A 68,011-nucleotide genomic window follows, 5' to 3' on the forward strand; every position below is an offset into this window, starting at 1 on the left:
GACAAGCCTAGAGCCCCAGGGCAGCCTGCTGGGACCCAGGGTGAGGCGGCCTGTTGGGGGACTACTGGGGATTGGGGCAATTGAAGTTCTGCCTCAGACAATGAGGCTCTGGGTAAGTCCCTCTCCTCTGGATCTCACTTCCTCCATCCTGGCAAATGTGCAGGTGGGTCCCGTGGCCTGATTCTCCAACTTAAATGGCTCCAGTACTCCTGAAGCCAGAGGGGGCCTTGCAAGGTTGATCTGCATCCTAACGATCTCCCCAGGTGACCCAGATGGCTCAATGACCACTTTGAGAAACCCTAGAGGATTTACCTTATGACAATAGGGAACAGGAGAATGGCCAGGGATGAAGGAAAGAATACTTTAAAGACACCGGAAACACTCAGTTCAGGTCGGTGAAAGTGACAGTCCAGATGTGGCCTTCCAGCCCCCCACCTCCCAGCACTAGTGCAAAGAAAAGGGCCAGGGGGCCACCCCCCCAACCCAGGCCCCTCCCGTCCTTCCAAGAACACTGCAACTCTACCACCATCTAAAGTATTTGTTTAATAACAACAACAGAAAAAAAACAAACAACCCACAGAACTATTGTAAAACAATATTCTCAGTCGGTGATCATTGTAATATACAATACAAAGCAATTAATTTCCTCAGAAATCTGAGAAGCACCAAACGTGACCATTTTTTAAAATGTCTGCTTTTCAAAAAATAGAAACACACGGGGGGGGGACTCCCCCAAGTCTCTGGTGGCAGATAGGTGTGGAGGGAAGGTCGGCCTGTCCTGTCAGTCCCCCAGCCCTGGGCTGGATCCAGCGCGAGCCCAGAGGCCGCTGCCTCAGTGTGGCCCCTGCCCAGCGGCGGCAAGGCGCTCGGAGGCCCGGCGAGCACGGTCCTCGCGCGCCCTGGAGCTCGGCGCTTCAGCGACACAAGATGCGGTCGTCCGCGGGAACACACGCCGCCTGCGAAACCAAGAGAGGAGAGGTGAGACGGCGGGCTGGAGGGGGCACGGCTGCGGGACGCCCCCGCCCCAGGAGACGCGAGGCAGGAGCGCTTCTTCCGATGTCCTTGGGAACCCTCACACAGCCAGGGGCCGAAAGGGTGGGGCAGACGTAAGGCAAGTCCCCCCTCCCTCTCCGGGACTCAGTTTCCCCATCTGAAGAAAGAAGGAAAAATGATCTCGTGCTCCAGCTGGGACCTCACCTCGGCCGCCAGGGCGCTGATCTCGCCGTTGAGGGTGCTGAGCGGAGCGCGAGCGGGGAGCCCCCGGCCCCCGGGGGTCCCGACTTGAGATTCCGAGTTCAGTTCTAACTCCAGGTCCCAGATGTAGTCGATGACGTGCTGGAGGATCTCCACCCTGCTCACCTTGCGGTTCTGGGGCAGGGTGGGCACCAGCTCCTTGAGGCGCGAGTAGCAGCCGTTCATGTCGTAGAGCAGCACGTTGACCTGCGGCTCGTCCAGCAGCGCGGGCAGGCGCGCCCCGGGGCCGCCGGCGCAGCGCGAGATGGCCACGCTCTGCTCCGACAGGCAGCGCACCACCTCGCCCGCGCCGCCCGCCGTCCTGCCGGCCTTGAGCGCGCAGCTGGGGCCCGCGGCGGCCGCGGCGCTGCCACTGGCGACCTTCATGCTTCTGGCGTCGGGGTAGCGAGAGGCGGGAGCCGCGTGCGGGAGGAGGCCCGAGCGCTGCAGGGACGGTTGTAGAAAGCGCGACCCGGGCCCACCGCGCGGTCATTATAAAGACGTCGGGCCCCCGCCCCGAGGGGCGGGCTCAGGCGTTTAAAAGCAGCCAATGGGCGCCCTGGGGGCGTGGCCCCGAGAGCCTCTGGGCCCCGCCTCCTGCTCGACTAGTGCACCCTGGAGGGTGCGGAAAGGGACCCCGAGCCTCGGGGACCCAGGGAGTGGGAAGGCGCGGGACCGGGTGGCCGGTGGAGGCGAGGGCGCCTCGGGCAGGAGGCGAGCAGGCTAAGTCGACGCTGCCGACGACAGAAAGACTTCAAGGACCAGCTTTCCCGGGTTCATTCTCTCACCTCTCCAGCTCCATTTTACAGCTGAGAGAGACTGAGGCCCGGCGGAAGGAGCGGCTGGCTCTGGGTTGCCCAGAGAGCCCGGGCTTTTGGCTCCTGCTGGAAGATGACCTCTGGGACCCTGATCTTCCGAATATTTGGGCGGAAGTTTAAAGCGGGCCCTCGGTTAACACTGCGCTGGGACTGGCCTCTCCCAATCCCCAGAGTGTTGTTACGGTTCCTGGGAGGCCCCCCCCCAGGCCCCTCGGGACGGGAACGGTTAATTTGGGAAAGCCTCCCTCTGGGACTGGGGCTGGGCCTCTGGGACCTGAACCAGACGGAAGGCTCCCAGAGTGGGGCTGCGTCTCCTGATTCTGCCCTGAACTTGCAGCCCCCTGAAAAGTTTCCCCAAATCTACATCAACTAGTGATTTAAAATTTTTTCTCCCTTTTTGGGGGGTCCCCCCCCAAAGACTTCGGATCGGGGTCTCCCACGGCGCGGCAGCTGCGGAGCTCGGCCCCCGCGCCCCGCCCCTCCCCCCGCCGGGCTCCGGGCTGGTCTGTGTCAGCGTCTGAACAAGAGGCTCAGACCGTTAGACGCCAGGCCCGTGACGTCACCCATTCATAAAACCTGGACGGGCTGTCAGGCTGGCGCCGCGCGGGCGGTCGCCATGGAGACGGCAAACCCGGCTCCGCGCGCTCCCCGGGCCCGCCAGTCACCTGCGGACCTCCGGCGGGAGGCCTGGGAACGCGCGGCTCGGGCGCGGGCGCCGGCGAGGGTCACCTTCCCGCCCCGCCCCGCACCTGGAGTCCCCGCGCCGGCCACCGCTCGGGCGCCCGGGAGGCGCTCGCACCGCCGCCTCGCACCTCCAGCCCCCCCTTACTGCCCGGGGAGAGGGGCCCCAGCTCCGATTCCAGCTCTGCTGCTGGGTGAACTTAGTCTCGGGCCCGCTGAGCCATACTCTCTGCCTGGCACTTTGATGATAATCACACATTTAGTGCGTCCTCACTTCGTGCCAGGCAGGCATCGCTGGAGGGCGTGCCTTCCTCGTCTTCGGCAGCCCCTGACGCCGCGCTGAAAAGAGGAGCTGCCTGGTTTCTTCATACACAGGAGGAAACTGAGGGCCAGAGGCCTCCAGGAGCCACAACTGTGGTAATGGCTGCGGTGCCAGTAACAAGGGCCCTTCCCGCCAGGGCAGGCAGGCTGCCTCCAGAGCCCTAGATAGACCAGGGCGGGGAAACTGAGGCTGAGAACAGTTACCCAGGGCCACACCGCCTTAGCAGGGCTAAAATTCTGGAGAGGGTGATATTATGTCCCCTCCCCCCAGCAATTAATTCACTGGGTGTCAGCAAGTTTCCTCTTTCTGCAGAAGTTTGGAGAAGGGGGTCAGTAAGCCAGCCCACTGCCTCCACATTTGGAAACCAGGAAAACTGATCAGGGAGACCAGCTTCAAAGGAGAGAGACATCATCAATTAATTAGCTGGACTCCCTCCTCTTATGACACCCTGCAAGCTCTCCAAACTCCGGAGGCTGGTTTTGCAATCCTCTAGTGATTGGAGAGAACGTTATGCTGAGCAGAAGAATTGCCAAAGATTTGAAATGACAATGACCAAACAGAGGAAATTGAAATATTAATTTACTATTGAGTGTTTATTAATTGACCTAGCAATTCTTGCTGGTATCAATTCCAGAGACACCTACACACAGGAGCACAAAGATGCCTGCCCAACCCTGGCTGGTGTGGCTCAGTTGGCTGGGAATCATCCCAGGCACCAGGAGGTTGCCGGTTCAGTTCTGCTCAAGGGCACATGGCTGGGCGGTGGGCTCAATCCCCGCCCGATAGGGGGCATGCAGGAGGCAGCAGATCCATGTTGCTCTCTCACATCCATGTTTCTCTCTCTCTCCCTCTCTCTCTCTCAAAATCAATAAACTATTAAAAAAGAGAGAAACAGAATGAGACAATTCTTAAAAATAAAAATAAAAAGATGTTTGCTCAGGAATGTTCACTGAGGTGCTATTTACAAGAGGGGAAGCTGAAATAACCCACATGTCCTTCAACAGTGGCACTGTATAAAGGATGAAGGAACACCAGTGCTGCGGACTGGCCGCGCAGCAGGGGAAGGCTGGCTCTGAGAGATGTCTAGGTCCTGCTGTTGGAGAAAGCAAGTGCTAGACTGGGGGGTAAGGTAGGACCTCTTGTAAAGAAGCAAACATACTGCCCTAAGTGCATGCGTATCTGGAAATGAATTTAAAACAAGAGGAAACTGTACTGTGGAAAATTTTCAAACAAAATAGTGTGTGACTTCTCTCAGATGAAGTTCTAAAACTCACAGCTAGTGTACAATAAAAGAAATCAGAATGGTGGTCGCCTCTGGGAGTGGAGGGTGGGAGCTGCCGGGGACGGGGTGTGAGAGGACTTTCTGGAGTGATGGAAATGTTCCATGTCATAACGAGGTGTGGATTACACAGTGTAAGAATTAGTCAAAACACATTGAGTTATATAGTTTTGTGCATTTCACTGTATTTAAATTGCACCTCAATAAAAATATTAGAAAGAAGAAAGAAAAGATAAACACCAAATTACTAATGTTACCACTGTGAAGAGGAGAGGGGAAGGAGAACACTGTGAAATTAGAATTTCACTTTTATCTTCATATAGGTATCGGATTTTTGTTTTTTTTTAAGCAGTGTTATTGAAGTATAATTGACAAACACAAACTGTATATATTTAAGGTATACAACTCCAGAAATACACATATCCATGAACCATTGCCACAATCAAGAAAATTAACATATAGTCATCAACCCTAGAAGTTTTCTTCTGCCCTTTGTAATTCCTCCCTGCTCTTCTACCCAGAGCCCAAGTGACCTTTTATCTGTTTTTTTCTATAGTTTGCATGTTCTAGAATTTTATATAAATGAAGTGCAGTATATACACACAGTATATACATATATAATGTATATACAGCACATGCTATTTTTTTTTAATCCTTACCTGAGGATATTTTTTCCATTGCTTTTCAGGGACAGTGGAAGGAAGGGAGAGAGCGAGAGAGAGAAACACTGATGTGAGAGAGACACACTGATTGGTTGCCCGCCTCTGGATCAGGGCTGCCAGGGATCGAGCCTGCAACCGAGGTACATGCCCTTGGCCAGAATCCAACCCGGGGCCCTTCAGTCTTCGGGCCGAGGCTCTCGCAAACCGGCTAGGGCAGTACATACTCTTTATTGAAGTTTTTTCAGCCTAGTTTCTTTAACTCAGCACAATTATTTTGAGATTCACCCATGTTCATTCCTTTTTATTGCTTAGTAGTAGTATATGGATACACAATTTGTTTAGTCTTTACCTTGAGAGACATCTGGGTTATTTATAGTTTTTCGTTAGTACAAATAAAGCTGCTTTGAACACTTGTGTACAAGTGTTTATATGAATCTATGCTTTCATTTCTCTTAGACAAACAGAAGTGAAATGATTGGGTCACATAGTAGGTATTTATTTAATTTAGTAAGAAACTGCTCAACTGTTTTCCCCAGTGGGTGTGCCATTTCACATTCCTATCAGCAGCGTGGAGAGTCCAGGTCCTTCACGTCCTAAGGGTTGATGTGGTCAGTCTTTTTCAGCCATTCTAATAGATGTGTGTGGTATCTCGCTGTGGTTTTAATTTATATTTTATTTTAAAAAATTTTTTATTTTTATTGATTTTTAGAGAGAGAGGAAGGGAGAGGGAGACAGAGCGAAACATCGATTGGCTGCCTCCTGCATGCCCCCTACCAGGGGATTGAGCCTGCAACCTGGGCATGTGCCCTGACCAGGAATTGAACTGGCAACCTTTTGGTGCCCAAGATGATGCCCAACCAACTGAGCCACACCAGCCAGGGCTTTCATTTGTATTTTCTGAATGACTAAAAATGTTGATCAGCTTTTTATGTGCTTATGTGCCATCCATATATCTTCTTTGGTAAAGGGTAATTCACTTCTTTTGCTCATTAAAAAATTAATTTTAGATAATTGTAGGTTCACATGCAGTCATTAGAAATAATAGAGAGAAGTCCCTTACATCCGTTACCCAGTTTCCCTAATGGAAGCATTTTGCATAAGTATAATACAATATTACAAGAAGATTTCACATGACATTCCCATTTCACCTGATTGACATGCACCCATTTGCATGTGTATTTAGTTCTACGCAATTTTATCACATGTAGATTCCTGCGAGCTCCGCCCCAGTGAAGACACAGAGCAGCTCCGTCACAAGGGTCCCTCGTGCTACCCTTTAATCTTTTGTCCATTTCTTTTCATTTGGTCGCTTGTTTTCTTATTATTGAGTTTTGAGATTCCTTTATATGTTTTGAATACAAATCCTTTATCAGATATATGATTTACAAATATTTTCTCCAGTGTGTCTCATCTTTTTATCTTCTTACTGGCATCTTTTGAAGACAGAAGTTTTAAATTTTGATGAAGTCCGAGTTATCAATTTTTAATTTTATGAATCTTGCTTTTCTTGCCATATTTTAGAAATCTCTGCCTAATTCAAGATCACAAAGATTTTCTCCTATATTTTCCAGAAGCTTTATAGCTTTGGGTTTTTAGAGTTTTAGATCTTTGATCCATTACGCATAGGTATTTCTTGAGTTCATTTCTTAAACAGAAGTGTATTCATGTACTACTTTGTGTCATAAAAAGCCAACTTTAAATGTTTAGTATACCTCACTCTGGCCTGACTTCGTTTGAGATGAGGTGGAATGTCAGAGACACTCTGCAGACAAATAGGAGAGAAAGCCAAGGGACAATTAGGACCCCCAATTAGCATCCTGTGCACCCACCTCCTGCCAGGTCCTGTGCTAGCTACATCAAGACTATACTATGAAAATTTCCTGCTAGGTGCCTTAGCGGCACAAAGAAAGGATGAGTTTTACCTTGGAAGAAATCAGGGAGGCTTCCTAGAAGAGGCAACTTCTCTCCTGGGCATTCTATGTGGGCAAGGCAGAAGGGGAAATAACCTGAATGAAGATGGGGAGGGGGTATATATCTAAACAAACATAACGTTTTGACACTTTCAGGAGAAATAGTTGAAAGAGCTGTGGCTTGGGGCCCAACAGCTCAGATTCAAAGTTTGTTGTACTGTGTGACCTGGAACAAGACGGGTCACCTCTCTGAGTCTCCTCTTCCTCATTGGCAAAATGATAGAAGTTCAATTTCAGGCCAGGCCCCCGTTTGGTTTCAGTTTTACTTCTGGGGGTTTTTAAAGAGCCATGTGAGATGAGCTTTCAAAACTCACGAAATGTTCCCTTCACTGTGCTCCCCCCAAACTTCCCAAGTGAAACAACACCCACTATATACATACCGATCCTGGGTCTGTAGGAAAAAATTGGCTTAATTTCATTCCAGAAAATGTTCAGTACTCCCAGACATGGTTTTTATCTCTTACATTTTTAAGGCCTGACAAGGAATTTAAATAAAGACTGTCTGTTTATCTTGTTGCCAAATGGGCATGGGCATTTTTCTGGCCCTCTCTTAGGTAGTGTAAATTGAGTGAGCATTTGCCTCCCGGTCCTACCTACCAGGTGAGCGCAGGGAAGCAGATCACTCTTTTGGTGGCCAGGAAGTTTGGAGGACTCCTTCAATGAGCCCGCCCAGGCCCAAACCAGGGTTCACGCTAGTCGTCTCTTGGGAGGCCCTTTACACACACCTGGCGCCATCTGATTTTCACAGCTGCTCCTGGCACTGGTAACAGCTGTATTATTATAATGTACCATTTCACAGATGAGAATACTGCGGCCCAGAGGGAAAAAAGGACCAGCCCTCGACAGCTTCAGATCCTGGCTCTACCATAGACAAGTTGTGCCTCAGTTTCCTCATCTGTAAACTGGAATATGCCCATTGCTCTTTGTAGAAAGGTTGTGAGAGTAAAATAAGCTATGCCAAGAGGTAAGTGCAGCACCTTTCGCTATTTCTCTGTCACCACATCACCCTTCATGCCTTGATCTCTCCTCTGGCCTCCGGGGCTCGGGGCAAAGGCTCCCATTTTCTAAGTGCTCATTCTGCATCAGGCAGAGTTCCAAGTATTAACCTAAGGCAGGGAGTAATATTTATGTTCCCTTTACAGTTGAGGCTACTGAGGCCCAGAGAAGTTGAGTGACTTGTTTCAGATCACACAGCTGGGAGTGGCGTTGAACTTGGGCGCCCGGCTCCTGAGGAAGGGGCTGCCCGGGGCTGCAGGGCTGGTGTGCAGGCGCGTGGACACGCGGAGTGGATGAGTGTTCATGTCCAGCGTGCTCCCCACCGCCCCTCCCGGCAGTCTTGGCCTTGAGGCTCCAGAGCGGGCCTGCCCTGTGCCACGTGACCCGCTCTGGCTGCTCCGGCCCTGGCCCGGCAGCTGCTCCCCAGATGTGCCCACAGCGCGGTCTTCCAGCCGCCAGGCCGGCGCCTCTGGGCTGGGACTGCCGGAGCTGCGGGGGAGAGACCTTTGGCTCGGGCTGTTCCCGGCGCCCCCACCCCCTGCTCCTTGTAACAGGAGACCGCAAGCGCCCCCCCACACTCTGCCCCAGAACTCCGCGCTCCGCCAACAGCGCCTCTCTGCCCCTCGCCGGACAAAACCCAAACCCCTCCCCAGCCGGCGGCTTCCATCCACCACCGCCAACCACCTCCTGCCCCGGCCTTTCTCTCACCGGCCACGTGGTCTCTTTTCCTAAACTAGCCTGATCCTACCTCAGGGCCTTTGCTTTTGCTGTTCCCTCTGCCCCGAACACTCATCCAGATCTTTACAAGGCTTCTCATTGTTCGAGTCTCCGGTCAAATGCCACCTCCTCAGAGGTCTTCTTAGAACCTCCCTTGGCTATTCACTCTGTTTCGAGCTGCCCTAGTGTTAATTATTTAGAGTTTGCTACCATCTGAAACGATCTTTGTTTTCTTTGGGAACTGTCCATCCTCTGGCCCCATGCCCTGCCCCGGCTGTCAGCTCTAGGAGGGCAGGAACCCTGGCTCCTTTGGCCACTGCTGTGTCCCTAGAGTTGAGCACAGGACCTGGCCCAGAGAGGGTAAAGGACTGCTAAAGGTCACAGGGCATAGTACTTAAATGGAATAGTATGTAGGGTGATATCTGTTGAATTAATGGATTGTTACCTTATGGTCCTCGGTTTCCTCATGTGCAAAATGGGGACAAAATTTGACCTTAACCCACAAAGTTATGACATTTCAGTACTTAGCATGCGGTAAGCACTCAAAGAACAGAATAGACTGTTTTGTGTCCTTCCAGGGGTCTCATTTTCCATCCCCCATACCGAGCAGAAGGCTGTATGTAGGCACATGACAGGTGTGGAGACTTCAAGCTCTCTGTCCCTAACAAGCTGTGAAATCTCTGCCAAGTCCCTTATCCATTCTGGACCTCAGTTTCCCCATATGGAAAATGGGGACAGTCACTGGCTCTCCATCTTAAGGGTTTTCTGATGGGCTCTTGGGTCATTTCAGGGAGTGTAGGGGGGTCCAGGCTTGGTTCCATCTTCTGCTTCCCACCCTGTTTTCCAAAGAAGCCCCAGAACAATGGACAGGGAGGCCGGAGCCCATCGGTCTGGGCCTCTCCCTGGGTTCCCCGCAGAGAGAGGGTTTGGGGCCTTCCTCTGGCCTCTGGTCTCAGGGGCCAAAGGGAAGGGTAGAGTAGGGGCCCAGGGGACTTCCTTCTTAGGTCACTCAGCACAGGCCAATCTTTCAAGTACTACACACACGCACAGAGTGACACAAATGTACATACCTACACAACCAACACAGCACATATATGAAAACTAACAACTGACGCATCTGACGGCAACACCTCAATACACACAACCCAGCAGAGCAGCCTGTCCAAATGCACAGCGCAGGATACGCCATTACACACAATCGACACACTGATATCAAGGCACACAACCCAAACCCAAATCTGCACAACCAACACACCAACAAAAATAGAGACCAAGGAGGCAACATATCAAAACACCTAATTGTCTCTACTAGCAGGACCACACTAAAGCTACGCCCCACAACAGCAAACACAACACACAGATACACACACCCCACAGCGTGTGCAACACACATTTACCAAACATAACACACACTTACACCCATGTCAGTGCTGCTCACACCAAGATGCGGACACACATGCCCACATCCTTAGCGGAAACAACCAAACACAAACCAGCTTCCCCTATGCAACCAGCAACAGCCTTCACCGGCTCTAAGCCTCCATGCTGCCTGCTACCACCTCTCAAAGTCTTTTTATATAGAGAGACCACTCTACAACACACACAGAACTCAGAATCCTGTATAAGCTCCAAGGACCCACAACTACCCAACCACACCCATCCAGACCCCAGGAACTCATGCCCAGAAGTGCCGGCCTGAGCCCTGCCCAGGGCAGAGCTGGTCTGGCTCTGGCAGCCCCAGAGGCTGATGCCACCAGCCAGGAGTAATACAAATCAGGGCCCTCTTCAGGGCCCAACAGAGACCACCCCCATGCTGCAAGGTCCATGACATGGAACGAGGGAGACTGGGCAAGAGGCCTCCTGAGGGGGCTTCCATGGTTTCCCCATATGCCCACTGGGGGATGGGCAGGAGGGCCCTGAAGGCCCCCTCCCCTGCCTCCTGCCTGGTGCCCAGCCCAGCTCTTCCTTGACTCACCTGCCTCCCTTGCACCTGGCTCCCCCTTCTGCCCTGGGGCCCGGAAAGGGGAACCAGCTGAGGGTGCGTCTCTCAGGGCCTGCCCAGCTCCCTGCCCAGCAGCAGGAAGCAGTCCCCACCCTCTCTGCTCACCCCAACCCTGAGTACTCCGTCACCAGGGGGTGGCACCTCTAGCTGCACCTTTGCCTCAGGTCACAGGTGTGGCTGCACTCTTCAAATGCTATGACTCATGACAATCTCTTAAGTCTTTTAAAAAGTCCTATTATTTTTTGCTGATGCAAAAGCAGAGCTGATCTGGTTAAAGGAAGTTGGCAACTCAGAAACACTCAATGAAGAAAGGGACCTCTTTCCTAAAAGACAAGAGAATGAGGTCTTTCAGAGAGCCAAAGAGCCCGGGGTTCTCATGCAGCCCACTGCTTATGAGCTGGGTGGGTGTAAGTCACTTCATTTCCTCCTGTCTCAGTTTCCCAATCTGTGAAAGTGGGGAATGGTACAAGTTCCCACCTCTATGAGGATTAAAAGAGTTAAGTCACATAAAAGAGTGTAGAACAGTGCCCAGCCAAGTCAGTATTCAGTAGACACTAATTATTACTATGCCACCCCTCCTAGAGGTAACTCCTGTTAAGTAATCAGATACATGCTCCACCACCGAATTACAGAAATTTAGAATCATTAAATGCCAACCATTCATTCCATAAACAATTAGCACACTCTCACTTTGTGCTAGGATCAGCAGTGGCAGAACAAGAGGCGGGTTTGTGCATCCAAGCAGCCATTATCAGTTGGACATAACCAAATGGAAATAAATGCCACCGGCCAGGTGGTTAGTCCCTGGGGACTAACCTGCTATATGTGGGCTGCTGTCATCACAGGAAGCACTTTCTAGGAACTAGAGAGAGAAGCCCCTTACTTTGAGCAGATGCAATGTGCCTTATGGAGCATGCTCTGCAGCACCTCCCGTTCCCCACAGCACGCTCCACGGCCCTGCAAACAACGTCTCTGCCCCGGGAGTTCACAGGCTGATGGGGAAGACAGTCACTTCCCCAGCTCCCAGCGCTGTGGTGAAGCACAGGGGACTGTGAGAGGGGTCAGCTAAGGGAGGCTGGGGAGGCCTTCCTGGAGGAGGAGGCACTTTCCCAGATGAGATGAAAAAACAGTGAGGAAGGGTGAGGCAGATGCTCCTGAGGCCCAGCCTTGCACATCTGGCACGTAGGAAGGACAGAGTTAGCACATGAAACGGAAAACACTTCCGAGTCTGAAACTATAAAACACAGTGGGGCTGTGGGAAAACAACCCTCGTCCGCTGCTGGTGGCTGCGCAGACTGGGATATCACTTGGGAGCTCAGTGTGGCGATACTGAGTAAAAGTGGACGCGGGACACCCTGGGACCCAGCGGTCCCCTCCCACGGATACTCCCCGAAAGTCCTGCGCACGAGGCGCCAGGACAAGGGCAGGGACGCCCGGCCGTGCCTCCAGCGGGACACACTGAAAACCACCCGCTTGTCCAACCGCGGCGCGGGGCGCGAGAGGACGGGGCAGCGCCAGCAGCTGTCCGCAACGAGCGCGACCTGGACACGTGCAAAAACACGGAAAACACGGAATCCTTTCTTTCAAGTGTAAATGTGAAAACACACAAACGATGCTAATACATTTACGCGTCGTAAACGTGTGAAAAAAGCACGGGCTGGAAGGAAACACGCCCCCGTCGCACGCGGGCCGCGCGGTGCGCAGGCGGCAGGTGGTCTCGGGGCGCAGCGCGGGGGCGCGGAGACCAGGGGCCCGCGCACCCGGAGTTTAACTCTTCAGAGAAGGGGGGGCGCAAGCGCGGGTGTGGGCCCTGGGTGCGGGGATAGGGTATTAGGAACACAAGACACTGTGTTTTTTGATAATGTTTACATGTCACAAAATAAAAAATTAGGTCAGCAACGAGAAAGGGGTGTTCCCGGCGGAAGGGCGAGCGAGGTCAAGGTCTGCGGGCGGGGCTCAGGGGCGCGGGGGAGGCCGAGGTGGGGCTGGGCCGCCCGGGGGTCCTGGCACGGGCGGGGGGCGCCGGGGCTTCGGGCGCAGCGGGTGGGGAGAGGGCCCGCGCCCCCGCTTTGCTCCCGCGCCCGCCCGTCCGAAGGACACTCCCGGGCACGGGGCCCCGCCCCGGGGACGCGCGGCGGCCCGACCCGCTGCGCCGGACGGATGGGCCGCCCGGGTTCCGCGCTCGCCCCGGCCCGTGGGAACCGGCCCGGCGGGCGGGGGCGGGGGCGCCGGGAGCCGCCCGGGGAGCGGCGCGCGGATGGGGCGGAGGCCGCGGGCGGCAGCTGGGTGCGGGGCCGGCCTGGGGCCAGGACGGAGGCTGCGGGCAGATGTTCGCGGCCAGATGTTCGCTGGGTCGGGGGGGCCTGGGAAAACTCGTCCGGCTCTCCCGGCGGCTGCTGGGGGCGGGCCGCGAGCGAGGTGCGGCCGGAGTGGCCGCCGGGGGCTGGGGGGAGCGGGGCGCGGGCAGGGCCTCGGGGCGCCTCCGGGGAAGCGCTGCGCCTCCTGCGGGTCCGCCACCCGCATCCCGGCCGTCCCCCCATTGTCGCGGCCCGAGAGCCCGCCCCGCGAGCACCGCGCACCCCGGGTCGGGCCGCGTCCCGCAGGCGGAGGCGTCCGCGCGCCCGGCCGACCGCCACCGGCTCCACCACCGCTCCGCCCGTCGGGCACCCGGGGCGTCCCCTCGCTCCCGCTCCTCTCCCGCGGCCCCGAGAAGGCAGGAGGCGCTCTCCCGTCACCTCCGAGGGGCGCCCTGCGCGCGGGGCCCGATGACGGCGCAGCAGGTGCGGGGCGCAGCTGGGCCTGAGCCGGACCCCCAGGGCCGCGGGTTCCCACCGCGCGTCCCCAGGCCCCGCGTGCTCAGGGCCTGCACGCGCCCCCCGCGCAGTCGAGCGTCACCTCACCTGGTGATAAACGTCTCGGACGGAACCGGTCGGGAGGAGGGGGAGGGAGGGCAGCGCGGGGCCCGCAACCCCAAACGGGGGCGAGGGCAGGTGGGCGAGGCCTCCCCGAGGCGGTGGCTCCGGGAAGCACCTGCGCGCGCCCTCCAGCGGCGGGGGAAAGGCCCGGGGAGAGCGTGTGCGGGGCGCGCCCGCAGCTCGGCGCGCGGGGAGCGGGGCGGAGGCCGGGCCGGAGGCGCGAGGGGGGGCGGCGCTGGGTCCCCGAGGCCGCGGCGGGCACGTGGGCTCTGCTCTGGGCGCGACAAGAACCACGCGGGGCTGGGAGCAGAGCAGACTCGGGGCGCCGAACCCCAAGGCCCTGGGCGCCGCCGTAGGGGAGACGGGGCCCTGCCGCCTCGGGCCTTGGGCCTCCCGTTGTAGAACGACAGTAGCTCGCTCAGATCCGTTTCTTAACCCGGAGGCACCTGGGTGGGTTTCAGAGCTGGGTGAATTTGGTGCACTTCTGGGGGCATCGGAAGGCCCAGCAGCTCTCGCATTGCCCAGGGCTCTGGGAGGAGCACGGCGCGCTCAGGGCGCCCGGCGCCTTGGAGGCCCCTCTTAGGGACAACCCGCTGTTCACCCAAAGGAGACCGGCCCTGGGAAATCCTGAGGTGGCCCGTTCAGGAGCTTATGCTCAAGACACACTCGGATGTGTCTGTCCGGGAAGTGACGTCTGTCCAGGAAGGCCAGCCAGCTGGGGAAAGCCCGCACGCCCACCCCGGGGCGGCTGGCTGAGGCTGTTTCCTCCACGTACCCGGAGGCAGGCCCTGCCGTCCTGACCTGCTCAGGTGGGAAAAGCAAAGCAAATAAGTGCCAGGGCGGTGCACACAGGCGGCCGTGGCTGGTGCTCACAACAGAAGGCGGAAAGAACATCAAATGCACGTTTGCTTGTCTCTAAATAGAACACTGATGGCCGTCGCTGCCTCCCAGGGGGGAAGGGAAATGTTTGTACATTTTAAACTTTGTTCCATGAGCATGCTTTACCTGTTCGGAAATGAAGTTAAACTGAAATGGAGAGGGGAGAGGTCTGGACCTATAAAAGTTTAAGGGAGAGAGCTGTGTCCCTGGGGTCCCCCCCCCCAGACCATGTGATCTAAGGAGTGGGAGAAACTCACCTGAACCTATGATTGATCCCAAGAATTGCTCACAGTCGCAGCCACCTGCAGGTGGGACGGGCTTGGAGGTAGTGAGCACCTTGTCACCAGGCTGGGAGCTCAGAGACAAGAGCATTTCTGGAATTTACTTTTTTTTTTTTTTTAAACAGCTTTGAGGTTATTATTATATTGAGATATATACTTATTATATTGAGATATAATTCATATATCATACAACCCACCCATTTAAATATCATACCACCCACACAATGAGTTGTGCAATTATCACCACAATTAATTTTAGAATATTTTCATCACCCAAAAAAGAAATCCCAAACCTGTTAGTAGTTATGTCCCATTTTCCCCTAACTCTCAGCCCCTGGCAGCCACTAATCAAATCTATCAACTTTCTGTCTCTATAGATTTCCTTATTCTGGACATTTCATATAAATGGAATCATACAAAATATTGTCCTTTGTGACTGGCTTCTTTCACGTAGCATACTGTTTTCGAGGTGTCACTAAAACATACTTGTTAATGCCCGGAGACCCCAGCAAGCTGTAGTAGAGGTTACCTCTGGGCTTAGGGTGTGGGATCAGGTGGGGATTCAATTCAGACTGAAGGCGGACCCTCCCCTTTTTGTCCTATGTACCCGTGGGATTTGCTTTCCCATAAAAACGCATTCCTTATATTCAAGCTGTGTAAAGTGACAACACATATTCATCACAGAGCATTTGGACATATAGATAAACTCTAAACAAAATTTAAATATTCCTTAATTTTATCCCTACACCTGTAAATGCATAGAGAAAACCTCCGTTTGAATATTTAAGGCGAGGGCTGGATTTGAACAAGGTGCAGGAGAGGAAACCTAGGCACTGGGGAGCAGCAGTGGCGGGATGGGGGACCTTGTGATTTCCACTGTTCCATTTAAAGCAAAGAGCTGATTTTCTGTTACTTGCTGTAATTGGTAAATATCCCTCCTCCCAGACGCCTGCTGTGAATGCCTCCCTCTGCCTCTTCCCCAGTCTCTTGTGACTTATCACAGGTTGAATTCTGTCTTATTAGGGGAGTCAGGAGGGTATAAACCAATAGGAAAAACAATTTCATCATCACTCAGAGTCAGCATGCGGGAAAAGTTTGAAATCAGCTAGGGCACAAGGCCTGGCATACAGTAGGTGCTTTGGGCCTCAGTGTCTCCTTCTGCAAATGGGATCCTAGCAGTGCCACCCACAGGGTGTTGTGGGGACACACTGTGACAGTGGTGCAAGGCACTGCACCCTATCTGGTCCAGCATGAAACAGTGGTGATTACTGACCGTTTATCATTGATCTCACTCTCCAGGTGTCTGCAGTCTGAAGTTCCTTTCGCCTGTCACTTACCACCATTCCCTTTGGAATTCTCCCGGCCACACTGTGACTCAGGGACCATCACCTCCATTTTGCAGATGAGGAAACTGAGGGTGCAGGCTGCTGAGGATGGCCAGAGAGTCTAGGACAAGGGATCTCTGTCTGACTCCTAGGACCAGGGTGCACGTGGGGGTGGGGGCTGGGAGGAAGAGGCTCTTCTCCTCCACCCTCCCTCCCTTCCCTGGGAAAATCCAACAGGTGGTGGGGCCAAGGCTCTGGGGGCCATTGTGCGCTGGCCTGGGAGGGTCGGAGGGCCCAGTGTGTGTCTGGGAGAAGATGGATGCCTTCATTACCATGTGAATCCTGGGAAACTGCCGCCGGGGCTGGGTGGTGGGTGGGCGTGGGCTGCAGAGGAGGGGGGCTCGGCGTTCTCAGGCCTGGACCACACAGCGGCTGGGATGGGGGTCCCCGTGGAATCCTGAGAGACCCATTAAAAAAAACAGATAATGGGATTTTCCCTCTTGTTTAATTTCTTATTTTAGTCCATCTCCATCCTGTGGGGCTCAAAAGAGACACAGATTGAAAACAAAAAGAGTTTTTTTAAAGGAAGAAAAACCTTTTTTTCCCCTCTCAGTTGCAACTTTCCCACCGATTGCTCTGAACATTTGGGCCTGAACAGTTGAAGTCCCAGCTTTTCCCAGCCTGAGCACAATCAGCACTTCCAAGGAGGCATTTCCCAGCGCTATTTACTGAATGGCTTTTTCACTCATGTAAAATATGTCCCAGGTAAATCCAGGGTGATTAGCACATAGTTGCTGAAGTTACTGAGCAAGGTGGGAAAAACAGGTTTTAGACTTAAAACACACAGGTGTCATCAATTTGGCTGGAGGAGAAAGAACTGCCCAGCGTTTACAAAGGAGGCAGGTGGTAGGGAAGGAAGAGTAACCCCAGTAACAACAATAACCTGTCACCAGGTACCCCCATTTCACAGATGAGAAGACTGAAGCTCCACGTTAATTGGCCAAGGCCACACAACGAGAGAATGGCAGAGTCATAGCTTCAAACCCTGTTTCTCTAGCTTTGGAGTCTGTGCTCTATCTGGAGTTTCCCCATGAAGCCAGAGTGCAGAAGACACAGGGAGACCCATGGAGACACTGAGACTGAGGAGCGACCCTGGCAGAGGGGAGCATGGACCACAGAACGAGGCCTGAGACACACAGACACACGCACGTGGGCAGAAAGAAAGTTGAAGAGCACACATTCACCGGCTTGTGGAAGCAAAGCCTTTCCAAAAACCCTTTACAAACACTCCCACAGTAACACCAGATCTCTTTCTGACAAACACACCAATGCAGGCACTGGCTCACAAATGTTCTCACAAACACACACTCTTAACATGCCAAGATAGATCCAGACACGTGAGCACAGGTTCACAAACACAACCAGGGAGAACATCCCACGTAACACTCCCACATAATATTTCAATACCCTCACACCCACACATTTGTACAAACCTAACACTTTGACATTCTCACAAGAACAAACACTCTCTCACACACAAATCCTCATAACTGCACAGAGAGCCTCTCAAGCAGAAAGGACCCAGGTCAAGCAGAAAGGGGCTGGGACCCTCCCAACAATTCCACACCTTGGCAGCTGGCTTTCCAACCTAGGCCCACTGGCTTTTCTCTACCCCCCCCCACCATCTGTGACACGGGTGTCCTTGTGCCTTCAGCTCCCCTCCCCTACTTCAGGGCCCCAGAAGGACCCCAGAGTGGCCTGAGAGCAGGTGGGCAGCCAGCTCTCAGCAGCAAAGTGTGTGTGTGGGGGTCCCTGCCGGGGACAGGCACTTGGAGGCCTTGAATGCAGCATCAATGGCCTCAGCCTTCTCTGGGTCTTCTCCCCTCTGCCCCCAGGGCTGGCACCGGGCAGGCACAAGGTTCAGCCATTCACAGCTTTGAGGAGGGCAGGGCAGGGCAGGGCAAAGAGGGGAGGAAGGAAAGGCCCATCACAGACCCGGGGGCCTCACCCGCCACCATGCAGAGGTCTGCCTTCGCATGTGGATTGCCTGTTGCCTCGTCTGGTGTAGCTTAAAATGACCAAGAGGTCTGGGTATTACAGGAGGTGACAGCTGACAAAAATGGGAAGCGGAAGGTTGTTGACTGTGAAAGCAAAATTGATATCAAAATAATATGCACTGTAGAGATGTAATCTGCATTAAAAAATACATGATAGGCGTAGAAAAAAATATGAAATCTATGTAAATTGTTAACAGCAGTGATCTCTGGGTGGCAGGACTATGCTGTTTTATTCCCCCACCCCTTTTTTTACACATATTCTAATTTTCTACAAGGCACAGATGTAGTTTCTGGATAATAAAAAGTTTTTTGTTTTTTGTTAATGCTCACCGAGGATATTTTTTCCATTGCTTTTTAGAGAGAGTGGATGGGAGGGAGGGAGGGGGCAGAGAGGAACATCGATGTGAGCGATACATCGATTGGTTGCCTCCGGCAGGCTACCCAACCAGGGCTGGGAATGGAGCCTGCAACCCAGGTGTGTGCCCTTGACCGGGAATTGAACCCTCAACCCTCAGTGTGCTGGCCAACGCTCTAACCACTGAGCAACAGTCCAGCATCCTGGCTTTGTTGGTTGGAGCATCGTCCCATGCACCACAAGGTTGAGGGTTCAATTCCCAGTCAGGGCGAATACCTAGGTTGTGGGTTTGATTCATCAGGGTGCATACAGGAGGCAACGGGTCAGTGTTTCTCTCTCACATTGATGTTTCTCTCTCTAAAATCAATAAAAACATCCTCACGTGAGGATTAAAAAAAAGTTTTTATAAATTAGTATTTAATGACATGAAAAATGACAAGGGGGTGGTGGCCTCATGTGAGCCCAGAGCTTGGGAAGGCTCCTGATTGCTGTGTGGAGAGGTCCCTTCTCTGTCGTAATTCCTTCGTCTGATAATGGAGACTCACGGGGGGTGATGTGAGTGTTAGGGATATAATGCATGTAAACACTTGAACTGATGCTTGGCACATAGTAAATGCTCAATAATGGTGGCTGCTGTTAGTAGCTGTACAGATTGGACACCTCCAGTGTACCTGCAGGGATGGGTGTGCGTGCGTCTCCTAGGCTGGCACGTGTGCTGGTTCACTCATACAGGTCTGTGAGTGCGTGTGTGCCTCGTGCACACTGAAGTGTATGTTGCATGAGGCAGACTGTACTTGCGTGGGGGCATCAGGCACAGTGTGTGCAAACAGGATCACGGGCACTTGGCTCTTGAGAACATCCTGGGTGAGGGAAATGAAGTTGTTTTCTATCCCAGCACGCTCATCTCCCTGGTTCCCTTCAGCTCAGAGCTGCTGGGGATTTAGGCTTCTTCCTGGCGCCTGACCACACCCAGGGACCTTGAGGGGTCATAGGACGTTTTTAAGGCTGTCAGTGGTACGGGTTAAACACCCTCCAAAGAAGAGAAAATTGGTAAGCAGAGTTGGGGCACCTGGGTTTGTGGCCCTGCCATGCTGCTGAGGGACATCTGGGCCCACCCTCTGGTCAGCTTTGAGTTCTCAGCCTCTCTTGTCCATCCACCCCCATGGCCCTTGCCCTTTTATCACTCAGAGCATCACCACAGTGGCCTGGAGCCCCATCCCTGGCTTCCTGGTCCTCTCTACTTCTTTCTTTTTGGAAACGTTTTATTGATTTTAGAGGGAGAGGGAGAGGGAGAGAAACATCAATGTGAAAGAGAAACATCCATCGGTTGCCTTCCGTCCCTCAAACCTGCAACCTGGGCATGTGCCCGGCCTGGGAACTGAGCTGGCGACCCTTCGTGCACAAGACAGCGCTCAGCCAACAGCCACACCCGCCAGGGTGGGCTGGATTCATTTTTATTTTCAACTGTATTTTAAAAAATATGTTCACCTGGCTCAAAATTTTAATGATATAAAATATACGAAAGATTACATATACAGTAAAAATTCCCTCCCAAGACGCCCAGGTCCTTTGTATCTCCCGTGGCCTCAAAGTTGCTCTTTACGCATCTCGCGGGCTCCCGCCAACGGCGCCCCCCGAGGGCTGCGCGGCCCCTCGCTCGGCCCGCGGCCCCTCCGGCAGGGAGGGCAGAGCTCAGGGACAGGCGCGCCCGCCCCCCGTCGCACATTCGTAAGCAGCAGGCCCAGGAGAATGCGAACGTGCCCACTCATGAAGGGGCTCCTGCGGCCGGGTCCCCAGGGCTGTCCCTGACCCGGGACGTCCAACCGACACCGCGCCCTCGTCCGCGGGGCCCTCGGCCCGGTGCTGGAGGCCGCTCGTCGCCGGAGCCACTTTCCGGGGACGAACAAGCGCCCGAAGGGGAAGGGCCGCTCTGACGTCACCGTGAAAGGCAGCCCCGCTTTAGGGGTGCGAGCGACCCAGGGCCCCCGGGGGCCCTCCCCCGAGGGCGCGCCCCGCCCGGCCCCGCCCAGGCCGGCCGCGCTCCAGGCCGCGGCCCGGGGCTTCCTGCCCGCAGCGCTGGGCGGGCGGCCGGCCCATCTGGCGGCCCCACGGGGCGGCGCCGGGAGGCGGCCCAGACTCGCCGGAGCCGGGCGCGGGCCGGGCCCCCCGCGCCTGCAGAGCCCAGGTGCGGCCGCGGCGGGAGGGGCGCGCCTTCCCGCCCGCCCGGCCCCTCCTCGGCCTCCGCCTCCCGCGGCCCCGCCCGCCCTGGTCCCTGCTCCCAGGGGGACCCCGTCACGTCTTGCCCTTTTGGGGGATCCGTTTTCTCGCCCCTGGCGCCCCAGACAGGATTGCGGGCGCCGGGGGCAGCTTTTCTGCCCAGGGTCCTGACGTTACCCATCTGTGCACCCATTTCAAGTCTGTCTCCCCACCGCCAGCTCCGGCGCTGGAGCTTGACCTGCGTTCCCTGCTGTGCCCAGTGGCTTGCCTGGTGCCCAGCTCACACCTGGTGCTGAGGCCTGAAAGGACATTTCAAGGCTTCACCCCCCAAAACCGGAGCCTTGCCTGGGACGTTCTTGCCATTTCACAGCTGAGGGCAGGACAGTGAGCAGGGCCGTTCCAGTCTCACCGCGGCAGCCAGCCCTGCTCAGTCAGACTCTGACTTTCTTCTCCAGCGTGCCCCCCAAGCAATGGAACCCGGAATCCAGTATCCTGACATGTCAAAGAGCATCTCTGGTGAACACCATGGTCTTGGAAGCCAGGCGCCCTGGGCTGAAATCCTCTCTGGGAACTGAATGTCTCTGCTTGTTTCCTTTATCTGTAAAAATGATACCTACCTCACAGGGTTGCTTTAAATATTTCTGGAACACATAGCATAATGCTAGACACGTGGTAAATACAAATGAAACAGCGTGTGCACTGGGGGCTCTCAGCAGGGATGGTCTTCCCCCCTTGCAGTCCTCTCCCACCCACTGTAGTTAAGGGAGACTGAGGCCACAGAGAGGGACACCTAACAATCTAGGGGCAGAACTTGGGGGTTTGGGAGCAATTTCCCAAGAATCCACCCCCACCCTAGGGTGAGGCTGGAACCAGGTCCACCCAAAGCCCCGCCCAGCCACCCACCCCTGCCTCTCGGGCTCACAGGCCCAATCCGTGCCCGGCCTGGTGCCATTTTTCCATGGGACTCTGGCGGTGGCAGTTCACATCTGGAGTCTAGACTCAGAGGCTCTGCGGGCCGGGCCTACCGCCCGGGCTAGGCCACCGCTGCCCGCTGTTTGCTCAGCTGAAGCTGGTTAATTGGAATTAGAGTGGCCTCTGCGGTGCCGGCTGGCCGGGCGGGCCCTGGATGGCCGCTGCCGAGGTCTGTGGAACATCTGGCCCAGCCAGGATGGTCATTAGGTGGCGGGCGCCCGGCGCCACTGCCACCTCAGCCTCCGCCGGGGGCCGGTGGTGACTCAATGAGGCCTTTGTGGGCCCTGGGCCGCAGAGCCAACCGCACTGTGTGCCTGGGCTGCCTGCCCCATCTGCCGCCCTCAGAGGGGCCTTGTTCCAGGACCACACGGCCTTCCCTCTGGAGGAGGCTGGAGGCCGAAGACAAGCCCCTGAAAGGGACTCTACTGGCCAGGAGAAGCCTTTGAGATGTCCTACCCTTGCTTTCCTCTCCAAAGAATCCTAGGCCCAGAGAAGTTGGATGGATGGCTCAAAGGTGCCCAGGAGGTGGAGTTGCAGACTCCTTAGGAACTTTGGAAGTTGGATTACTTGAGGTCAAGTCCATGTCTATGGGCAAGCTGCCTCAATTCTCTCATTTGCATGATGGGGCTCATGTCCTGTCACTTGAGCCTACGCCTGTGAGAATTAAGTGAAACCCTGTACTGAGGTGCTAGGTACAGTAAGAGCGCCACATCTAGTGGGGTTATTACAACACTTTGGATTCTCTGCTCATCACGTCCTTTGGGCACCTCCAAACTGCCTGGAAGGCACTGTTATTTTCAGCCTTTGAACCTGAAGGTTGGTCAAGAGAGTGTTCTAGGCTGGGAATTGGAGGGCTGAGTCTCAGGCCCGTCCCCCTTCCCCCCTAATGTTTCTGCATCCAGTGACTCCACATAGGCAGGTGGATGAGGGCTGTGCCCACTCCTGGCCTGGTCCACTGGGGGTTCTCCTGCAGGCCAGGGCTGCTGTCTTCTGCAAACCTTGAAGAAAACCTGGCCCTGGGAGCTCCAGCTCGAGCCCAGATGGCCTCTCAAGCACTGGGCCCAATCCTTCCCCATCTCAGTTTCTCCAATGGCTCTGGCCCTAGTGCTGTGACCAGCATTGCTGTGGGAGAGGTGGCTCCTAGATTCAGGGTACTTCTGGCCTTGCAGTAGTCACTTTGGCAAGAACCCCAGGAATGACAATGATGGGGCCTTGATCTCCAGGGTGACACAGAGTCCAGGTGCTCTCCAGCTGAAGCCATGTTGACAGTGGGAAAAACTGGTTTCTGCCAGCCTGGAAATAAAATCTAAACTCTTCCCTGGGAACCACGAGGCCCTGCCCATTTCTCTGGCTTTATAGATACTGGTCCCTTTGCTGAGTGAAATCAGCCTTTTGGTACCAATCCCTCCATCTCCCTTGATGGGGTGGGTGGATAGGTGACACACCCAGCACCTGTCCAACATGCTTGCTGCCCCCTAGTGTTGTAAGAACAGTGGTGAGGAAAATTGGATGGCTAGTGGGAGAGGAGCGCTCGTGGGCCCCCTCTGCTGGCCAGAGGGCATCCTTGGGGTGCTGAGCTGGCCAGGCACTGGATGGGCATCCCAGAGGTCAGGGCCTCCTCCGAGGCTGCAACAGTCCATCCCCAAGAAGGGGCTTCCAGGAAAGTTTCTGGGTGGGAGGGTGAGACCTAGTAGACCTAATGTAAGATGCTGGGTGCAGAGAACCCCTCTAGGAGTGCAGCAGTTTGCCTGGGCAAGGGGATGAATTTTTAATGTGAGGCAGTCAGTCCACAATACAAAAATCTAAAAACCAGACCCATTTTTCCCACCTGGCACTTGGGGCAGTGGGGGAAGTTGGGGGCTTCCTTTGCCTGCAGGTGATGGGGAGGGGCAGAGGAAGGCCAGGGAAGGGGGAGAGGGAACCAGGCCCAGAGGCATCACTGCAGGTTCCTGCTGCCCCCGCCCCTCCCTGGAGTTGCCAGGTCTCTGGCACCCTCTGCCTGTGCAAGCCTGTGCTGGTCCATCCCCGCCTGCCTGGTCCAGCCCTCGGAGGGTCAGGCACCAGCCACATCATTTCTCCTTCTTCTCCAGGCCCTCTGATGCTGAGGCCTCTGTTCCCTCTTTGGATTCTGTCACGGCTGCTGGATCCTTAGGATCTGACTCCTCGTAACTGACAAAAAACCAAAACAATGAAAAGAACACATTTAGAGGAGGAGGAGAGAAGAATCCTTGTGCTCTGCCATCCCACCATCCCACCATCCCACCATCCCAGGAAAACCCCTGGGCTCACGAGGAACATCAGTCCCCTATCCACTGCCCAGCCTCCTCCAGTGCTTGACCCGGCCCCACTCTGTGCCCCTCTCAGACAGGCGGCTCTGCTTTCCCAGTGCCCTGTGGTGCCAAGAGGCGGCAAGGGTAGTGGCAAATGGGAGAGAGGTTGGGCTTGGGCGGACCAACTTGAAGCTTCTTGAACCGTCCGCTGGAGATAGTGGGGAAACAAAGGGCAGCCAGGATGAGGCTATGGCAGATGGCTGACTCCCAGGCTACATGGCAGGAGTCAAAGAGCTCAGCCCCAGGGGTGCGAGCAGGCAGGGGTTGCTCTATGGGCAAGTGGCAAGGAGCCACTCTCGAAGGCGGACACCCTGGCTTAACTCTTACTACGGGCTCCACTTATTGAGCAACTGAGTTCATGCCAAGGACAATGCCCACATTTCCTCACCAGATCAGCCCCGTGAGGCAGGAATGTGCCCACTTACAGATGAAGAAAGAGAGGCTTTCAAAGGAGAAAGTGACTTTCCCAAGATCATGTATGTACAGTGAGTAGTAACAGTATCTACTATTGTATGACAGGGCTGTTGATACCCTCTCAGGAGAGACCTGTATTATCTGTGAGGATGCTAAGGTTCGGGCTGCCCTGCTCCCTGGTGCCGTGGCTGGGTCCAGGGACTGCCTGATGGTTGTGGAGGAGCTGCCTCTTGCCACTTGCCCCTGGCAATGCTCCCTACCCCATTCACTGGAGCTGAGGTGTCTGCCCTACCTTGGGCCCTGGGGCAGTGGGGGGAAGCGGGCAGGTGGGCACCCGCTGGGCATTACATGGCGCTGGGATTCTGCGGGCGCCGGCGGCGAGGGCCAGCTAGCTTCTGCTGCATGGAGTCGGCCAGGCTGGCTGGGGAGCCCGAGACCGTGGGGAAGTGGGTGAGCCTCGGGGTATGAGGCAGGATTTCCGCTGAGGACTCGTAGCTGTGTGAGAGACAGACAGACAGAAGGAGACGGCAAGGAAAAGACTAGAGGACAGAGACTTCCCTCCCCAGGGGCAGTGAGCAGAGCTGTGCCTTCTTTCATCTCTGCACTTTTGGCCTCTCTAAAAGAAGATGGTATTACTTGGAGAATAAAAAAGAAAAGATATATTGAGATGAGGAAGGGACACTAGGCAGCTGGGCTAGATGTCTACGGGCTGCCGGAAACACCTCTCAGATATACTGCTGTGAGAAAAGTCAAGACACAGGGTGCTCGGAGAATGCCACCACCTGGGCAGGACTATGTATCCACACGTTTGCTCAGGTGCAGGGGTGTCTCTGAAGAGCTACCTACTGGGACAGAGCTGGCCTCTGTGGGGTGGCTGGGCATTGAGGGTGCTGTCCCTCTCAGAGTTATGGAATTCTGAACTGCATAAATGTGTTACCTATTTAAAAATAAATAAATGAATAAAAAAGGAAGGGCTCCAATGAAGGGAAAAGTGAAACAAGGGATAAGGCAGAGAATCAGGGGGAGGTGGACAGAAAGAGGAGACTATGTGCTTTTCCACCTCAACCTAAGAGCCTCCTGAGGGGTGGGGGCAGAAAGGGGGGGCCGCAGAGTGCCTCTATGGCTGGACATTTAGGGAGACCAAGCACCAATGGGTGGAGGGGCACCCTCTGTTCTGGCTGGGGGTGTTCAGAGCTTGGCCCCATGAGCACGCAACAGGACTGGGACTGCAGAGGTTATCCCAAGGGGTGGGGTGGGGGCTGAGGCTGGATGAGAGCCAGAGGGTGAGGGCATGTGTTGAGCTCAGAGATCAGGTCGCACCCCTGCCCCCAAAGCGCCCCCAGATCTGTCCCCAAGTTCACCTGCAGCCTTGTCTCAGAGTCCATAAGACTTTACCAGGCTGAGAGATAAGGGCAGGCAGGCTGGTAGCCTGGGGCTTCTAGGCAGGGCAGGTACGGGGGAGGGGTGAGTCACAGGTTCCCTTGGAGGCAGCCAGGTGCACAGAAGGCCCTGGCGGGTGCTCGAAGGACAACTTGGAGGCCAGGCAGGTGGAGCTGGATGGAAGGCCTGAGTGGGCAGCTTCAATTGCAGCTGGCAGCTATTTCTGGGTCTCTGGCAGGCGGGGTCAGTGGTGCTGGGGAGCAGACACCTGTTGGAGTCACGCAGGCCTTGGGGTGTGGGTGGGGCTGTGCATGGGGTGTGGCTGGTGTGCATATGGCCATGGGGAAGGGGTATGCATGTGACTGAGAGAGAGAAACCAGCTAGCTGTGCCTAATAGTCATAGAGGCCGCTGAACAGGGACTGACACTTGACTTATAATCTGGGTTACTTTCCACCATACTGGAGTCCCCCTATTACTCCCACATGGAAACTGAGGCCAGGGGAGGAGAAGGACATGCCTGGAGTCACATGGTGACACAGTCGATGGGAACTCAGGACTCCTCACAGTGAGGCAGCCTGTCGGGGGGAGGAGGGATTCTACACCAGCCAGTCCATTCTCAAGACCAGCTGGCCTTTGGCTGTAGAGCTGTGGAGCTGTCTGGAGAGGCCCAAGGCCTTGCCCTCTCTTGGCTCCCAGCCCACAGAAAGGTTCTTGCTGGTGCCCACAGGCCAGGCACCCAGGTGCTGGTGGAAAGGGCGAGGGGTGGGGCTGCTGGTGGGAACAATATTCCCCTGGAGACGTGTACAAACAGCTCCACTGGCTGCCTGCAGGTGCACCTGTGCCATGCCAACGTCTGCCCTCTGCCCCCTCTTACCTGAACATCTCTGTCACTTCTCCCTTGGCCAGTGCCACCAGGACGGGAAAGCCAATGCAGGCAGGGACCAGGTACAGGAGGGCAGGCTGTAAGAGGACACAAGGTAGTGAGGGAATGCTCAGGGCCATGTCCATCACTCCACCCTTTCCTGGACATGACAGGGACAGCTACTGCCCAGGTTCAGAGTGAGTCAGTGGCTGGGCGTGAATCTGGGCTCCTGACTCCCAGACCTGGGAGGGAAGGCAAGAAACCCAAAGAAACACAAGTATGCAGGGCTTTAAGGGTCCCCAGGAGTCTGGCTGGACATTAGGCTCAAACATGCAACCTGCTGGGTCGGTCCTATTTCCACAGACTCTCCCTTTCCCTAGACCTGAGGCTGGAAGTTTGCTTGTTCTCCCTCCCCCGTCCCCCCCTCTCTATATATGCGCACACACACATATATATTTTTAAAATCCTTACCTGAGGATATGTTTTTATTGATTTTAGGGAGGAAGGGAGAAAGAGAGAGGAATATCGATCGGTTGCCTCTCGTATGTACCCTGATGGAGGATCCAAACTCTGTGTGTCCCAACCAGGAACTGAACCTGTGACCCTTCGGTGCATGAGATGACACCCCAGCCGAGTGACACTGGCCAGGGCCTGGAAGTTTGCATTTTTAACAAATGCTCCAGATGCTGCTGTAACAGTATGACAATGATGATGACATAGCTGCTATGGGTGGAGCACGTGCTGGGGGCCTGTGCTGAGGTCACCCAGCTGGTCACTGGCTCTGCCAGGATTCATATGCCGGTGTGGGCCTGAAGCCTGTGCTGAGACTCCAGGTGAACCTGGGTTTGGAGGATGGCAATTATTCTAAGACCCTTTGTTCATGGAGAACTCGTGGTGTGCACTGAGCTCAGGCCTCCCAGGGTGTGTGTCAATCCATCTCCACATCCCCCATGAGTGTCCTCCTTGTGCTTAGAAGGCTGATGCTTTGGGAGGAGAGGGGCCCCAGAGATCTACATGGTAAGCTGGGGATTGACTCTCAGGCATACTAGACTCTAAAGCCATTCTTTTCCTTATAGCATCTGTTCAACCCAATGGCCCCCTATGCTCCCAGTGGCCTGAAGGCCCCCATCTTCCTTCTCACCTTCACCTGCCCTGCTCTACTCTGGCCACACTTGCCTCATTGTCACCTTCAGCCTCAGGACCTCTGTGTGTGTAGCTGCTGCTGCCTGGGGAAGCTCTTCCCCCTTTGCCAAGATCTCTCCTCCTTCAGAGCTCAGCCCAGCTGTTACTTCCACGCGGAAGCCCTCACTTGCATGGTCAGGTCCTCTTGCTGCACACTCTCGGGGCCCCTGACATTCTCCACAGCATTCCTGTCATTACAGACTGGAGTCTCTCCCCTGGTAGGCTGAGAACTCTGTGAGGACAGGCTTCACAGCTGTCCTTCATGGCTGGATTCCTAGCACTCAGAAGAGGGCCCTGCATATACTAAGCAAATGGTGTTTTCCTGGATGCTCACAGAGTTAAGAGGGTGTCTTGGAGATGACTGGATGAGGAGACATCATTCCTAAGGCCAAACCAGCCCCTGGCCAGAGAACAGGGCTCCACAGCCCCAAGAGTTTGACCTTCAGGTCCTTTCTGGCAGCCACCATGGGTGGGCTGTGAGCCACACCACTTCACATTATATTATCCTTGAATCCAATATACCATAAATACTAGCATCTGAGTTTTACAGACAATGCTACTGAGGTTCAGACAGGGGGAAACAACTTGCCTAAGGTAACACAGGGTGTCTGTAAGTGGTTGAGTTTGGATTTGAACCTAGGCAGCTGAGCTTCTCCCACTGCATCAGGTCTCTGCTATGAGTTAGGCTTTGGGCCAAGAGCAACAGAAATCACAGTGACAAAGGTGTACAACAGAACTTGTGAGAGGCAGCCGAAGTAGTACTCAGAGCTGATGGGAGGGGCTCCTTTGGGAGGCAGCAAGTTTGTGATTATCATGAAGACACAAAGCTATTCTTTCCTTTCCTCTCAAGGTACTAGGGAACCTCTCCAAAGAAAGTCAGTACTAAAGAGAGGCCGGGATGTACAGCTCAGGGCGGTGAGCAACGGGTTAGGACTCCTGGCTTTTCATCTCATCTTGGCTTTGCTATGTGACCACAGCTAAACCACCTTCCCCTCTCTCTGTACAATGAGGTCAGCTGATCATCTCTAAGGGCCTTTCTAGAAGGCTTCTAACCCCTGGCTCAGAGTGGCTTTTTGACAGAGGTTCAGTGGTTTGAAGATTACATTGGCAGAGGAGACCCCTACCTAGGGAACTGCTGCGTTGGGATTGCCTGTGTCTTGAAGAGAGAGAGACACCGCATGGAAGTGGCTCCCCTTCTCAAGATTTTCAGGGAGATGCCCACATGGATGACTGGGGAGAATGGCTGGGCTGCTGCTAGAGAGTAACATAGGCCTGGGCCCGGGGGACAAAAGTCCAGGGCTACAGCTGGGGCTCAGCTTGACTTGCTGTGCAACCCAGGAGAGTCTCCTTTTCTGTCTGGGCTACAGTGTCCCCCAAACAGAGGACCACCCCTCCTGCCTTTGTCCAGCTGTGTGAGGGCTCCCAATGGAATCCTGGGTAGAGTCTAGCCAAGGCAGATGGCAAGCCTGCCACCTGGTGGCCTCCAGGGGAATGGCTCTGGGCTTGGAATCTAACGGGGCTGAGTGGGCTGAGAGCTGGAGAAGAGGTGTCTAAGCTCCTTCCCCAATCCAGGTTCAGTCACTCTCTGCAAACTCCTTGCCAAGTATAGGTCACTCTCAACTTGCACAGACCTGAGGCTCTTTAGAGCAGAAAAGCAGAGATGGCTCCCCATTGGTTCTTGGTTTCCTCACCTATGGGGTGGAGGACCTTGGCACGTCTGTAAAATGATACTAGTACCTACTTCATACATACTGTAGATATGTAAATACTGTAACAACTGAACAGCGAATGAGCAAAAGGGTTTAGCACAGTGCCTGGCACAGAGTAACTGCTCAACAAGCAGTTCTTGTGATTAATTTGAAGGTGGCTCCTCTATGGCTGGTGCCCTGGGGTGGGGTGGGGAACAGCAACAATGACAGCTAATACTACTTGGGCCAGGCATGATTCTGAGCACTTTACTTATATTAACTCATTTCATCCTCAAGCAACTCCAAGGTGGCTACGATGATTATTTACCCGCATTTTCTGTTTTTATCCATCTACGAGGAAAATCAAGAGTAAGTTCAGCAACCTGCCCGGAGTCCTACAACTAGCAAATGGTGGGGTCTGGATTCCCACCAGGGCTCCCTTAGCCTCCTTTCCACACTGCCTTTCCCAGAGCCAGGGGTTCAGAGCCTGGGCTTGGTTTCCCTATGCACAGGTTTGAATCTTGGCTCCACCACATACTTGTGGTCTGGCACCTGAACTCGTTTCATCTGTTCACAATGACCCTCATGAAGTACCAGCAGAGCCTGGCACATGGAAGCACTCTTATTTCCTGTAAAGAGTAAACCTGTCTGCTTGCTTTGCCCTCCCAGCCTTCTCCAGGTCACACTGACAGTGGCTCCCAGCCCCCACCCCACTCTGGTTCACTCTGTGGCAACTCAGTACCTATCTTGGTGGGACAAGGAGGCAGAGCCTGGCCAGCTTGGGGAGTGGGGGGAAGGGCCCCCTGATACTCTATCGCTCATCTGGCAGGGCGGGCACTGGGCTGACACACCCAACACTCACCCCAACCCCATTGTTCTGTCTCCCCCACTACCGAGACTGAGAAGTTACACGCACTCTTTCTTACCATTCCCTGGGCCACTGACACTGATCTGGCCCATAAGACGTGGGCAAAAATCTGCTGAGAAGGTTCTGGGAAGGTTCTGCCCTTCTGATGAAGGCAACAGGCAGGCATGGCTGGTACCGTTTTTCCTCCTTCTTGCCATTAATGTGTGTGCTGCCTGAAGCAGAGGCGGTCATCTTGCAACAACCACGAATGAAAGGCCAAGAAAATCAGACGCTTGCTGACACCACTGGTTAACGCCTACCTCTGTATGTGACAAATACACCCTGACAGCCCTGTTTCCTGCAGTGAAGTGTTCCCGATACACTGAAGGCAGCCCTGCTCACCTGGGCGTGCTTAAAGATGTGCATGATGAAGATGGTAAGGCCCAGGCCGAAGATGTAGGCTGCGAAGCTGGTGTAGAAGTAGGTGTGGGTGTTCTTCTTCAAGCTTCAGGGAAGAGATGGGAGAAAGAGGGAGGGTTAGACGTAGCATCCCTTCTGAGAGGGGAGCTGGGAAGACTGGAGGCTGTGGGGTGGCTGAGAGCTCTGGGATAGTCCAGAGGTGGGCGTGTACTCTGGAATTGCTCCAGCTATGTGTCTTTGGACAAGTTACTTTCCTTCTCTCAGCCTCAGTTTACTCATCTGTAAAATGGGGAAACCACAAGCTATCTCCCGGGTGGTAGTGAATATCAAATGCTATAACCTATAACAGTGGCTTAAGATTCCAATCAGCACAAAAATCACCTGGAAAGCTTGTAAAAAGAGTTCTAGGCCCAATTCCCAGAGAGTCTGATCTAATAGGTATGGGGCAAGGTCCAGGAACATGCATTTTGAAAAACCTAGGGGAATCTGATACAGGTGGACCGTGCTTTTAGAGAAACTGTAAACCTATTACATTTCAGTGCAGTGCACATAATAATTCAGTCACCTGTTGTGAATGATAAATAGATGCTGACTGCATGGATAAAATGCCAGTGAATTTCTAGAGGCGATTCACCCAAGACCAGCCTCAGAACAGCTGAATCACATGCAGCCTGGCACTGCCATTACACGACTTTCCTTTACAATGACAGCACCTGGGACAACGCCGAGCAACATCTGTAGAATGAACGAGTACTCTGACCCCTTCTCTCCTTGCTCTGGCTGCTTCTAAGCCTTGAGCTGCAAGTACATCAAGAGCTACTCTGTTATGAAGCCTGGGGTGCAACTGACTCCCTTTGGGAATGTTGCACAAAATCTGGAACCAGCTCTAAAGGGCTTGCTTATCCTACAAGTCCAGGCTAGGCATAAGATTCTGCCCTAGGATGCTGGCAGCTGAATGTGTGTCTCCAGCAAACAGCCTGGGGACTTTCGTGGGTTTCTCTGTGTGTCACCTCTGAACAGCCAAGAGTAGAGCTGGCTGACATAGATGTGCCTTATCTTACAAACTGGCCAGGTCCCTTCCAAAGGCTGTCTTTAAGTCTGCATGTTCATGAGGTCCAACGTGGCACTACACAAATAGCCCAGATGTATGCGAGTGGGGAAAGGTTAAGTTTCACATGCAAACTGGATTTCAGTGATGTTGGTACTGAGTTTCTCATTACCATTGTCAACATAATTATTGCTTTTGCAATTACTGGGCATGAGGAAATGAAGAAAAGGTCATAAGCCACCTCAAAATTAAGGGGACACACAGCAAGCTCCCCACTGGGGTGACTGAATGCCACCTGTTGGCGGCAGGTCCAGCTGCCCAGGTGCATTATTAACTCAAGTGCGACCTTTCCTGTGTTTTAACTGGTGACTCAAGCTGGCCCTTCTCTCTCCCTTGTGCTCACTTTTTACACTGGACTGAAAAAAGTCTGAGTAAGGAGAGGGTGGGGAACAGCTAGAGCAGCTACAGCAGCCCCTAGGCAGATAAAAAATGATAATGACGATGACTGCAGCTGCATTTTCCTAGGAGCTACTGAGGTCAGCCAGTGCTCAGTGCTTGCAGATCTGCTTGGTAATCCTGAGGTAGGAACTCAGTTACCACTAGTATAAGGATGAAGAACCTCAGATCCAAAAGGTCAGGTCACTTGCCAAAGTCACAGAGGGAGAAAGTCCTATGGGTTTAAATCCTTCTAGGTTTAAATCCTCTGGCCTGTGATTTTTAATTTTTTAATTTTTGCCACAGGCTCTCTGAACACTTAGAACCTCAAAAAGCAAAATGCAGATAAAATCAGAATTGCTCTGCCTGCTATGGGGCTGGAGGCTCCTGAAAGCCATTGGAAAACCACTGCCAGTGGAAGGCCCCTCCCTCTTGGAGCCTGAGGGTTAGGGGTCCTAAGTAGCTTACCTGATGTCAAAACGCAGCAGCAAGGCAATGAAGATTCCTGCGTGGAGAAAGCCAGGGTTAGACAGTGGCAGGGAAGCCAGCACCTCAGAAGATGTAGCCCCCTGCCTGGGCCAGGGAGCAACAAACACACAACTGGGTCCCCAACCTGGTGTCCCCAGTCATGGAGCAATCACTGGGGCCAAGGGAGTGGGCTGCCAGTAGAAATCCCTGTATCCCTACCATCAGGCCACACAGGACCATGAGAAGGTCCCAAGATTTTGCTTTGGCCTTGGGGCCACATTAATTTGGCATCTCAAAGCACCATACTGTGTCACACTGGCTCCTCTACCCAAATGTTTATTGAGGCTGCTAATACTGGGCACCAGAGGCAATGTAGGGGTCAGCAAAACCACTGTGCTCAGAGCTCGGCCAGGGGGCACGGGGTACACATACCGCTCGAACAGAACCAAAGTCAATGTAAGATTACAACTGTGAGAGGGTGCTTCCTGCGTCAGGGGAGGGTGTATCGGGATGAGGCCCAGGCTGGGGCGAGGGAGGGCTTCTTTGAGGAAGTGACACTTGCCAGGAGTGGGAACAACATGTGCAAAGATCCTGAGGAAAGAAGGGTCAAGGGATGTGGCAAGGGGCAAGGAGAGCCAGTAAGGCTGCAGCCCAGGACAGGACATGTAGGGGACAGACCAGCCACGCAGGGTCCACAGGGCATGAGGAGCTGGGTCTCTATCCTGAGTAAGGGGACACACTGGAAGAGGTCTAAGTAGTAGAACAACTAAACATATTTCGAAAAAGACTCCCATGGTGGCTACACGGAGAAAGAGTAGGAGTAAGCAGACCATTAGGAGGCTCTGTGGGAACTCAGGAGAGGACGGTTAACTCTGGCCATCCACAGAACTTCTACTTGTACTTCAAAATCCAGCCCAGACGCCCTGAAGCCTAAGAGTCCCGAAGACACACCCTCCAGCCTCTGCATGTTGCCCACACCAGTCTGTATCTGTCTGTCTGACAGGTCTTTGGGCTCAGACAGGGCAAGGGTTGGATCTCATTTAGCTGAGAGCAAGCTGTCAGGAACCAAAACATTCTTTGCAGATCAGAAGCACCGACTGGCAACACATACTTAACTTTAAAGAGGGAAATGAGTTACTCCTCACTGTAGACTGTATGAGTAGGGAGTTGTTGGGTGGAAAGAGCAAACAAATACTGCCTTTCTAGAAACAAAGTGGGGAATATAATGCCCCCTGGTGGCTGAATTCTGCAACTGTTCTCCAACTGATTCAGGGGTCAGAGGTCTGCCAAGAGCTTTCACTATTCCTAATGCACCAGGTCCTCAAAACCATACAGCAACCCATTCTTCTTTGAAGAATATCTCTGGGGCTCTGTGAGGGTACAGTCAACTTCCATTTACTGTGATTGCCAAAAGACTTACACATCTGTGGGTATATACAGAAACGCAGAGATGTCCCTTCCAAGCAGGCCTCAAGTCCAGACTATAACCAACAAGGTCACTGGGGAAGTCGGTGTGGGTGCCTGTGACAGGCCACGCTGCGCAGTGAGCTAAATGCTTTACGGGACCTAGTTTCTTCTCTCTAATGGAGCTGCCTCTTCCTGGGGAAGCACGCCACCTGCCTCACAGCACTGCAAGTTATGCAAACACCTGGGTTCAAGACCATACCCACTATGTTCCCAAGGCCGTAGGCAGGTTTCTTTGAACCTGTTCTTCATTTATAAAGTGGAAACACTCTCTACTTCATCAGGCTGCTAGCAGTAGCAGAGCAAATGTACGAAAAGCACCGAGCACAGTGCTTGACAAATGGTAGCTGTTGTGATGATCTTACTGCTGTAATGACTATTTTAAGAGCAGTGCTGACAGTGTCACCTATTTTTGCAGTCAGACCTGGTCTCAGTCCTGGCCCTGTTCCTTACTAGTGTGTGAAGGTAGGTAAGTCCCTCACTTCTAAGCCTCAGTTTCCTCACTGGCATGCGAGAGAAAGACTCTGCTTCACCGCGAAATGTATCACAAAATGGAAGTGTAACAGCAGAAGTGCTTGTACCATCCCAGGTACTAGCACTGCTACTACTTCCTGCAGTAGAAGATAAATTGGCTTTTAATTGTTGCACACTTTCTTCTTTTAAGCAAGCACCAGGGTACTTCTAATCCTCCAGGGCTAGGGGAACAAGTATGCCCTTTGGCTGCTCACTGCCCATCACCAGGCCCAGATCTGTAGACACATACATCTTGACTGCGCCGCTACAGCTGCCCTCAGAGTGGCAGTTCAGCTTTGTCTCAGTCTCTTGACTGGTTGCTTAGGCTGATGGTGCCCCAAGGAGGCGAGGCTGTGACCCCCAAGACCGTGTGCCCATGATCAGTCTGCAGACAAGGGCACCTGTGCCCACATCCACAGTGCACTTACTAGCAACGACATGCAGATAATGAGCTCAAAGGCCAGCTCATGCAGACAAGCAGGCATGTGCACATATCCCTCAGCCAAGATGCAGACACAGGAGCCCACATCCACGGTGCCCCATGTTTACACACAGGCATGTTCTCCCCGGAGCCCTGCAGCACTGGGAGAGGAGGTCCAAGGGGACCCTGTCAGTTCTAGCGCATCTATAATACTTGCCAACACTGGCGAGGGGAGTATACTGTGTAGGTGTGTGAGGGGTCAGATTCTTTCAAGACTCATGAAATGTGTGTGCTTTTTTTTAGTGTATTTCAGTCTGTCATACACATTTATTTTTGTAGCTCTTCAGTAATGCCTGTTCACCAGGCCAGAGCTCTGTGAGGATACTCTTGCTCACTGCTGTCCCTCCAGTGCCCAGCTCAGGGCCTGGCATATGACTGGTGCTCTATCATGTGTGTTGAGGTGGATTCTTTTACTAAACCCTGGGCTAAGCCAGGAGTGAGGATGTGGAACCATCTTTCCCCTTCCCTTTACCACTGGGTAAGGCAGTCTGTTTCATAGGATTCCTCCTTGATCCAGGGAACATTCCCCCAGCCCTGGCCCAGTCACCTGGAATGACGATATCGCCGAGTCCCAGCATGGCAAAGTTGTCTGCCTCGAGGCCCTTCTCCAGCAGGTCCTGGGGAAACACCACTGCAGGGGGAGGCAGGGAGGCAAGGAGTTGGTGACAGCCCAGCTCATTTTGACTTTGCTGCCTACAATACAGGTTGAGCCCCAAGCTCTGCTGTAGGAAACTCACCCACCTGCATTTCTGGGTGGGGGGACAGGGACAAGGAGGCAAGAGGATGGTGACAGGCTGAAGGGCAATGTCTTCATCTGAAACCACAGCTGCTTAGAGCAGGGAAGGCTCTAGGATCATTTGGTCAAAGGCTTAATGCCGTTATTGAGCTATATAGCAATGGAAGCCTTTGGTTAAATGGGATCGATCCTAAAGCCAAGTAGATAAAAGGGGTAAAAGAGCCCACACAATGCTGACATCTCATAGGCTTTCTGTCTCACTATGACGGGGTATGGCAGAAAGGGGTTTTTGTTCTAAAGCAGGGGAGCCTGAGCTATAGGCTCTTTCTGTATTTCTGTAGCTAGATTTCATCCTCAGGTCCTTGAGAGTAGAACAGATAGGTGTGGGTTTCAGGGTCAGAATCCTAGCTCTAATGTCTGATGTACAGGTTACCTAACTTCTCTGTGCCTTAGTTTTCTCACCTGTGAAATGGGTATAACAACAGAACTGAGACCACAGGGTTGTGGTGAGAATTAGATGATTGGCATGTTGTTTACGGCTGCCTCATGCCTTCTTACTGACCCAGTCCCGGTTTTGTGTGGGCAGCCTTTCCAGGTGATGGATCAAGTGTGCTGTAAGCTGAGACGATCAGACAAGCCTGGTCCCTGAATTCCCCACTTCCCTTGCTTCTCAGGGCGGACATGTGACCCAGCTCTGGCCAGTGGTCCATACGCAGAGGCACACTGGTGGTTGTGGGTAAGTGTATGTGCACTTAACCACTCTGCTATACTGCCTCTGAGTGCTCCTCCTAGCAGAGGAGGGCAACTGGCTTCCCCTAGCCCGAAAACCAGATTCTGAGCACCAGAAACCAAAGATGACAGTGTCATTCCCTGTGCAGAGCCTTCCAATGGCTCACTGTCCAACCTCTCTGGCATGATATCCTTAGTTTCCCCAAATCTAGCCTCTTTCCTGCTGCTCCCCTAAACTCAGTCACACTCCCTCCGGGAGTCTCTGCTTCCAGGGCCCTCCATGCAGTGTCCTGTCTCCAGCCCTTTGCCGAAGCCATACTCACTCTACCTTTTAAATGTCCATACTGCCCCTGCATGCTTGGTAAATGCGTATTCACCCTTCATGACGCAGGAAAGCTTTTCCTGACACTTTGGCTGGGTCCATCCCTCAAAGCATGTGGGGAATTACTGTTGTTCTGCTTGCCCAGCATCTGGTCTCTTGCTCTGGGGAATTATCCTCACCTGACATCCTTGCTTCTGGGAGAATGCTAATTCAAATACTGTGCCTTCAGGCACTGGGGAGAGCAGTGACCCAAGCCTGTCCAGCCTGATTCTCCATCTCCCTGGTGGGAGTGCCTGGCCAAAGCTGGGAGAAACTTGTTTTCCTCGGGGCCACTGAGCTGGGACCATGGCATTTAGGAGCAGTGTGTGGCCACAAGTCCCTCTCCGCCTCATAGAGAAGTCCTGTCTGCAGCAGTGGAGGAGGAGACTGTGAGATAGACAGCTATCAATCAACTCTCCGAGGCCAGCTCACTCCACCTGCCGCCTGCCGTGAGCCAGTGCTTCCTGTGGGGCTCCTCGCTGTTCATATCTTCCCGATGTGACCCTCCCTTCAGCCTTGCTCTCATGCCTGTGTGGGGCAGCCTCCAATTTGGGTCTCCTGAGCCCAGGAGGTGAATCTTAAGTCATGCTTTTCCCCATCCCCCTTGCTGATGACTGCTTTGGATTTGGCCGTGACCCAATTCTGGACAGTGAAATATAAGGGAGGCTACAGGGGCACTTAGGGAAAGGCATTCCTCTTCGATGAAAGAGAGACAAAGGTTCCCTTTTCTGCCTCTGGACATGGCCATGTGAGGAATCAATGCTGGGAACTGTGGCAGCCACCTTGGGATCATGAAGGGATGAGCTTAAGGGACAGGCGGGCATGCTGAGAATGGCAGGGTGGGATGAGATCACCTTGGCTCTTAGTGATTCCACTGAGGTTCATTAAGCCAAATGAGACGCTCTACCACTGGGCTTGCTACAGAGCGTAGTAACAAAATTTCCACATTGTTTAAAGATGCTTGTAGCTGGATTTTCTATATTTATAAATGATATGTGTACATGAAGAACATGACTAGAGCAGTGTGAGGCACGTGGGACAGGTGGTGCCTGATAGCTAGGGGCTAAAGGGATCCAGTGGGGGAGCTTCAGGTCTCCTCTTCTGGAGTGCCCCTGCATGCTCTGCCACAGGTGCTCCCATTCCAGCTCACCCCATAGCACGCCGCACTGTGACCAAGTGGCTAGAGGCCAGGGATTGGGCAGAGGGTGGCTGGGTGTGAACACAGCCAGATAAATCAATGAGGACAAGGGAAGCAGGCTAGAGATACAGGAGAGCTTGGAGGAGGACCAGGTGTGTGGGGAAGAGCTAAGGGACAGGTATAATCAGAACAGGGACCACAAGGGGAAGGGCCACTGGGGTGGGGGCAAAGGGGCTCCCTATGTGGGGGTGGTCACTTACATTTTATTGGTGCCTCAAAGGACCTGGCCACTGTCACCATCACATTGGTGCCAAATACCTAGAAGGAGAAGAGAGGAGTTGAGAAAGAAGTGGGGGCTGGGTGGGACAGAATGGCTGACCTCAGGCTCCTCGATGTCCCACTGTCTGAGATCTGCAGTGAGAGGGCAGGAAGCTGGGAGGGACTCCAGAGCACATGTGAAGTTGAGAGCAGGTGGCCACCACACTGGTCATAGGGACACTTCATGGGGTCCTGGTTCTGGGCAACAAAGAGGGGCAGTTCAAAGGAGTCGGAAAAGGGCCTCCGATGGCCCCCAGCCAGGCACCCTATGTTTATCCTATGTTTTGCCCCTTCCAAGAGATGTCCCTCCAGTATCACTTAAGGGAAGAAGAGGCTGCCTGGGACTGGAGAAAGGGTGCCTGCAACAGGCCGACCACAATCCCACAGCAGTGCCTCTAGGTGTCAGTGTGGCAGGTCCCTTAGCCTAGGGCTGTGTAGCCAGAGCATGCAATCAACAGCAGCCTCTGTCTTCACAGCTTAGTGCCCATGCCAGGCCCATTAATCAGCATTAACTACCCCTGCCAGGGCCACCGTGAGAAAGAGATGAGGGTGGCTGAAGGCACCAGGTACAGGGTGAGCTCTCAGCCAGCGGGGGACACGCTCTCTCCTCTGTTTCATGGAGGAGGGCAACTGAGCACAGAGAAGACCTTCTCTGGGGCCTTGACTTCCAGGCCACGGCTACTGCCCTCCATCAGATGACTGCCGCCCAGGCAGAGAAAGGGCAGTAGGAAGAGACTCACCCAGAAGACATCGTAGATGAAGAGGCCACCCAGCAGGATGCAGCCGGTGCTGACGTTGTTCAGGTGCAGAAGCTCTACCCCGTTAAGGGAGAAGGCCAGGCCAAAGAGGTTGTTGGCAATCCAGTGCTGGGGGAAGGTGGGAGTGAGACCAGCTCACTGTGCCTCCCCTGCACTGTCCCACCCAGTGCTCCCCCTGCCCCCCACATTTCAGGCCCTGGCTACTTACCTTCCTCAGCAGGTACCAGACGCCAACGATGCTGCTCAGGCCCAGGCACACGAGGTCCTTGGTGTCAAACTCATAATTGATGATCTCTGGGCAGAGAGGCCGGGTAAGTCCACTCCCCGGGGCGGGGCTGCCCCTCCCACCTGTCAGCCCCTGGACGGAGGAGGGCATGGCTGTGGGCACTGTCAGAGGCTCACAGGCTGGGGGTGCTCAAGGGAGCCACCTCAGCCTCTCCATTTTCCTAGAGGAGGGAATGGAGGCTCAGAGGGAACACAGGCCAGGCCTGGTACAAGGTCAGGGGGAAGTGGCTGGAAGCACAGCTTTTACACTTGTAGGTGGATGACTTTGGGGGAGGCAGTTCCCTTTCTGAGCTTCAGTTTTTTTATCTGTAAAATGAGGATCGCGTCACCTCCTTGATAGGCTGCTGTGGGGAGCAAGTGAGATGGTCCTTACGTAGCGCCCAGTCCAGTGCCTGGCACACAGTAGGCACTCAATGAATGCAAGCTGCCACTGAGCCCAGGTCTCTGGCAAGCTCCCAGTTCTCTCAGGAATCTTTCTATTTTGCCACCAAAGGAATCAAGAAGGTTGTTGGCAGCCCCATGTCACTAGTAGAGGAGGAAAAAGGTAGGAGATGGCACCTGGAGCAAAAGCAGAAGGGAGTCCCTGAGCAGCTCCCATGGGGAGTTAGTCTCCACCATTTCCAAATTTCCTAATAAGAAAGCCCAGAGAGAGGTGGAGCATCCCCAGGGTCACAGAGTACAGCCATTTCTTTCAGATTCCAGAGTGTAGCAGATGCTGGTTGGCCGCAATTTCCGTTCTTTCCTCTGTGGTAATAGTACCCTAATGATTTTTATCTGGACATGAGGCCAGCTAGCTCATGGCCACAGTTTCCAGCTTCCCCTGTTGCTAAATGGGACTGTGATACAGCTGCCTCTTCTCCTGTCTGGTGGAACCATGGAGTGATGGTGCACCACCCCAGACCCAAGGGCATTGACCCAACGGCAACAGACAAATGGAGCCTGGGACCCTGAAGACTCTGTGGTGCAAGATTAGCCTTCTTTAAAAAAAAATTAAAAAAAATTCAACAATCATTTACAGATGCACCAGACATGCAAAAAAGAGTCGCATAAATTCACTGCTCTTTAAGGACAAGGCAGAACGCGCTAGGCTCCAGTAAGAGAGTACGACATTCACAAGCTCAGATTTTTACATGAGAGACAACTTCCATTTGGTCAAGCCATTTGAACCCACATCCTAACTAATGCCAAAGCGTAGGCTTTCCCCAATTCCATGTAGTTTTCATTTAAAAAAAAAAAAAAAGTTTTCACTGATTTTTTTAGAGAAAGGAAGGGAGAGGGAGAGAGAAAAACATCGATCAGTAAGCTCTGGTTGCCTCTCATATGCTCCCCGACTGGGAATTGAACCGACGACCCTTCGGTGCACAGGATGACGCTCAACCAACCAAGCCATTCCGCCCAGGACAAAATTTACACTTTTTAAAAAGCCATGGAGCCTGCTGGGTGTGGCTCAGTGGTTGAGCATCGACCTAGGATCCAGAAATCATGGTTCAATTCTCGGTCAAGCCACATGCCCAGGTTGCGGGCTTGATCTCTGGTCGGGGTGTGAGGGAGGCAACAGATAGATGTTTCTCTCTCTGTTTCCCTTCTTCTCTCTCTTAAAAAAAAAAAAAAAAAAAAAAAAAAAGCCATGGACTCTCTTTCAAAGCTTAGCTAGAAGAGCAATCATACTGAAAATAGCATGATAAAAATAGCTATGACAGCCCACTTTTACTGAGTGCTTACTACAGCCAGGCAGGGTGCTGAATGCTTTCTGTTCATCACCTACTCGTGTCCTAACAACATACCTACGTGGGAGGTAACAGATCATCACTTTTATTTTACAGAAGAAAAAAACCCAACACAACAAAAACATCCAAGGCTCAGAGAGGTAATGGCCCTCACCCGGAGTCCCCCGTGCAAGGCAGTGGCAGAGCTGGGATGTGAACCCAGGCAGTGTGACCCCAGAGCCCACCTTCTCCATCACTCGCTCTACTGAAGAGCCCCAACATCGGAGAGACAAAGGGGAGTGGAGGAGGAAGATATCCCAGGCAGGAGAAAGCGGGCAGCACTCACCTTCCTTGTTCTCCCCGGAGCCCTGTGTGAAGAGCAGCTGGTACTGTCGATTTGGGAAGTTGGCTGGAAAAAACTTACTCATGAAGGGGCTGGAAGAAAAGACAAAGGAGATTGGCAAACAGAGCCCCCGTGGGCAACCACAGCCCCAACAACCCCACAAAGCCCCCATTCACAGCTGTGATCTCTAGCAGCCTCACAGCTGTCCTGAGAGGCAGGTGTAACTGTGTCCATTTTACACATTCGGAAACAGAGGCCCTCAGAAGGTAAGTGACTGCCCAGGGTCACACAGGCAATCAGTATTTGAGCTGAGATGGGAACCTTGGTCCCTGGACTCGAGTGCTGCCATACTGCCTCTTGGTTATTACCCAAGAACACAAAGAGGCAGGCTTCTACGTAAAATGCAGTCTTGAGGAGAGCAATGGATGCCAAAGTCTGGTCCGTGCACTGTCTGTATGAAAATCCCTCGTCAAGAATGCATGCTCCTGGACTCCCTTCCTAACCTAAGTTAAACGACCTGATGGTCACCCCATTCTCTTGATTTGTGAAGCCTGAGATTTTTACAAATTCACTGGACTTGATCAGCCAGATGAATCACAGCCCCTAGGGTGGAAATACCCTCACATCAACTCCAGGATGGGCCTGGCCTCTTTTCTCATTACCCAGCATACTCTGCTTCCTGGCCAGGCAGGGAACAGAGGCTTTCTTTTCTGGGTCATTTACAGAGCAAGATTAGCATATCAGGCCTCTTGGACCAGCATGGAGTGGCTACAAGTTTGGGTGGTCCAACCCTGAAGCCTAATCTGCCACACACCAGCTGCGTGGCCCTGGGTGAGCCACTTTAGTGGCTCGTCTCCTTAGCTGTATGTGGGAATACCACCACCTGTCTTGGTAGGTGTTGCTGTGAAGATAGGAGAGGGCAGGGGAGAAGATGGCCCAGCAGTGGATTCACAGCAGGGACATAAGAACTGTGAGCTTCTCTCATCACTGGCGCTTGTCTAGAGCCGGGGCTAGAAAGCATCTGGCAACACCAGACTGACATGACTAATGAGGTGGGCAAATCCAGAGCGGTGTTCCCAAGGGCAGGTAAAGGGAGGCAGGCCAAGAGGTAACCTGGGTACAGTGGTAAAGGCAGGGGAAAGGAAGCCATCTTTCTAAGACCCTGAGCCTTGGAGAAAGATGTAGAGTTAAGAAGGATCTCGGGGCTCAGTTTCCCCATTTGCCGATCCCTCCTAGTCTGCAAGGCTATGGCATGATGAGAGGTGTGCAGGCCCAAGGATGGGATCAGGAGTGGGCTTCCAAGCATGCTCTGAGGAGGTGGGAGGTGGAAGCTGGGATGAGTGAAGCTGGAAGCTACTTTCAGCTCAGTTTGCTGAATCACTTTTGGGAAAGTCTGAAGCTAGAGTGTATGTGCAGAGGCAGAGAGAAAGCCTAAGGAACCAAGCCCTTTACTTTAGTCTGGCCTCCTCCTTAGAAGCTTGATGCTTGGCTTCTCAACCAGCAGAGTGCAGCAATTAAGAACAGGGACCCTGGGGACACACTTCCTGGGTTCAAATCCCAGCTCTGCCACTTACTGGCTGTGTAACCTTGGGAAAGTTACTTAACTGTTCTGTGCAACAGTTTGCTCATTTAGAAAACTACAATACCTCCCTCATAGTCTTATTAAGAGGATTAAACAAATGCTTGGCACCCTATAAGCTCAACTGCGTTTCAACTTCAGTGTAGGAAGTCTCCACACTGATACTTTTGTTATCCCAAGAAAAGAGGCTGCTGGATTAACACAGGGCAAGTCAAGTAACCTGGCTGGTGTGAGTATGAACTTGAGGGAAGGGTCCTGTCTCATCACCTTCACCCCACCAGTGCTAGGCCTGATGCCGGGAGGCTGCTGGCAAATGCTTGCTTGAATGCCTCCGAATGCAGACTTTTGTACCAGGCAGACTTTTTTTCTGGCTCTCAATGGGCTCATGTCAAACCTAAAGGTCACTGCTTCCTGTTGGGAAACTACATCCTGTTGCCCTCTCCCCTGGGGGTGGAAGGCACTGGTCAGAGAAATGGTGACATGGCCTCCACTTTCCAGAGTCGCAAATTTTGGGTTTCTGGGCCTTTTTCCCCCTCCAAAGGTCAGCTGGGTGGGGTGTGAGCTCACAGGTGATAAAAATAAGCTGAGGTTCCTTGGCAGACAGGATTTTGGCATGGTCTTGGTGATTGTGCAAGGTAGAGGTAGGCTGCAGGCCCTGTCTTCTCCCGAACCCTAACCTGCGGTTTCTTCCCACAGAGGCTTGAGGAAGGAATCTCACAAGCCCTGGGACTGATGAAGCTCGGGCTCAGGTCTTAGAGCCTTTCAGCATGCCACTCCTCTGCCAATCCTCAGGAGACCTCAAGCCCACTGGGAGAGGGAGGCTGGCCAACCCCTTTGAGCTCTCTTATCCTTCAGTTGTGCCCAAAATGGAAAGAATACTGACCATGGAGTCAGACAGATCTGGGCTCAAAACCTTACTTTGTTCCTACCAGCTGTGAATTTCGGTGGTCCTGAGCCTCAGTTTCCCTGTATCAAACCTTCAGATCTTGTTGGATCCTGAGGAAGGGCTGACTCTAAGTCAGCTCACCAGAATTCTAAAAACACTGTAGACTTTTCTTTGAGAAAGTATTTTGGACCAAGTAAGATCAATATCCTTCCTTTTTTTTCTTCTTTAAACTAAAATGATATTCAGCCAATTCAGTTCTTTCCCATGTGAATTTTACAATAACAAGTTCATTCACCCCCCCCCCCCCCCCGTTTCTGGCCCATATCACATTTTTCAGAGAACAGCTTTGATCTTGTATGGTGAGAACACCTCTTCTGCCCATGGCTATCCATTGTTATTTTATTTAAAAAAAATTTTTTTAAAAATTGATTTTAGAGGGAGGGGAAAGGAGAAACATCGAGTTGCTGTTCCTCCCATCCTTGCATTCATTGGTTGACTCCTGCATGTGCCCCAACCAGGGATGGAACCCACAACCCTGGCACATCGGGATGATGCTGCAACCAACTGAGCCACCCGGCCAGGGCTCCACTGCTTTTTTAAGTTCTAATCTTCCCAGGTCAAATTTTGTGCTCTAAATTTTATCAAGAAAATGGTTCTTCTGATGATTTTTAGTCACTCACAAATTTTACCATGTGCAGTTTTAGCTGCTGTTGGTTTTATCTTCTGTTGATAATTTCTATCAGCAAAAATTATGAATTTGTTAAAAGGTAGACAAACAACTGTTCCTTAGCTAATCCATGACAAATTTGGGACAGTGTTCCTCAGTTATTTTCTAAAGGGAAAAAATGTCTTTGTTGTCAAAATGATACAGGTTCAAATTATTCTGTTTGAGTAACTGGATGGAGCTCTCTTGCAGGGTTGTTGAAATAAAAGTGAAATAATCTGCATCAGCACATGGCATACCAATGGCTTTCAAAATATACTGGGTTCTCTCACTCTGTGATGGTGGTTGGGCTGTAGGGAGGGGTAAGGGTTTCAAGCCTCTCAAAGAGGCAGGGTTTGGATGGGCGAGAGCTGGAATGGGGGTTGGGGTGGGGTAAGATGCTAATCAGGATGGGAAAGGATGGGTCCCAGCACCTAGAAGTAGCTTCTCGGACCCCACCTCACCCTGGGCCATCAGGAAGGGAGAGGTCTATTTTTGAGGAAGAGTGACTGGGTCTGCCACTATCTTGCTAGGGCCAAATTGCAGAGGTGCCTTTGATTTTGTAGGATGGAGGCTGGACTAGACTTCCCCCAAGGTGGCTAGACCAAGATTTTGTGGGTGAAGGTAGGTGTAGTTGAACAACACTGAACTCAGTCAAAAGACCAGAGTTCAAGCCCTGTGGCTCAGTTGGTTGAGTATCATCCCATGCACCAAAAGGCTGCGGGTCTGATTCACAGTCATGGCACATACTGAGGTTGCGGGTTTGATTCCCAGTTGGGGTGTATGCTGCAGGCAACCGATTGATGTTTCTCTCTCTCCCTCTTCTTTCCCCTCTTCCAAATCAATGAAAACATAAAAAACAAAACAAAACAAAAAACAGAGTTCAAGTCCCAGCTGTGACCTCAGGCCAGCAGCTCACTCATGGTGCACTTGGCACTGTGTTCTAGGCACGTTACGGATCTGTGACATGCCTAGATGTGTCCCATGCCCCTACCAGGAGGTACTTGGCAGATCTCCACCTTATAGGTGAAAAAGCTGGTGCTCGGAGAGCTTGTGTAGCTTACACAAGTTATGGAGTTGGCAGAGCCAGGTCTTGGTTCCAGGGCCACCTGCCTCCTGAGCTCACACTTCTGACTAACTCTGTTCTGCCAGCGTGCCTAGAGGAATGAGGCCAAACTCACCTTGGCTTTCAATTCCTTTGCGAGCAATACTCTTTCTTTCTAGATTTCTCTCTGACTGCTCTGCGAGATTCTGATTGCCTCTTACCACGCACAGACCTTCCAGCTCCTGGCCTGGCCTCTCCCTCCTTCACACCTCTTGGAAGGGTTTCCTACCCTTCCAAGCTGAGTTCAAGTTGCGTTCCTTCCTCTTGGGAACTTTCCCTGACCTGCTGGCTGCCTCATGGTCTCTATCAGTGGTTCTCAGCTTGAGACTGTACCACTTCAAGGGGCGAGACGGAAACAGATGGGGATGCTTTCATAGTTGGGCTGGGGGCACAACTCCCATCTGGCAAGAGGACTGGGGATGCCAAATGTTTACAATGCACAGAGAACTGGCATGTCCAAAATGCCAACAGCAGCCCTACCTGAGGATCACTGGTCTAGGTCCTTCTTCCCCATTGAACTGACACAAGCATGTGAAGCTTAGCCCTACTGCTTATCAACTATGTGATCTTAGCAAATTTGTTAACCAGTCTGAGCTTCAGTTTTCAAATGTAACAGGATTAAAAGCAAAAGCTAACTTTATAAGGTTATCTAGCAGGTTAACACAATGATGATAACAAGAGCTGACCCATGAGGAAAGGTACTAGTATTTTCTTCCACATTCAGGTGAGGAAATTGAGGCTAGAGAGATTAACTAACTTGCCCAAAGTCTCAGGGCAATTAAGTGGCAGAGTCTGGATTCAAAGTCAGATAGTCAAATTCCAGAGCCTGTCCTTCTAACTTCTCACTACACTGCCCTCTCTCATAAAATAAGATCATGTGCCAGGAGCCCTGCACAGTGCTTGGTGTAGCAGGCTCTAATACCTGGTGGGGGCACCGGCATTACTCAGCTCAGTACTGTGACAAGTAACTGACATTACTGTTCACAAATATTATTTTCCCAGCAACCAGGGGACACTCCTATCACTCCCTGTAAGGACACTGTGGCCCAGAGAAATTATGGTTCTTATCCTAAGTAACCCACAGTGTCACACAGGGGAAAGATTCCCTTGGGTCTTACAGCCAGGATTCAAACCTGGCTCTGAATGACGCCAAAGGTCATGTTCTCATCCAGGACCCTGTACTGGCTCCTGAAAAAGCTGCTTCAAAGGCTGCAGAGATGCCTTCTGACCTGATGGTGTGGGACAGGGCCAGGATTCCCAGCACGAAGAAATACATGGACAGCAAGAGGTTGATGTACTCCTGGGAGAATATCTGAGGCAGAAATACAAAGAGAAACAGAAAGTCAGGGTTGCTGGTGGCTGGGAGGAAACCAGAGTCCCCGCTTCTCTTCTGGAGGTTGGTTGCACCCCTCTGGAGTTGGGAACAGTGTCCGGGAGAATCTCTGACAGCACTAGGGGCCTCCTAGTTTCTGTGGCCATGGGGAAAAAAGAGAGGACCACAGGTACACCTCCCAAAGGAGTCTGGGTTTGCACTTGGTGGCTCCATTACCCGGAGACAGGCAATATTATGTCTGTGTCCAGAGTCCTGCATGGGAATCGTGGGGGAGGAGAGTCTGAGGTTCAGAGTCCCAAGAGAGCTGTCTGGACCTAAGAACATACTCTTCAGTTTCCTTCTCCAAGGCCGGAGCATGCTGATTACGCCCTGCCTCTCTCTCCACATCACGCTCTTCTGGACAACTCCTCCCACGGTGATGACTGGGAGGTAGACAGCCAGCCCTGACAGCTGCTTCTTGGTCTTATATTGTTAGTGAAACTGAGAAATGTTCTCTCTCACAGTGATCCAAAGCCAACTGTCACATGTTGTTAATTCTAGACTTGGGGAAGGCTCTGCCATGTTCCGCCTCAGTCACTGCATCGCCTTCTGAATTTGTTATGAGGGTGTCTAACTGGGAGGCGATAATGTGCTGTTGTGTGGGCCACAGGACACTGGACACTCTCATGTAGGGCTGTTCTGGAATCGGTTTAAATCTGCCCATGTGATCACGTCACTCCCCTGCTTAAAGCCTCCCAGCAGCAGCTCCCTCTGCTCTCATGGCTGAAGGCCTCCATCCTTACCTTGGCCTCTCAGGCGCTCATGGTGACCACTGCACACCTCCTCTGTTGCAGCTCACACCATGCCTGTTCTTGCTCTACATGCTGCCCGGACACTCTCTTCTCTTCACCTAGGCCAACCCTACTCACCATTCTTCTGCTCTCAGCTGAGCAGCTTTCCTTGACATGGCAAGGAAATTCCTCATTAATTCAGCTCATGTTTACTGCCTACTGCCTACTACATGCAGGGCATCATGCTAACCACTGGGGAGTTAGCAAGGAATAAGGCAGAAAAGTCCCTGCTCCAATGGAGTTCATTTGCCAGTGAGGGAAAAAGAATCTCAAAAGAAACAAATATGCAATATATTGCCAGGTGGTGATGGGAGTCAAGAAGAAAAGCTAGCAGGGCAAGTAGATGGAGAGAGAAGTGGGGAGAGCTGCTCTTTAGACAGGTGTCCAGGGAAAGCCCCCCCAAAACAGGATGACGTTCACTTCATTTAGGATAGGACCCTTAACAAAGGGTGCAGCTGTGAGGATATTTGGGGGATGAGCATTTGAGGCAGAGGGAAGGGCGGGTGCAAAGGTCCTGAGGTGGGTACATGCTTATGTGTGCAGGGAATAGTGAGGGACTGAGTCTGGAGCTGAGAGAGCAAGGGGAGAGGGTCAAGAGATGAGGCTGGGAAGGTAGGAGGGAGACAGACCCTGCACGGCCGTGAAAAGGCTTTGGATGCATCTGGGTGAGACAGGCTGGACCTGGACGGCTATGATGTGATGGCCTGGGAGGATCCCTTTGCTGCTGTGTGGAAGACAGTACAGGGTAAAGGTGGAAGCAGAGCCCAGTGAGGAGGGCATTGCATAATCCAGTGGAAGGAGGGCAGTGCCCTGGGATGGGATGGAGGGAAGTGATGAGCAGTGGTCAGACTGCAGATTTGGTCTGGAACTGCAGATGCAAGACGTGCTCAGGGGCTAGCATAAGGCCTGAGAAGGAGCAGGGAGCAGGTTTTTTGCCTGAGCAGTGCAATGTGGATGGAGGTGCTGTTATCTAATATGGAGGGTCTGGGCAGGAGCTGGGGTTCATTCCAGGATGGTTCTTCTGTGCTTCCCTGGTGCTCCAGACCTTGCCTTCACAGCACTTCCTAGCACTGTACCTTCTCATTTACCTATGTGATCATTTAATGAGCGTCTGTCTCCACTGCTTAACAAGAAACTCCTTGAAGGCAGGGAAGGGTTGGCTGTTGTTCTTACTCTGGTGTCCCTGGCACCCAGCACAGGGCCTGGTGTGTAGTAGGCACTCAATAAACGCTTATAGAATGAGTGAATGGATGAGCAAATCAGTGGCCTATATTGTGAATGCTATGAGAAAAAGACCTATGAACATAGGCATGCAGATTGTGTCTTACTTGTGATGTGGTGTACTTCTCACACAGTGTTCTGCCAATGCGGCCCTTGGGAAAAATTTCTCTGGCTACACCTTTGAGCTTCTGGTTGGCCTGACTCTGTGGACTAGGAATTGTGCGCCAAGTCTCGCTTTCTTGGTGCCCTGGCTGCTAGAAAGTTTAATTTTCATGAGCTGCCTCAAAGCAATCAATTTTAGATGAGATGGAATTAAGTAAATTTTATGATTTTGAGAAATGTTAGAAACTCCAGTTTAGAAACACTCAGGAAAGGAGGAAAAGGGCTGTGTGACAGCTGCTGCTAAACAAACCAACTAACCAGCTGTCAGTCTGGAGCCCGGGAGGAATCCGGTGGCTGTGTTGTCCAGGAGAACTGCCTTTCAGAAATGTGGGCGTAGACATTCTGGAGACATGGGGAAGAGGTATGCTGTGTCCTCTGGCACGAGGCAGGCTGGGCTTACCTGCCAGGAGAGGAGGACAGGCCGAGCAACAGACATCCAGTGCCTTAAATAAAAATGTGCACACCCTCTGCTACCAGAAATTCCTTCCTAGGGAATTTAGCCTAAGGAAGGAATCCTAGGTACTAAATATGTTAGAAGGTCTTGAGGCAAGGGCCTGGATGTGTATTCCTGGCACTGAGCAAGGCAGAGACTTGAGAAATATCTGCTAAAAGCCAAACCAGAGGCAATGGGCTAAATGTACACAGAGCCCCAGAGAGATCTCAAAAGTACAGGGGAAAGAAAAAGGAAACAGAGGGAGATGTATTGCACAATTCTATTTACGGAAATTAGACCCTCACTCAATACACACAGATGCACCAACACCATATATTTTACAAAGAGACACATCTAAGGACATAAATCAAACCATTAGAGCAGGTACCTCTGACAGAGCGGGAAAAGGAGGTGGGAAATGAGGCGGGCATCAGGGGTATGGGGGAGGGGGGACAAGGAGTGGGACCTGGCATGAATTGATGACGCTGTGCTATAAACCAAAGCATTTGATAAACTTTTCAGCTGAGGTCCAGGAAAAAAAGGAAAAAAACAAAACCAAAACTGATCAATACCTCATATTACTTGATTCACTCTTATTTATTGATAAGAATAAAAATCAGAATGATTTTTTCTGTTTAAAGTGAGGGGGATGATGTAAGGCAACCACGGTGGATCTGCTTAGGGGGATATCCTGAAACCATTAAAAAGAGTAGTACTGATCCAACAACGAGGGAGCGATGGACCAGGAGACAGGCATTAGCAATTACATTTTACTGGTAAAAACAAAGAATCTGGATGCTACCCAATGCAGGTGAGGATACCGGGAAGCCAGCACACTTGTGACTGTTAGAGGGAATGTAAACTGGTATAATCTCTTTGGGTGGATGGGGCACTATCTGTCCAAATTACAAACAGAGACGCTATTTGACCTGGCAATCTTACTGCAGATACACTTGTAAATATGTCCAGGGGCCAAGATATGTGCACGAAGACGTTCCTGGCAGCACTGCTGTGATGCCCCAGCACTAAGTACCTCTCAGGACACAGCCATAAAACAGGCCTGCAAGTGGCTGTTAAAAAGAATGAAGCAGCCCGGCTGGGCGTGGCTCAGCGGTTGAGCATCGATCTAGGATCCAGGCGATCGGGGTTTGATTCCCGGTCAGGGCACATGCCTGGGTTGCGGGCTCGATCATCAATGACTTTCTCATCATTGATGTTTCTATGTCTCTCTCTCCCTCTCATTTCCTCTCTCTGAAATCAATAAAGATATATTTAAAAAAACAAAGCAAAAAACTCCATTAAAAAAAAAAAAAGAATGAAGCAGATTTAACTGTCTTGATACAAAAATATCTCCATGATAAAAATCACATGTTTGAAATATGTATTTTTAAATTTTACCATAAATGTAGATCTGTACATGAAAGATTCATAAGAAACTATATTGAGAAGAGGATTATGGCTCATTTACACCTTCCCTTAGATTGAAAAAAATTTAACCATGTATATGGTATTTTTAAAATGTAAATTAAAGGTTGTCCCTGAGGAATTTTCACTGACCAGGAAAAAAATGCTTGTGGTACACTATTTTAAAAAAAAGACACAACACTACTGTTACAATGATTATTATAGTTACGTTAAAAACAGGCTTATCAGAAACCTGAAAGGAGATAGGCCAAAATGTCAAAAGGGATTACTTTTGTGTATATTTCCCTCTCTTGATATTTCCCCTCCCTTTCTTTACGTTTTCTGCGTATATTACTTTTATAACTAGAAAATAAGACATGTTATATTAAAAAGTAGTTTAAAGAGAGTTTGCAGTAACATGAAAAAATGCTTATGATGTTATTAATGGGAAGGAAAAGAAGCAGCTACAAAACTGAACACACCACATGGTCACAGTGACGGCAAAACCATGCACGGGAGAAATGGTGGAAGGACACACCTCAAAAGGGAATCTGTGACTGTCTCTGGAGGAGGGGTTTTGGATGACTGCTGTTTTTCCCTTTTTATTTTTCTGTGTTTTCCAGGTTTTCAACACTGAGCCTGTGTAACTTTTATTAGGAAAATAAACCTCGATAAATTAAAAAAAAAAAAAAAGCAATTAGTATGGTAGAGGTATGTCTGAGACACAAGCTATACCCCATCCCAACATAAATAGTACCATGAAACCAAATGGGTATTACGCAAACAAAACAAGAAGCTCCACGCAGAAAAGAAGTCAAGACTGGTGGGACAGAGTCCCAAACACCAATAGCAGTTGTCTCTGGGAAGTGGGTCTAGGGGTGGATTATGATGATTTTTTCCTGCTCTTTATTTTCTATAAATAAACATGCATGCCTCCCATGATGGAAAAAACAAAATAAAATAAAGTTACTGAAACCAAATGACTAACAGAGGGCAAAGACTTACTTTGAAAAAGAGGTAGAGCCCCAAGAGCGTGCAGCTGGCGATGATGGGGAAGCGGGCGGCGTCCCGGCTGGTGATCGTCTCGGGCATGTCCGAGGCATTCTAGAGGAGAGAACAAAGGTGCCGACTGAGCAGGGGTGTGATTCTGGCCTCCAAGGGCTGGAAACTGGTGAGAATTTGATGCCCCAATAGCTCATTCATCTCCTTCCCGCTCTGCCCAGGTTCAATTTGGTGCCTCAGGGGTCGTATGTTTTCTTAACTCAAGGCTTTGTTAATGCTGTTCCCTCTGCCAGGAGTGCTGCCTAACCACCCTGGGGCAGGATGCTCTGATCCTACTATTTTGGCATTGAGGAAATCTGGACCCTGACAGGGAAAGTCCAGGGAGGATCCCATGCACATGTGGCTTACCTGGGGAGAGGAGCTATGGCAGAGGCAGTCAGAGTATGTAATAACTGGAAAAAACCCCCAAAACTCTGGAAACAGATGACAATAGTTGTCCTAGAATTCATGAGAACTATTTCCAATTTTCTTATGGATTAGCTAAGAGGTAAATATGATTAATCTTTTATCCAGTAGGTAGTGAATATTGTGTGGAAACAAACCAACAACCAACAAAACCGACAATGGTTGGACCTGCACATGGGAAGGCACTGCAGTGAGAAGCCAATCTTGACAACACTTAAAAGTTAAGAAATTTGGGAAAACCCAATCTGGTAAGAGTGAAAGCCACAACTGAATTTACCATGGCAGATGCTGTAGTTGGCAGGAATGTGATGTGGTAAAAAGCTGACAGAGGATAAATGTTTACATGAAAAATAACGGAATGCAATCAAAATAATTTTAGTATTATAAATATGGAAACAAATGGAAGTGGAGTAATACTGCAGCATAGGAATTAAACAGCTTTATAGAATTCATACCAAAAGACTTTCTAATGAAAATCCATCGATGGTCATACATTAAACACAGGGTGAAAAGTGTTCAGGACCATGATGCTCTCCATGCCCTCTGCGAGGCAAAATCCTCAGTCCCCAAGGACCCAGCAAATGTCACTGCCACGAAGCTTTTCCAGATCCCCCACTGGGATAAGCCTACTTCACAACTGCCACTCTCACTGCATATTATGTCTAATTCTACTTTATATTATAGCTACCGAAAGTCCTGGCAACACCAGATTAGACTTCTGCTCATGCCAGAGAGTTCTCTCCACAACAGCCACAGACTCATCTCAGTGCCCGAGATTCCACCATCATGTCCATCCTGTGAATAAGGCACCAGTGTCCCTAAGAGATCATGTTCAGCTGTAGTCTCATTAATATTTTGGCTCACAGCTGCCTCTTAAAAACCAACAGGCCAAAACAAGCTAAGGAGGAAGCTGCCTGGAGAGGCAGATTTTGGCCCAGGGAGGCCCTCATGCATCACAGTGGAAGCCTGCAGAAGGGGAAGGAGATGGGGGCACAGAGCAAGAAGCCCATGAAATGATCACTAGGAGATGAAGGGGTGGGGAACTGGGATGCTTATATGCCACCCGTTTGTGTACAAACTGGTCCAGCCTTTTGGGGAGTGCAGCTTGGCAGGTGCGTCAAATCATAACCTGCACATGGTCAAGATACAAAGAGAAGATTCACAGAATAGGAACTACAAATGGCTTTTAATCACAGGACAAATGTTCGTCCTCACTTTTAACAAGAGAAGCTCAAATTAAAATACCCTGAGATTCCACTTTACATCATCAGGATGGCAAAAATCCACAAATTTGATAATACGCTGAGTCGGTGAGGCTGTGGGGAAAATGGGCTGACCCACACTGGTCTTGCTGTAGAGCACGTTGGCAATAGCTGTTGAAAGCATAATGTACATATCCTTGGACCAAGCAATTCCACTTCTGGGAATTTTTCCTACAGATATAATTCACACGTGTGCAAAACGATGCATATAAAGTATAGCCAAGGTATTCATTGCTCTCTTAATGGCTTCCTGGGTGACTGAGACAAATCATTTATTCATCTGTCAAACAGGTGACAATCTCTAGTTTTACTTACCTCTAAAAGGGTCTCCTAAACCAAATGAGATATGAGATGTGAAAGATCCTGGCAAACTAAAGTGCTGTGATCATATGAGAAGCTGTGATGAGGCTCCCTTCATCAAACCCCCACAAAGGCATGGCTGAGGGGCACAGGTACAGGACTGGAAGATAGCAGCTCCCCTCTGGAGCTCCCTGAGGCAGCTGTGTGAGTCATTCTCTGGAAGCTTTGCTGGCAGGTGGCAACACTGGGGGTGGGTGAACAACACTGACACTGAGAGGCAGGGTTATCATCCCTCCCTTCTCTCTCAGCCCTTAGTTTCTGCTTTTGTCAGGAGTGTGCTGGGGGGCTTGGGTAAATTCCTCACCCCCCCCCCCCGTGTACCTCCACAAATTCTATGTTTCCTACGTTTGAGCACACACAATACAAATAAACCAACCCCCTTACCCCCCCCCCCAAAAAAAAACTAGCTCCTGACCTCAAAGAGTTCACAGGCAGGCAGGATAAGACCTTGACAGCAAACAGAATATTACAATATGCTGTGACACGTGACAAAGTAAGACATGTATACTGAAGCGATGCATGGTACAAGTGCCAAATGGTTGAGAGAGGGTTCTGATGTCAGAAAGCCCAGTCTGCCTGCTCTGCCTCCCCAGCTGTGGGACCTTGGGAGTTATTCTCTCTCAGGGCCTCAACTTCCTCAGCTGTAGTATGAGTTGTCAGGAGTCTATGAATTTTGCACTGGAAGTATTCAGTGCTGTGCCTTGAGCTTGTCACTCAAGCTGTATAAACAATTTTTGTATTATATACACAGGAATCATGAGAAAGCAAACTAGACACTACTTCTGCACGAAAGCAGGGGAATGTCAGAAGTGGTTGGAGCAGATGCCACTTAAGGAAGAACTTAAAGGCCAAGCACACAGGTGTGAAAGTACACAGTGGACTCTGGCTTCACCTACCAATCAATGTTAGGGCTCATTTCTACACATTCCATTCATTTCAGCCCAGTATCCTGGGCGGGAAGAGGCTTAATATTATTTGATGACAAACCAAGGCTGAACAGATGCTCCATCAAACAAAGGAATCAGGTCTCCTCCATGAGTGACTGTTATAAATATCCCATGCTGTAATGCTGAGTCAGGATGGGAGACTTGAAATCTGACTGAAAGTAACAGTAACAAGGATAACATTTAACAAGAGCCTTCTAGGGGTCAACCACTGTTCTAGGCATTTTACATCTTCACAAAAGCTGTATGAAGCAGGTACTTTTAGTAGCTCCATTTTATAGATGAGGCGACTGAGGGTCAGAGAGGTGAAATAACTTGCTTTAAGGTCACACAGCTGGCAAGCAGCAAAGCCAGGATTCACAATGAGGCCGTGTGGTTCCAGAGCCCAAACTCTTGGCTATTACTCCCTAGGTGCCCTCTGCCTTTCCTATCTGGAAATTTCTGCTGGAAAGTTGTGACGAGATGCTCAGGAAGCCGGGGTCCTTTCTGAGGAACAGACTCCTGGCAACAGAACAGTTAATCATCATAGTTACAAAAATAAAAAATGTTGTTAGGATTTTCTAATTCAACTTGGATTTTTTTTTTTTAACCAGACACTCCTATGTGAATGCAATAGCTTCTGACACACGAAACATAATTTGAATAGGGGGGAAAGCTGGCACAGTAGCAGAAATAAATTTAGCTTCTAGTGACATTCTGGATGTTCAGTTATCAGGGTGGAAGCAAAAGCAGTGAGGGGAGACAGATGCCCGGCTTCAAGTAATCGGTTTAGCTCAGGCTCTGGAGTACTGCTTCCAGGCCATGCCTTAGAAACACTCTGGAATTTGCTCCGGAATTTGTGGACCATCCTGTTACTCTATCACTCCAGCTGGAGATCGCAGGGTCTCCTCTCCTTACCACAATGCTCACTCACTACCCTGCCACAGTTCTGCTTCCTAAGCATTTCCTGAACTAACACCCCCCACTCCAATCCTCTGCTCCCAACCACCTCACCGGCCTCTTTCCTTTCTCCCTCCTGCCTATTACCACCCTGCCAGGAGCCCTTTCGGAAGCTGAGACCTGACTGTATCACATACCTGCTCAAAACCCTCCGGAGAATGAACTACTAAGCAGCCATTACACAGGAATCGAGGTCACTGTGGGCAGGAGTGTAAACTGATACAACCCCAATGGTGGATAATTTGGTAAAATTAAAACACTCACATTGTCTTTGACCCAGCAAATCAATTTCAAGTAATTTATCCTACAAATACACAGACAAATGTGAAATAACTGTATGAGATAAATTTCGTAACAGCAAAGGACTGGCACAACCTCAATGACCAGCAGAGGACTTTAAGTCAGGGCTCTCACACTTAGGCATACATCAGAATCACCAGGAGGGTTGTGAAAACAGACTACTGGCCCACCTAAGGTTCTCATTCCGAATCTGCATTTCTCATAAGTTCCGGGTGATGCTGCTGCTGCTGGTCCCGGAGTCACGCTTGGGGTACAGGCGGGACACCGGACAGCTATCAGATAAGAACACGACCACTCCATAAGTAGACATATTTATCGCCAATATATATTCAATGAAAAAAGGAAAGGTGCAAAGGAGTGTATATATAATAAAATATAATAGTTATGCAGCAAAAGTGGGGAAAGCATGTTTACTTATTTGTAAAGGCATAGAATCTTTTGGATGGTTATCCAAGAAACAGGGTCTGCGTCTGAGGGGAACGAGGGCCACTGGTGGGAGCCTCACTGGGCACCCCCTGCTCTGGACTCTATGCCACGGGCACGCATCACCCACCCTCCCTGCCGCAGACAACGAGGCAGATCTACGTGTACTGACATAGGAAGTGACCAAGATATTGTTAAAGAAAAAGTAAATCAAGCTGCAGAGTTTTATGCCCTATAATTCCTTTTTTTTTAATCCTCACCGGAGGATATTGTTCCTATTGCTTTTCAGAGAGTGTGGAAGAGAGAAAGAGAAACATCAATGTGAGAGAGACACATCGATTGGTTGCCCTCCAGCACCCTGACCAGGCCAGGGATCGAGCCTGCAACTGAGGTCCATGCCCTTGGCTGGAACGGAACCCGGGACCCTTCAGTCCACAGCCAACACCCTAGCCACTGAGCCAAACCGGCCAGCGCTAAATCCTCATTATTATAAAATAAACTTACATATGGGTATACACAGGCATACACGTATGTTTGTATAAACACAGAAGTTCTGGAAGGTTACACACCAAACATCCAACTGAGTTGCTTCCAAGGAGTGGTACCGAGGAGGCTTTTCCTTTTACTTCTGCATTGCTTGAATTTTTTCCCCCCCAAGTGCAAGTGTGCAGTAATTTAGTAACTATGAAGATTAACTGTTGCGTTGCCTCCAGGATTCAGTACCTCAGAAAACCCATAGGCTCCCTGAGCATCTTTCTGTCCCCCCATCCAAGCCTCACATCACACTACTCCCCACCTTGCTTGTGGTCCCAGGCCTCCCTCCTTCCTGGTCTGCCTGCTGAGCTCTCACTCGTCCATGCAAAGACAACTGCTGCCAACTCTAAGAGGCACATCAGCACTCAGTTTAGTTGTCTGGTCACACACCTGTTTCTCTTTGGTGACAGCTCTGTGAGCGCAGGGCTTGGCCTTCTTTGTCCTGGCACCCCTGGTACCCAGCCCAGGGCCTGGCATAGAGCAGGAGCCCGCTCCAGTTGGCTGAGGGCATCCTCTGAGTTACAGGCCAAGCGCCTTTGAAGCAATCTGCTGTGCAGCTATTGCTGGGCCTGGGATCTGCTCCTTTTAGGGAACACAGGTCTCTGACAGGAATGGGTACCCTCCAAGATGACTCCTCCCATGCCTACTTCTCCCTAACACACTCTTGGATCCTCCGCTTCCTTCTCCCCAATATTTCTGCCTGTTTTGGACAAGTTGGTCCCAGGGAGAATTCTGTCCTCACATGCCCTCTCTCAGCTGGCTTTGGGGTTTAACACTGGTGGGAAATCAAAACTCTTGGGCCCCCATTCTGACTTTTCTCTCTCCTTGCCAAATGACCAGGTAAGCATGACTCAGGGCCTGTCCTTTCCCTAGGCCAAAATGCCACTTGAATCAAAAAGGCTTTGTAAACTTTAGGATGTACTGGTGGTGGGGGGCTGCTGAGTAAGGATCAGGGTGTTTACAGCTTCATGCATAGTCTTCCACCCGCGCTGTCCCGCAGGAGATGCTGGGGGGAGGTGTTTAGAGGCAACGGTGGACCTAAAGCTCTCTTCTATCCAGACCCTCTGCTCCAGCCACCTCATCTGCTAAACTGCCTCACACCCTGATTACCTGGTTTCCTCATTCCCAGAATGTCTTCTCCATTAAGGCTCGAGCCCACCTTCAGCACAAAACTGCCCTGCCCCACGCCAGGTGTGCTCAGCCTTTCTCCCTAAACCCTGTATTACAATCACAGAGCTAGGTATTCCTCCCTCACCCAGACACCTAAACTCCCTGGTGACAGGGCTCTGACCCACTTATCTCTGTAGCATCCCCACACCCTAGACAATACTGGAGGTTCAGGAAGGAAACTTTGTTGCCTGGAAGGTGTTTTCTGAAGAGATTAGTGATCCATACGTGGAGAAGGTGCCCAGAATTACTCAAGATAGTTTTGGGAGCCTCTCAGCTAAACCGTCCAGCTTACATATGCTGCCCCTCACCTCCTTTGTCCTGGTCTATTTCAGAACTTCTCCCTGCACCAAGTGTCTCCCTGAAAGGTACGGGAGGGAGGCTGAAGGCCACCTGAACTCTGCTTAGACGAGGCAGAACAGAAAGGTAAATGGGGCCACCCTCCCTGACTACGCCCCCTGCATCTGACCAGCAGCTGAGTTCTTGGATCTTGAGGAAGGAAGGTGGCAGGCCTCAGCCACTGCTCAAGTTGGGTAATGTTTCGAGAGTGCGGGTTTTAGCAGTTTCAAAAGTGGCAGCTGCTTTGTGGGCCTGACCTCTTTGGGTAAGACAGCTTCCGCTTAGGCTCAGCTTCAGGTTTGTGTGGGGAGGAGCAGCAAGGAGCTGCAGATCAGGAGGCGGTGGAGGAGGGGATGGGTGCCAGGAAGTGAGAAGCCACTGGCAGAAGGGGCTAGAGAGGACTTAATATAGGGAAGAAGGGAGGGGGGAGGAAGCGGAGAGGTGGAAGGTGCTGGGGTTCTCTTTGGTATCCAATGGGACAGAGTTGAGGAAAACCAGGGATGGGGTCTGGCCCGGTCTTACCCAAGAGGCCAACAGCAGCTCAGGCGCTCAGTAGGTAGGCCCAGTTTGGTGGAGGGACTGTCTTGGGTGCATAGAGAGAAAGGCTACTTTGAGGTAGGGTCATGGCCTGGGGTGGGAACAGGGTTAGGGATTAGAACTGGGTCTGGGCTCTGGTCGGCCAAGGTTAGCTGGTTGTCAGGGAGAGGAAACCAGCAAAATAAGGTGTCTCTGTCTGGTTAAAAAGGGAGGCACCAAGGTGCCAGGGACTGAGGGGCGGGCTGGCTGGAGCTGGTTCCAGAAAGTGATGTAAAACACCGTAGGCAGGCCTGGGGCTACACTCCTGGGTTAATTTTTAGAGGCAGGGGCAAGGGCCTGATCTGGGGTTTCTGGGAGAGCACACGACAGGCCAGATTCCAGTCAGACAGGTGTCAGAGTCCGGGGATGGGCCTGGGTGCTAGAATCTGCCCTGGGATGGGGAGCGGCAGGGTTCCTCACAGAGGGATGACGCGAGGCTGTGCCCGTCAGGAATTCTCGGGGCCAGTGCCCGCCAGGTACAGGCCGGGGTTACTCCAGGGCGTGGGACGGGGTGCCTGCCTCAGAAGTTAGTGCCGGAATCGGGGAGGGTCGGCTGACAGCGTTAGAAACCAGGCCCTGCTCGAGGAAGGTGTCAGCAGCCGGTTCGCGGGTCGGTGCCCAGATGTGGCGGCGCCTAAGGCCGGGCGCGGGAAGCGGGCCCGGGGCGGGGATCGAGCCTCGGACGGGTCGGTGTCAGCTCCCTCTGCGGCGGGTCCATGCCAGCCGTGCCCCGGGTGGGAGGCGGGAAGCACCAGGTTGTGCCGCGGCCCCTACCTTGCCGCGGGCGCAGCGCACGGAGCGCAGGGCGCCGAAGAAGATGGGCAGCAGCGCCATGAGCAGGAGGCTGCCGTAGGCCAGCGCGATTCCCTCGGGCGTGGAGGGCGGCCGCGCCGTGCCGTTGGCCGGGCTGCCCGCCTGGGCGCTGCCGTTATGCGGGTCGCTGAGGGCCGAGTCCATAGCGAGGCTGCGCTCCGGGGGCGACTCCAGTTCGGCCGCTGCAGCGGAATCGCAGAAGGGAAGACGGGCACTGCGGGGAAAGCCACGTTCCCCTAAAGAAACAGGAAGTGACGTGCCCCCCGCCGGCCGGGCTGCGCACGCGTGCGCGGTCACGCCTCCCCGCCCGCGCGCCCCCTAGCGGAGGCGGAGGGCCGGGCGGCCGGTTGCTAAGCAACTGGCTAGGCGAGGGAGAGAGAGGACCCCGGCTGCCGGGGCGGGCGTCCGTCCCGAGGGAGACCCCGGCATCCTACTCTCAGGCCCAGCCCGTCGCCTCGGCCCAGGAGACCGCCCCGCAGGCCCTGATCCTCATAACTGAGAATTTGCTTACTCACGCACGCATTCATCCGGTACCCCACGGTTCCCCCCTCCCTGACCAGTTGAATAGCCCATTATATGCCCGGCGCTGTCCTAGGCTCCGGGGACACACAGCGGGAGCAATGCAGGCAAACGTCTGTCCCTGCCCCCTTTAAGCTTGCGCTTTTAGTTTGATGGAATGGGGGATGTTGGGAAGACAATAAATAAAATGAACCAAATAAATAAATATGAAGTCTATAGGGTCCTAGTGTATAGTTATATGTTATGGAGCATGTTAATGGAGATAAGTAATTGAGAGAGGCCTTCCTCTCTGGGAACCTAGCACACTTCTACATATGATTTGGGCCAGGGTGGTTCCAGACAGTTCCACAGGATGAAGTTCAGGGGGCTGTCTTTGCAGAGCAGCAGCCCTGTGGGGCTCCCAGTGCATGTGTGCCCAGGGCTGAGGAGGGGGCGTGGGCAGAGTGGCCTGGGCTTGGGTGCAGGCCCGTGCTATCTGGGGCTCCTGGCTGTGTTACTGCTGCCCTAGTTTAGAGCTGGAGTCAGTGTGTGTCCGACGAACTGGAGAAAGCTGCACCCCGCAGGCACTGAGCACTGGAGAAAGCTTGAGCCAGTGGGTAGAGAAGAAAGCATGCTTTCCAGGACCCCAGGCAGTGGGCCGCCTACAGCCAGGACGGGAAGATGGGCTCTCCTCATGTCCCTCTAGTATACTCTGCTAAAGGCTTAACATACGTCAGCTGGCAAAGGAGAAATCTTTTCAAGGCTCAGCTCCATTACCACAGAGCTGGCGTAAAGTGGACTTAGAGCTGAAAGGCAATTAATTGATAAACGGCACAGATGGTGTAAAATCACATGGCCTGATCCAAGCTTAGCAGGTGGTGAGGTGGGGCTGGAGCATGGGGTTCATGGTGAGGGGAGGCAAAGGCAAGGAGTCAGACTATAAAAGTTTGAATAGTAGAGTTGTTTGCCTAGTATATTCCAGGCACTGTACTAGTAACTTTCTGTGTGTCTTCTTGGATCCCAATAACACTAGTAAGGGATGATTGGCCTACTTTTATAGATGAGGAAACAGCCTCACAGAGGTAAACTAGCCAGCCCACATCACACAGTCAGCAGTGGGAGAGGAGAGACTTGAATTCAGGTCTGCAAGACTCCAAAAACACTACTCTTTCCAACATTCTAGCTACACAGAAGACTAAGGAGTTTGTGCCAGGGTAGCTTAGTTCTGGGCAGATGGTGTATAGTTTCAGGCTCTGTTTTTCAATACGCTGGACATACCTTAGTGAATGGGTGAAGGCAGTGTGCCTGATGGATTCATTCATCAATAATTCAGGCCACCGGATTTGCCCAGCAACTGGACCTCATGGCTCTGAGCCTCTTCATCTGAGAGCAAACAATCGGAAATCAGAGACGCCCCTGCTTTGCACTAGGCTGAGCACTTGATTTCGTTTGGCCTAGGGCAGATCTGGCCATCTCCCTTTACACTCCAGGGTGGGAAATTGTGAATATGACCCATGGGACTGATGGGTTGACCCAAGTTCAGAAAGCTCCTGTCAAGGATTGGATTTCTGTCTTGGGGTCTACCTGTCTTGATAGTTTCCAGAGATAGGGATAAGACAGTCTGAGGGTGGGTGCCTGAGCCTTTATCTAACAAAGCCTCCTGTATAAGGCTACTTTTCCAGAGGAGATCTGAGCTGATGTTAAGAATGGAGGTTGCTTAGAGCCTGGGGTAGTTAAATTACCAAATATTTGTTCCAAAGAAACATGCAGTCTTTCCCTCACCCCTTTTCCATTATTATTGTATCAGTCACTGTGAATGGATTTCCCATTTTTTCTCATATGCTCACACACATACACATACACACTTGGCACACACTATGACAAGCTTAAGTAGTTCTGAAAATAAGAAGCAAGGATCACTAATGGACACTAAAACTACTGAGAGAAAGGCTCTTAAGGAACAGGATATTCATACCATCTTAAAGTTTACCCCGCAGATTACTTATTAATAATGAAAGGAAGAAGTTTCCTTTACAATGGAGTGAACTGGTGGGCACTCCGCTAACAAATGATCAAGCTTCGCATCACCAGATAGGATGCGACAAAATGGCAAGATGCAATGCAATGTGGGGGACACATCACCTGTGTAATCTTGCCAAACATGTTTAAGCTGCATCTACTCATGAGGAAAAATCAGAAAAGTCAAGATTGTGGGGCATTCTACAAGACAGCTAGCCTGGACTCTTAAAAAATGTTGGTACCATGAAAGAAAAAAAAAACCCATGAGATTGTTGTAGATGAAAGGAGACTGAAGAGGTGAAAACCAAATGCAATGTATCATCCTTCATTGGGTCCTGGATCGCAACATTTCTGTGAAGGAAATGTTCAGACAAGTGGGGAAATTTGACTACGGATTGTTTGGATGTGATAATGCTATCGTGGCACTGCAGGCCCTTTTGAATCCAGGTGTGGTTCCCAGAACTGCAGCATCAGCATCACCTGGGAGCCTATAAGAAATGCAGGATCTCAGGCTTCCCCCAAGATCCACCAGATCTCCAGATGGTCCACATGACATTTAGCCTTAGAAGTGCTAAGGTAGGAGAACTTCCTTATTTGTAGAAGGTATATTCTAGCTCATGAGCCCAGGTGGTCCTGGGGTTTTGATCTTTGTGAGAGAATGGGATTGAAAGCAGTAAAACTCTGTATAAATGTTTACTGTTCTTATTATCTGTTGAGACCAGAGGGCCTTTAAATATATGTGCTCAATAAATATTTGTATATAGATGAGTGAATACATTGTTTCCTCCACCTAACCTTTTTCTCACCCCACAACCCTGGTTAACCCTGAATTGTCCCTCAGAATTTGAGTCAAATATCATCTCCTTAGGGAACCTCAGGGAACTGCCGTCTTTCTAGCAGGGTGGAGCCCCCACTAAGTGCCACAGGGGTTTTATTAAGATAGAAGAAACAGGGAGAAATACCGTGCCCCATACTTCCTGGCATGAAGGCTGGAATCCTCATTTGGGAAAGTTTTTTTTGGAAGCCAAAACAACTCATGTGAATTGTGTCTTTAGCTCCACAATCCTAGAGAAATTCTTGAACAGGTCTACTAGGGGGTATGTCCAAGGATTTCCCTGCAGTTTTTTGTTGTTTGTTAGCAGGAAGTTAGAGCAAGCTTAGGTGTGTGTCACTGGAAACAGTAGAAAAAATGTGCTGGATGTATACCATGGGATATGAGGCTGCGATAGGACGCAACAAGCCAAGAGCATGCTCAGCTAGTGCATGTCCTGGTCTGGGCAGGATGGCCATAGTTTCTGCCCTTTGTCCTGGCTTAATTATTAATAGAACCCCTTGCACTCTTAAAAGCGTACCAGTTTGGATGATAGTGAATGGTCACCATCCTAGGCCAGGTTCCCTAGATGCAGAGCCTGAGATAGGGATTCTTGTTTGAGTGATTTTGGGGGAAAGTGTACTTAGGAGGAAATGAATGAGGGAAGAACAGGCTAAGGAAGTAAAAGGCTAAGTGAGGAGGGGGGATCTCAGCCAGAGACGCCCTTTAGCCTGACCCCAAGGGGAGCTCTGGGGCACACACTGCAGCTTCGAGGCTAGGCCTCTTGTACCTCTGGATCTGTCAGGCATTGGCCGCAGTCTAGGGAAGGGGTGGGTGGGGTTGTGTCCCTGGCTAGTTAGCATCTGTTTGACCAAGGGCAGTTCTCCAGAGAAGGGACAGCTGTGAGTGGCTTTTAACCACCACTCATGACAGCTGGGGGTTAGGCCACAACGTCGGTAAAGGGGACCTGGGTGGGGCACTAACTTCATCCCTTACAATCCCCCTAACCCTCATCAGCATGTGTAGATCTTTAAAAGTAGAGCTGAGCATTAAGAAAAATGTGCAATATCATTTATATAAGTTAAAAGTACATATCAGGCCCTGGCCGGGTAGTTCAGTTGGTTGGAGCATCATCCCTACACCAAAAAGTTGCGGGTTCAATTCCCAGTCAGGGCACATGTGTAGGTTGAGGGTTCGATCCCTAGTCGGGGCACATATGGGAAGCAGCTGATCTATGTTTCTCTCTCACATCGATGTTTCTCTCTCTCTCTTTCCCTTTCTCTCTCTCTAAAATCAATATCCTCTCTCTCTAAAATCAATTAAAATATATCCTCGGGTAAGGATTTTTAAAAAAGTACATATCATACGGCAACATTGCAAAACCAACAAGAATATTTACATATTAAAGAATACATATCAAGTACATAAGAATGGTTGCCTATAGAGGGATCAGAATGAGCATGAAAACTGGTAATTAAAACCAAAAAATATGTACATAAGTAAGATGAAACAGGGGCCTTGCAGAAAACGGCGGTGACAGTCTACCGAGAAGGAAGGAATGTGACGGACACATCTCTCTGCTCCTGACATTCAAAAAAGAAAATAAAAGACCTTTGAAGCCTTACAAACAAAGGCATCATTTCAGAGTCCCCTTTGTTCTTTGTTGGGTTGAGGACAGGCTGGATTTGCAAAAGGAATGGCAAGTGTCATTCTGACAGTGAGGCAGGGTTCTTTGGTTCCTAAGCCCAGCTCAAAGCACTTGAGGTGGGAATGTGTAGGCTCTTGAACGCCAAGGAAGAGGTGAACAACCGAATCCCTGCAAAGGGCAGGCAGGGACAGAGCTGGGCCTCATTACCCCCAAAACCGTGGCATCTGTGCTGCCAGGATCCTCTCTCTGCTTTTCTTGGTATATCGTCTTTATTCTCCTTCACAGCTAGAAACGTGTGTATACAAATGTGTGCTACAGTCCAGCTGGGCGTGGCTCAGCAGTTGAACGTCAACCTAGGATCCAGGCGATCAGGGTTCGATTCCGGATCAGAGCACATGCTGAGGTTGCGGGCTCGATCCCCAGCAGGGGGTGTGCAGCAGGCAGCCGATCCATGACTCTCTCATCATTGATGTTTCTCTCTCTCTCCCCCTCTCCCTTCCTCTCTATCTCTGAAATCAATAAAAATATATTAAAACAAAACAAAACAAAACAACACACAAATGTGTGCTACAAATGGCAGCCTTCATGAGCTGAGTTAACATGCTATGATTTGCCTCGGGAATTAGTACACGAGCCGCCTTGGCCCAGCATGGTCAGGGTGTTCATCTCTACTGTCACAAGGCCTCTGGGCGGGGGAGGCTTCCACTATGTGCTCTGAGTCTGGAGTTAGTGGGGATTTCTGTAATCTTGGGCCAATCCATAGGATGTTGGAATGATGGAATGTTAGAGTCATAGATGTGAGCATCACAATGTACTCAAGGCTGAAAATGTTGCTGCCTTGTCGCTGGCAATTTTTCTAGGGAGGGAACTTCATATATATATATATATATATATACACACACACACACACACACATACATATATAATATATAAAAAATACATATATTTATCTCATATATATATCCACACACACACACATATATATAATGCGAGATACCTTGACAATCTATTTGAGGGGAATGTGAAACTTTAAGAGCTCTGGATGGTAGGCACCAAAGAAACAGGAATGACTAATCTGCTTTGCATTAGAAATTAAAGGGAATTTGTGGGGGTGGGAGAGTGAGACAGGCAAAACTGAAAAAGGACAGGGGAAGGAGGGGGGCAGGGAGATGGTGTGAGGCTGAGACACCACATGGAGAGGGAGTGGGGGAGGCCAAGTGCCTTGTTTGTGAGGCTCTGATGTGAGCTCTTCTGTTCTCCCGCATCTTCATAGTTTTCCACACGTGCAGAGCGCCTTGGGTGGGTGGGTCTGTGTGTACGTTTGGTCCAGCGCTGGTTGGTATGAGGAGCTATAAACAGAGGCGAAGGGCTTGTGGAGTCAGAGGATGTCATGAGCACCCTGGCTGCTGAGTGGGAATTGGATTGGCCAGGACAAGAGTAAAAGTGAATAAATAGAGCAAAGAAGAGATGGTGGTGGCTTTGGCTATTGTGGGTCCAGTGGGGATGGGGAAAAGTAGGTTAATACATATTTAGGAAATTTCCGATTTAGGATTTTATTTAGAAAATGGAATCAGCAGGGCCCCCTGATGGGGGAGTCGGGGGAGAGGAGGAACTGAGCCCTTGGCTTCTGAATTGAGCTATTGGATCAGGATGATGCCATTATCTGAGCCAGGGGAGATTGGTGGGAAGCAGGCATCCTTCTCTCTCTTTCAATCTGGGAATTGGGAGGCCAGCAGAGGGCAGCCTGGACCAGTCAACAGGCAGTCCTGGTGGTCAGTCTAAGATGGGCCCAGGGACACTGGCATTGGGACACTGGCTTTGGAAAAGCATCAAGCCTGTTCTGAGGCTTAAATCCAGCCTTTGGCTTAGAGGCCAATCAAGACACAGAAACCTGGGGCTGTCTATGTCCAAGGCTGCTGGCCAATCCAGGCCACACTGTCTCTCCTGGGCTATTTCAACAGCTTCCTAATTCATCTCCTGAAGTCATCTCCACAACACACCTCTCTGCTTGAAACCCCTCAATGGCTCCACATTGCCTTCAAGATAATTTTATGACCTTCACCATGGTCTTTGCGGCCCCGTATGTCCTGCACCTGCCTAGATGTCTAGCTCATCCATTACTGCTCACCTCTTTTGCATCAAGCTTTTTCCTGCCTCAGGCCCTTTACATAAGCTGTTGCTCCATGACTGGTCTTCTCCCTTCTCGATGCTTTTGTTAAGCTGGCTCCTTCTCATGGGTCTCAGCTTCTTTATCTCAGTTACTTAAAAAAACAAACACCCTCATAGCACATAGCACTTTAACATGCAATGCGCTACTTACCAGGATAATCTAATATATTCAATCTCATTTTTTCTCTCTATTTTCTCCTCCTCTTTTCTGTATCTATTGCCTAAGGGAGGTTTGGTCATGGAGTTCAAAGCAAAGGCTGCCTCCAAGATTCTCCTTTCGGGCTTCCACATTTGATAAGTTTCAACAGAGCAGATATTGCAAACTGCCAGTTTCGTGGGCCCAATCCTGCTCACAGATGGGCTTTGTATGACCTTCACCGTGGCTTAACAACTGTTTTCACTCAGTTGCCAAAGTAAAAAAAAAAAAAGAGCAATGTCAAAATAAAAAGTTGGCCCTGGCCGGTTTCTCAGTGGTTAGAGCAGCAGCCCTCAGACTGA

General features: G+C 51.5%; 2 protein-coding genes across 4 annotated transcripts; both read right to left on the reverse strand.

Annotated features, from left to right (window-relative positions):
* Positions 1 to 523: 523 nt before the first annotated feature.
* ID1 (inhibitor of DNA binding 1) lies at positions 524 to 1,675 on the reverse strand. Its single transcript, XM_016200559.2, has 2 exons — positions 1,198 to 1,675; positions 524 to 956 (listed from the first exon to the last, which is right to left on the reverse strand). The coding sequence occupies exons 1-2, from the start codon at positions 1,618 to 1,620 to the stop codon at positions 915 to 917; spliced, it is 465 nt and encodes a 154-aa protein (XP_016056045.2). The 5' UTR covers positions 1,621 to 1,675; the 3' UTR covers positions 524 to 914.
* A 21,332-nt stretch (positions 1,676 to 23,007) lies between these two features.
* Positions 23,008 to 60,583, reverse strand: HM13 (histocompatibility minor 13). 3 transcript variants are annotated; one of them, XM_087818820.1, is made up of 13 exons: positions 60,330 to 60,580; positions 52,250 to 52,348; positions 51,783 to 51,911; positions 47,091 to 47,173; positions 41,592 to 41,680; positions 39,463 to 39,548; positions 39,237 to 39,362; positions 38,439 to 38,496; positions 35,762 to 35,845; positions 32,757 to 32,793; positions 30,788 to 30,890; positions 26,681 to 26,766; positions 23,008 to 23,850 (listed from the first exon to the last, which is right to left on the reverse strand). In XM_087818820.1, exons 1-13 carry the CDS (start codon positions 60,510 to 60,512, stop codon positions 23,751 to 23,753), a joined length of 1,263 nt encoding a protein of 420 aa, XP_087674946.1. In that variant the 5' UTR covers positions 60,513 to 60,580; the 3' UTR covers positions 23,008 to 23,750. The 3 variants fall into 3 exon arrangements, with proteins under 3 accessions (XP_087674946.1, XP_016056094.2, XP_016056093.2); XM_016200608.2 differs by lacking the exon at positions 51,783 to 51,911 and having other exon boundaries at positions 23,013 to 23,850; positions 60,330 to 60,577; XM_016200607.2 differs by lacking the exons at positions 23,008 to 23,850; positions 51,783 to 51,911 and adding an exon at positions 24,770 to 24,920 and having other exon boundaries at positions 60,330 to 60,583.
* Positions 60,584 to 68,011: the final 7,428 nt, after the last annotated feature.

Source organism: Miniopterus natalensis, chromosome 7, assembly GCF_054644295.1.
Source record: "Miniopterus natalensis isolate mMinNat1 chromosome 7, mMinNat1.hap1, whole genome shotgun sequence".
Classification (NCBI taxonomy): domain Eukaryota; kingdom Metazoa; phylum Chordata; class Mammalia; order Chiroptera; family Miniopteridae; genus Miniopterus; species Miniopterus natalensis.

Bases quoted from the DNA above. Each gene is read 5' to 3' on its own strand.
- HM13 (XM_087818820.1), bottom strand. From the start codon at position 60,512: ATGGACTCGGCCCTCAGCGACCCGCATAACGGCAGCGCCCAGGCGGGC. The intron at 47,174-51,782 runs GTGTGTCCTTCC...TTTCTGCCTCAG, and splicing joins GTCACAGATTCCCTTTTGAG to ATATTCTCCCAGGAGTACAT. The intron at 26,767-30,787 runs GTGAGCAGGGCT...GTCCTCTTACAG, and splicing joins ACATCTTTAAGCACGCCCAG to CCTGCCCTCCTGTACCTGGT.
- ID1 (XM_016200559.2), bottom strand. From the start codon at position 1,620: ATGAAGGTCGCCAGTGGCAGCGCCGCGGCCGCCGCGGGCCCCAGCTGC. The intron at 957-1,197 runs GTGAGGTCCCAG...TTGGTTTCGCAG, and splicing joins TCAGCGCCCTGGCGGCCGAG to GCGGCGTGTGTTCCCGCGGA.